This window comes from Eumetopias jubatus, unplaced genomic scaffold, assembly GCF_037043125.1.
Source record: "Eumetopias jubatus isolate StellerSeaLion01/CBP00866 unplaced genomic scaffold, mEumJub1_p1.0 scaffold_12, whole genome shotgun sequence".
Classification (NCBI taxonomy): Eukaryota; Metazoa; Chordata; class Mammalia; order Carnivora; family Otariidae; genus Eumetopias; species Eumetopias jubatus.
In genome coordinates, this window is record NW_028274818.1 from 107,332,379 (window position 1) to 107,401,593 (window position 69,215).

The 69,215-nt window shown below is 56.9% G+C and overlaps 1 protein-coding gene across 2 annotated transcripts; it reads left to right on the forward strand.

The window, feature by feature from the left end:
- The first annotated feature begins 1,888 nt into the window (after positions 1–1,888).
- FBXL18 (F-box and leucine rich repeat protein 18) lies at positions 1,889–44,990 on the forward strand. Of its 2 annotated transcripts, none has more exons than XM_028088532.2 (5): positions 1,889–2,182; positions 9,105–9,320; positions 12,677–14,220; positions 21,734–21,952; positions 39,780–44,990. In XM_028088532.2, the coding sequence occupies exons 2-5, from the start codon at positions 9,126–9,128 to the stop codon at positions 39,934–39,936; spliced, it is 2,115 nt and encodes a 704-aa protein (XP_027944333.1). In that variant the 5' UTR covers positions 1,889–2,182; positions 9,105–9,125; the 3' UTR covers positions 39,937–44,990. The 2 variants fall into 2 exon arrangements, with proteins under 2 accessions (XP_027944333.1, XP_027944332.1); XM_028088531.2 differs by lacking the exon at positions 1,889–2,182 and adding an exon at positions 2,558–2,678.
- The last annotated feature ends 24,225 nt before the right edge of the window (positions 44,991–69,215 follow it).

The following is a 69,215-nucleotide window of genomic DNA, read 5'->3' on the forward strand; positions in this document are numbered from 1 at the left end:
TGCAAGATGGGTAATAACAGGGCTTACCCACCAGGGTTCGGTGACATTTCCAATAGGGTCCCATGTGGAAAGCGTGAGTAATAAGCACCAGTGTTGGAATGGTTGGCCATTGTCATTTATATTAGGAAAGAGCTTTTCTCCAGACCCCACATCTAGATGAACTGGAGGGGATGGGAGATAACAGAGATCACCACCTTCCCTGCATCCTTTCCAGCCTCTACTCCAGGTTTTTGGGGAAGCCACCGCCAGGTGCTCAGACGCGGCTGGGGCCAGCCAGGCACGGCAGGGGTGGGCACTGAGAGCGCTGTGAGGAAGTGTCACCCCAACCTGGAAACCACCCCTGAGTGGGTAAGAACAGTGAGGTGTTGGAACTGACTCCCCACCTCGGTTGCCTGGAGCCCACACTCAGTGGTTTCCAACTAAATGCTCCCCAGAACTGGAACACGTGAGAAATGTGGGACCCCGGGAGTTAGTTTGTGAATCGCTCCTCTGTGTGGGACACTTACATGGATCATCTCGTGTAATCAGTCATTTTGATGACAACGGTTTATCAAGGGCCTGTTATTGCCTAGCTCTGTGCTAGTGGGATGCGGTGTCTAATGTGGGGTCTGTCCTAATCGCATGGGGGCCCCCAGATGTGGGGCAAAGATCACACGGAAGCCGGTGGTACAGGCCACCCGAGGCAGAACAAGGGAGACAGAGGTTTACTGAATACACCTGCAAGGGAGTGGCAGGCAGGCCAGCAAAGCAGAGACTGTGCCAGGAGGCAGTGGGTGGGGGCTGTTTTTAAAGGGGGAAGGTGAGGAGGTATGGTGACATAGGGCATTTTCCCTTTTTTGGTAACTGTGCCGGGTCGTAAGTAGCCCATTGGTGAGGTGGGTCACGTGGTGGGCCTGCCTGTATTCAGCCTGGGGGTCACTGTGGGCCCTTTCTACATTCCATCGCTCAAGCCTGTTTGCCTAACGGTGGCCTCTTCCCTGGGGGACAGAAAATAAACACCTCCAGCACACTGAAAAACACCTGATTACAGATTGTAGGGGAAAAGGAGGAATGGGTCAGGGGTTAAAGGACTGGAGAAGAAACTCCTTCTGAAACTCCCGATGCCTGCCTAGGTCATAGTTGGGCTCCACTGTCAAGTCTTCAATGGTAAACAATGGCGCCTCCATTAACACTCATGTTTATTATGCTTGAAGTTGTATTTAACCCTTGACTAAACCTCGAACTCTTTGGAACTCTTTGAGGCAAGGACTGTGCCTGCCCCAAGGATGGTCCACCCACAGAAGGAGCTCATCAAAGGCTTCTTGATACTAACAGGCTCAACCCCATGAGGTTGGAGGTAAATGAGGCCCAGGGAGAGTATATGAAACCTGATGTGCTAGGTTGAATAAGTGTCCCCCAGAGATTCACGTCTGCCCAGAACCTCAGAATAAGGCCTTATTTGGAAACAAGCTCTTTGGATGTCACTACTTAAGATAAGGTCATGCTGAATTAAGGTGGATCCTAAATCCAACATGACTGGTGTCTTTATAAGAAAGGATACATGCGCACGCGCGCGCGCGCACACACACACACACACACACACACACACACACACAGAAAGGAAGATGGCCCTGCAAAGACAGAGGCAGAACTTGGGAGTGATGTCTCTGCAAGCCAAGGGACTCCAAGGATTGCTGGCCACCACTCAGCTAGGAAGAGCAAGAAGGGATGCTTCCTTTGAGCCGTTGGAGCATGGCCCAGTCGACATCTTCATTTCCTACTTCTGGCCTCCACAATTGTGAGAGAATGCATTTCTGTGGTTTAAGATCCCCGCGCCGCCCCCCCCCCCCCCCAGGTTGTGGCACTTTGTTCCAGCAATCGCAGGAAACATATACATGCTCAGGGTCACTGGGGAGCGAGCACCCGTGCTGACCCCGGAGTGTTCCCCACGGATTTTTATTCGTAAATGGTTTTTACACGCAAAGCGTTACGGGTGAGGGCACATCATCCACACGTTCGTCTATCCAGCAAGTATTTACTCAGTGCCGACGACAGTTACGGAGCATCCTAGGTCCCTGCAATCCTGCCGCTGAGGACAGGGAGAGAACAAAACAAAACAAACAAACAAGACATGAAGAGAAAAGAAAAAGACACAGTAGGTCGGATAGTGCATAGAGCTACGGAGAAAAATACAAGATAAGGGGTAAGTTTGGGGTGGGTGTGGACGGCAGGGAGGAGGTGATGCCCTCGGCCGCGGGGTGGTCCGACATGTGGTTCTTGCACACTTGCAGGCACGGGGACGTAAATGCCAAAGCGTGGAGGCAGGAAAGTGCTAGGCCGGCAAGGGGAGACCAAGTGTGGCTGGAAAGGGGCAGGCAGGGAGCAGAAGAGGGGGAGCCCAGGTCAGAGAGGCAGCTGCGGCTTACCGGCTCCTCCAGGGCTCACCCCACGCCCTAGCAGGGCCCCAGGCAGTGGCGCCGCACCCAACATGGCGACCGCGCAAGGCACGCCGGCTGGCGAGCGGAAGTGCGTAGCGGCAGGCGCCGGAAGTGGCGGGAAGCCCCGCCCCCTACCGGGGTGTCTGTGAAGCCGCGGACACGCCGGCTTTGAGCATCCCTGGCGGGCCAGGGGGAGGCCCTGGGGCTGCGGCTCCCGCGGCCGCGGCCCCGCCCGCCTTCGGCATGGCCAGCTCCGGAGAGGTACGGCCGGCGCCTCTCTCCGCTCTCCTTCCTGCCCTGCGGCCTTGGCTCCGCTCGGGCCTTCCCATCCCGCCCCGGTCCCCTTTGCGTCCTTTCCATCCAGCCCCCTAACCCGCTCCATCCTTCCCGTCCCGACCGCCGCCCAGCTCTGTGCTTCCCACCCTGATCTCGACCCCTACCCCCGGTGGCCCTTTCCACCCCAACCCTGGCGTCGGCCGGGTTTGGTCCTTCCTGCCCCGACCCTGGCCTCGGCCTCGCCTGATCCTTGCCATCCCTGTCCTGGCCTTGCCCCTTGCCCCATCCTTGCCTCGTCCCGCCCCTCAGGCCCTCACCCTGTTGCGAAGGCACAGGCTCTCTCCCCTTGGGTTTTCCATCCCTTTCCCAGCCCCGCAGTCGTGGTCGCCAGAGTTCTTCCCCGCCTCTGCGCCCCCAGAGTTTCCATGCTCCTGAAGTCCTCTCAGTACCTTTTCCCATGCCCCTGTACCTGAGCTCAGCCCTTGGAGCTATGAGACGTTCGTCTTTCATGTCCACTCTGCACCTCATCCTCTATCTCTGAATGCTCAGTTTCAGCCCACTTTTCTCTGCTCCTGCTTGTTGTGTGACTTGGGGGCTAATGGAGGAAAAGCCATTTTACCTGGGAGACTTCTGGCTTACCCCGGAATTCCTTTCCCCAGTGCTCCACAAGTCTGGGTTTGAGCCCCTGTAATGTGGTGCAAGGTATTTTGTCTGCAGACCAGGGTATGGGGATCTGGACTCTGACTAGTGTCTTTCCATCTGTTTATCCTGCCTGTGTGTACTTGTGGGCACATGTGTGTCTAGTTATCATCTGGGCCTTGAACCTTTGAGTGCACTCTCTTAGGGTCTTTCCTGTGCTCTGGGGAACAGGAGTCAGAGGTTCAGGTGTTTTCTTCGAAACGGATGGGGCTGGGGTTGCTGACAATTCCTCTTCTTTTGAGGTGAGTTTGGCTTTGAGGTGGCACCCCGATTGAGGGGTAGGGTGTGGGATACACCTGCAGACTGGTGGTAGGACTGAAGGGCCAGAAAACCACAGCTCTTTAAGGAATAGTTATGGAGTCAGTCGCCTGGCTGTGTTAGCAGATTCCAGGTAGTTGTGTGTACTTGCGGGAGTTGGGGGGCTGGTACCTTGGTCTTATGGGGTCCAGTACAAAGGGCCCTCTGTTCCATGAAGCACATATGAGTGACCTGGCCAGTGAAGCCTCTTGTATCGTGGATGTCTCGTTCTACCCTGCATGTGGAGATCAAGGTCCCCTCTGGGATGTTCTATTTATTACCTATTGATACATAGTTTGCATACCATAAAATTCACGGTTTGTTTTTTTTTTTAAAGATTTTATTTATTTATTTGAGAGAGAGAGAGAATGAGAGAGAAGAGGGTCAGAGGGAGAAGCAGACTCCCCGCTGAGCAGGGAGCCCGATGTGGGACTCGATCCCGGGACTCCAGGATCATGACCTGAGCCGAAGGCAGTCGCTCAACCAACTGAGCCACCCAGGCGCCCAAAATTCACGGTTTTAAAGTGTGTATGTGTTTATTTATTTTTTAATTTTTTAAAGATTTTATTTATTTATTTGACAGAGAAAGACACAGTGAGAGAGGGAACACAAGCAGGGGGAGTGGGAGAGGGAGAAGCAGGCTTCCCGCGGAGCAGGGAGCCTGATGTGGGGCTCGATCCCAGGACCCTGGGATCATGACCTGAGCCGAAGGCAGATGCTTAACGACTGAGCCACTCAGGCGCCCCAAAGTGTGTGTGTGTGTTTAAAGTAAGCTTTCCACCTAACATGGAGCTTGAACTCACAACCCTGAGATCTAGAGTTGCATGCTCCATCGACTGGCCAGCCAGGCACCCCAAAGCAGTTTTAAAAAATGTATTCACAAGGTTGTGCAACTCTCCCCACTATAGGATTCCAGAATGAGGTGGTCTGATTTTGAAAGTCATTACTGGCTTTTAAAATGTAGATGCCCAGATTACTCCCAGAGTTTCTGGGAGTAGGGGTCTACGTTTCTTGTAATGGTTCAAATGATTCTGAAGTGGTGATCTGTTGACTCGCCTGGTTCTATCCTTCTTAATCTTGGAAATGAAAAATTGATCCCTGTTCCGGAGCCGTCCTTGGCCTAGTGAGGAGATAAGCAAGCAGGCAAACCGGGCCAATTCATCAGATGAGGCTGGAAGGGGAGGGAGGGTCCCTGGTACCGCAGGGGAGGGGCAGGACCCGTCTGGCTGATGCTGGGAGGGCTTCACTGTGTTTGAGCCTTTTAGCCCAAGTTCTGAAAGTAGCAGTTTTCCTGTGTGGTGGCATGTCTGATGGAGGGAACAGCTTATGGGAAGGCTTGGAAGCATGACACAGGGCACATTCCAGAAAATGCCAACTAGAGAAGCAGAGACCTAGGAAGTGGGGCAGAGTGCAGAGTGGAAACCCATACAATCCTGCACCTCTTCCGACTGACCCTGTGATTTAACAGTTTTTATAATGCAAAATATGCTATATATAACAATTTCACATCATGACAGTGCACTGTGATGAGCCTTTCTGTTGTACCCACTGCCCCGTTATTTAAAAAAATTTTTTTTGGGCGCCTGGGTGGCTCAGTCGTTAGGCGTCTGCCTTCGGCTCAGGTCATGATCCCAGGGTCCTGGGATCGAGCCCCACATCAGGCTCCCGGCTCAGCGGGAAGCCTGCTTCTCCCTCTCCCGCTCCCCCTGCTTGTGTTCCCTCTCTCGCTGTGTCTCTCTCTGTTAAATAAATAAATAAATAATCTTTTAAAAAAAAATAAAAAAAATTTTTCCATTTAGTGTTTATTCTTTTTTTTTTTTTTTTTTAAGGAAGCTTTATGCCAAACATGGGGCTTGAACTTAGAACCCTGACATCAACATGCTCCACTGACTGAGCCAGCCAGGCGCCACCCCCCGACCAATGCCCTGTTTTCATAGTTAACACATGACCGATTTCGTTTCATCTCTGTCTCTCCCTTTGGCTTATTTACATCAGTCCAGACATCTCATCAGTTGGTTTGTGAATCCTGTTATTTCTTTGGGTACCTGACTGGTAAACATCCGGGAGGGGGGATGTTTTTTGGGCAGGTACTGAAGTTTCAGTACTTAATATTTCTTTTCTTTTTCTTTTTCTTCCTTTTCTTTCTTTCTTTTTTTTTTGCTTCAGTTCTTTTTTTTTTAAAGATTTTATTTATTTATTTGAGAGAGAGAGAGAGAGAGAAACAGCATGAGAGGGGAGAGGGTCAGAGGGAGAAGCAGGCTCCCCACTGAGCTGGGAGCCCGATGCGGGACTCGATCCCGGGACTCCGGGACCATGACCCGAACCGAAGGCAGTTCGAAGCCCAACCAACTGAGCCACCCAGGCGCCCTTTTTGCTTCAGTTCTTAAAAAAAATTGTGAAATGTTACGTTCTGAGAAGTGCGTTAAACTCTTTTTAACCTTACACTTCAAACCACCTATAAGCGGTCATCATCTGGTTCTAGCCATATGGTTCCCAGATACAGCTGAGATACCCCCGTCTGTCCTTATCCCTGCATTGCATTTCTGCAGACCACACGGGATGCCTGTCCAGGACCTGTCAGGAAGCCCCAGCAGCCCTTTTCTTGTGGAGGGAAAGGCAGTTTCAGCTGATCAGGCCCAGCCTGAGTCTGACCTCAGGCTGCTTACCCTTTTATTTTTTTTTTTAAGTAAGCTCTGCGCCCACTGTGGGGCTTGAACTCACGACCCCAAGATCGATAGTCACCTGCTCTACTGACTGAGTCAGCCAGGTGCCCCTTACCTAACGGTTTTGAAATGGAGAATGGGTCTGCCCTAATTCCCCCAAGGCTGAGAACACATTGTTCTGAGAGGCGGAGGGAAGCAGGTGCCAGTGTATACGGGTGTGTGTGGAGGTGGGAATTCTCCGGGCCACAGTTTTGTTCCACTTCTTCCCAAGGAGCACTCCTGTTTGCTGTTGGCCTCTGCGGAGCTTCTGCCTTTCCTGGGGAAAAGGTGTGTGTGTGGACTTAGAAACCACAGGACCTTGGCTTGGAAAGTCTGGGTTCCAGGCAAGAGACTTGACTATTGCAAACCCGACAGCCACCTCCCAAGATCGGCCTTTGGAGACCAGGGGGACTCAGCTGCTCCCAAGTGCCTGCAGGGGGCTGGCCTCAGGGCAGCATGTGGGAGCACAGAATGTGGGGAAAGTCATCCTGTGGGGTGTGCTGAGACTGGACGGGGGGGCTGGAACTGAGTTTCTGCCTTTTTTTTTTTCTTCTTAATGTAACTTCTAGGTGGTTTTAATGGTGTCTTTTTTTTTTTTTTTTTTTTTATGAGCTCCATGCCCAATGTGGGGCTCGAACTCATAACCATGAGATCAGGAGTCACATGCTCTACTGTCTGAGCCAGCCAGGTGCCTCTGTAACTTCTGGGTGGTTTTAAGAGAGATTCAGTATTAGTAGTATAATGTGGACATTATATGATGCCGGAGCTTCTTACACTGTTTTGCCCTGTGTTCTCATTGCTCCCAGAAGGCATTCATACTTTGATAAATCTGCAGATAGGGGGATGAGGAGGGGGTTTGCCTCAGGCTGCTCAGCGGATTCAAGCCATTCCTCCCTCTTGCCCCTAGGCCCTCTCCCTGCCAGTGCCCTGTTGCCAACCTTGCCTGATAAGGATCCCTCTGGTCTGAGCCTCTCCCTGCAGACTGAGTCCCTAGGTCTGGGGTGGGGTCTGGGAATCTGATCCCCACGCCTGGCTCTGGGAAGCGCTGAGCTAAGGAAAGTCACTAATGGTTGAGAACACTAGCCCCTTGGACTTGCGTGCCCTTGCAGACCTTGGGAGTAGCGAGACAGGATTGAAGGCACCTCAGATGGAAAGGGGAGCAGTGAGGGCATGTCTGGCTGCTGCCTCTTACGGAGAAGGGAACGTGGGAAGGCCCAGTGCTGGTTACCAGGTGGGAAATATTTGTTGAGACCCTTTCCCAGGCCTGTGGAGGGCTTGGCAGGCCGAGGAGCTTGTCAGGACCAAGTAGAGGGGCACTGCAGTCCAAGTGCCCGGGGAAACCCCTGGAGGCTGCCTGGGGCTTGCGCATGGCTCTCCCGCCCCGGGGTTCATTGTTGCCATGGTAGCAGCAGGGCTTTCCAGGCCTCGGCACTTCCATCCCTGCAAATATGTGCAGAAGAAAAGTCAGGCCGGAGGAGGAGGGCTTGCAGACAGAATCGTTGGAAATGGCAGGAGAAATAATCGTGGGTGCTCTCTCCTGGGAGTGGTCAGACAGGCACCCCCTCAGTGAGGACGGTTTGGGGGGGCTTGGATCCCTTCTGGGGACTGCTGGGAAGATACAGGGATCCCTCCCCACCACGGAGAGCCTCCAGTTCCTTTGTCCTTGATTTGGGGATTTCAACCCACCAACCTGGGTTGAACCCCCTCCCTCTCGGTTGTACACATCAACCGGGAACGGTGGAAGGCCCACGTTAGGGAAGAAAACCTTCTGCAGATAGCTACCAGAACAAACTGAAATGTGTGGACATCTTGCGGGAGGTATAACGCCAGTTCCTAGCCAGAAAGTGTGATAAGGCAGGGTGGCTCCCTGTTACCTAGTAGTACTGATCTTAATATCATGAGTAGGTGCTGTTTCTTTCTTTCTTTCTTTTTTTTTCTTTTTAAGATTTTATTTATTTATTTGACAGAGAGACAGTGACAGAAGGAACACAAGCAGGGGGAGTGGGAGAGGGAGAAGCAGGCCTCCCGCCGAGCAGGGAGCCCAATGCGGGGCTCGATCCCAGGACCCTGGGATCATGACCTGAGCCGAAGGCAGACGCCCAACGACTGAGCCACCCAGGCGCCCCTAGGTGCTGTTTCTTACTCATAAGGACTTGATGGTTTCATTCTTCTGGCTTTACTTGCCCTTAATCCCAGTGCTGGGACTAGCTGCCCCCCGCCACTGGCTGAGGGCTTGATATCCATCACAGCAACCCCGAGAGGTAAAGTCACTGTTGTTAGCCCCAGTTCTTACTGTTTCTTGATAGAATTCTCCCACGCAAGTGTTTTAAGAATCCAGTATGATGTTGGGACAGTGGGAGAATAGCAGCTTTCACAAGCGGACAGCCCTGGCCAGTGGTCCTAAGTGGAGTCTGAAACATGCCGGACTTGATAGGAGACCTTTAGTAGGAAAACTCCCTTAAATTTGGAAAAGAATTGAAGTTTCATTTTGAATCTCTTACTTTTGGCGAGAGATCCTAGTGTGCAGATCTAAAAGGGGCTTTTGGAGAGTATCATGGCTTCTTGCTCTGCAGTTAAGATTTTTGGTAAAAGCACCTTCTTTCCCACAGACTGTGGCGAGGGCTGCTCTTGGCGTCTGTCCTTGGCCGAGGAGGCCAGGCTGAAGGCCACCCTTGGGGATCCCATGGGAATTCGGTGTTGCCCTTATTTTCAGGACACATCCAACGATGACGACATGCCCCCTGCAGCAGCCGCCATGGCGGTGGGCGCCCACCTTCTCGGCTTCTCGGATGAGATCCTGCTGCACATCCTGAGCCACGTCCCCAGCACAGACCTGGTTCTGAACGTCCGGCGCACCTGCCGGAAGCTCGCGGTGCTCTGCCTGGATAAGAGCCTCACCCACACCGTGCTGCTGCAGAAGGACTATGAGGTGAGGCAGGGGTCGCAGGGGTGGGCACAGCCCACATGCGCACCTGAGGACTCGCATAGCTGGGCAGTGGGGCGCCGTGTGGCTGGTGACAGAGGGGGCGGGTGCTCAGAGTCGCGACTGGCTCAACCTCTGAGACACATGAGGTGATAACAGCTAGAGGCCGAGAGGTGCGGGTAGCGGGCCACCCAGCAGGGGGGCACAGGCTCAGTGGATGCTGTGCTGGGACGGAGCCAGCCTTCCCGGCAGATGCCCAGGAGTGGGTTCTGGAACTTTCTCGGTGGTGTGGGGAGGCACCATCTTACCCTCCAGCAGCTGTGTGTGGGTCTTCAGTTGCCTTGCACCCTCCTGGCCAGGCTTCTAAGTGTCTGTTCTTTTGATGGGTGGGACAGGTGTCGCCTTGTGCTTTTACCTGGCCTGGGTAGGGTGCTGGGGTGTCCAGGGTGCTGTTTCCATCCAGGGCTGGGCCGTCCCTATATCTTCTTTCCAGAAGCCACTGCGTACTAGGGCTTTATCTTGTGGAGTTCTAGGAGTTCTCTTGTACTCTGGATCCTTTGTCGGATACCCGTATTGCGAGTATTTTCTCTGAGTCCGTGGCTGGCTTTTATGTTTTTTTTTTAACAGTATCTTTTGAAGAGAATAAGTGTTTATTTATTTATTTTTTTAAAAGATTTTATTTGTTTATTTGACAGAGAGAGATAGCGAGAGAGGGAACACAAGCAGGGGGAGTGGGAGAGGGAGAAGCAGGCTTCCTGCTGAGCAGGGAGCCCAATGCAGGGCTCGATCCCAGGACCCTGGGATCATGACCTGAGCCGAAGGCAGACACTTAACGACTGAGCCACCCAGGCGCCCAAGAGAATAAGTGTTTAAGTTGAAGTCCAATTTATTGATTTTTTTTCGAGTTCATGTTTTTTGTAATCTGTTGAAGAAAGCTGTTAGACCTGAGGTTGCGAAGATTTTCTGCTACGTTGTCATGTAGAAGCTTTATAGCTTTAGCTCTTATGGTAGGTGTGCGATCCCTGTTGTGTTAATCTCTATATGTGGTGTGAGGTAAGGATCAAGGGTTCCTTTCTTTGCATACGGCTCTTCAGTTATTCCAACATCACTTACGGACACTGTTGTTCTTTCCTCAGTAAGTGCCTTGCAAATTTTTTAATTATGTTTTTACATTTTAATTCCAGTATAATTAACATACAGTGCTATATTAGTTTCAGGTGTACATCACCTGGTGCTCACCACAAGTGCACTCCTCCTCGGTCCCCATCACCAATCTCCCCTGCCCCCCGCCTCCCTTCTGGTCACCATCACTTTGTTCTCTGTAGTTAAGTCTGTTTCTTGATTTGTCTCTCTTTTTCCCTTTGCTCTTTTGTTTCTTAAATTCACATATGAGTGAAATCATACAGTATTTATCTTTCTTGGACTTACTTCACTTAACATTAAGCTCTCTAGCTCCATCCATGTTGTTGCAAATGGCAAGATTTTATTCCTTTTTATGGTTGCCTTGCAACTTTTGTTGAAAGTCAGTTGACGACATATCTTAAAGATAACAATGGAGGGGCGCCTGGGTGGCTCAGTCGTTAAGCCTCTGCCTTCGGCTCAGGTCATGATCCCAGGGTCCTGGGATCGAGTCCCACATCGGGCTCCCTGCTCCGCGGGAAGCCTGCTTCTCCCTCTCCCACTCCCCCTGCTTGTGTTCCTGCTCTCGCTATCTCTCTCTCTGTCAAATAAATAAAATCTTAAAAAAAAAAAAAAAAAAAGATAGGGTGCCTGGGTGGCTCAGTTGGTTAAGCAACTGCCTTCGACTCAGGTCATGATCGTGGAGTCCCGGGATCGAGTCCCGCGTCAGGCTCCCTGCTCGCGAGGGGCCTGCTTCTCCCTCTAACCCTCCCCGCTCTCATGTACTCTCTCTCTCTCTCTCTCATTCTCACTCTCTCAAAATAAATAAATAAATCTTTAAAAAAAAAAAAAAAAGATAACAATAGAGGTCTTGACCGGAACCCAAATTTTAGGAGACTGTGGGAGGGGTTCCTAACTATTGTCACTGGTTGTGAAGCTATGCATTTGAACCCCAGGTGAGGCCCCTCCAGAGCTTGGTTCTCTCTGTGAGAGCATGCTGTGCTCCTCTCTGCTGGGAGAGTGTGGGTGTGCGGGGAGGCTGAGCGAACTCCCCAGAGCCAAGGTGAGGCTTCCTCCCTGGGAGAGTTCTTTCTTGGAGAGGGAGGGGCAGGTGCCCCCAGCGCAATGGCGCAGCACCGTGTATCTGGAGCATTGAAGATGCTTGTGTCCTGCACGAGTCTTAACCTGAGAGAAGTGATCGGGATGCACGCACATCACATGCGCCGGTGCTCCAGGCGGTGTTGCTGCTGAAGGCCTCCTTGGCAGCGGCCAGGACGTCCAGCTGTTGGCCCCCAGGTTCCCTCACTAGACGTACCATGGCTCACCTAAGCAGTCCACGGCAGGTTTTTGAGGAATATTTAAGATGTGAAAATGCAGGTGATGTAAAGGATCAAGTTTTCAGGGCACGATTCCGTTGTGTGATTCAGAAAAACCCATGTCAACATAACGTGTACCATCTTTACCATTTTTAAGTACGTGTTGCTGTATGTTAGTCAGTACATCCATTTATGGTGTTGTGCCAGAAATTTTCCATCAACCTGAACAGAAACTCTGGATCCTGTGAGCAGTGACTCCCTCTTCCCCCTTCCCCCAGCCCCTAGCAACCTCTGTTCTGCTTTCTGCTTGTGGATTCGCCTCTTCTGGGTAATTCGTGTAAGTGGAACCACACAACATGGGATCTTTTAGGACTGGCTTCTTTCCCCTTGTGTGACGTCCTCACGGTTCACCCACGTTGTGGCGTGTGTCCGAGCTTTGCTCCTTTTTGTGGCTATATAGTCTTTCCTTCTGTGTGCAGACCATGTTGGTTCTGTCTGTCGGTGGGTGTTGGGTGGTTTCCAACTCCTGGGACTAGTGCTGCTGTGAACATCGGGGAGCAGGGAGTGAGTCCCTGTTTTTCCTGTTCCCTCGGGCCCACGGCTAGGAAGGGAATTGCCGGGTCACATGGTCACCCCGTGTTTAGCTTTTTGGGGAACCAGCACACTTTTCCACACCAGCTGCACCATTTTTACATTCCTGCCTAACTGGGGCCTCTTGACTGTTGGCCTGTGGTAGGTGAGCATGTGGGAGGGGGAGGAGGGGCCAGCTCTCCCCTCCAGTGTCCCTCCTCCGCTGGACTAGTGAGGCCCGAGTGTCGTGGGGGAGGGCGCGACCTGAGGGGTAAAGGTGAAGGAGTCGCCTGGGTGTCTTCAGCCCCTTTCCTTCCTTGACCACCCCCCTCCCCCCATTCCCGGCCTTTCCTGCAGGCAAGCGAGGACAAGGTGAAGCAGCTGGTGAAGGAGATCGGCCGGGAGATCCAGCAGCTCAACATGGCCGGCTGCTACTGGCTGTCGGGTGCCACTATTGAGCACGTGGCCCGCTGCCGCAGCCTGGTCAAGGTGAACCTCTCGGGCTGCCACCTGACCTCCCTGCGCCTCTCCAAGATGCTTTCGGCCCTGCAGCACCTGCGCTCCTTGGCCATCGACGTGAGCCCCGGCTTCGATGCCGGCCAGCTGAGCGGCGAGTGCAAGGCCACACTGAGCCGCGTGCGGGAGCTCAAGCAGACGCTGTACACGCCCTCCTACGGTGTGGTGCCCTGCTGCACCAGCCTGGAGAAGCTGCTGCTCTACTTCGAGATCCTCGACCGCACACGCGAGGGCGCCATCCTCTCGGGCCAGCTGATGGTGGGCCAGAGCAACGTGCCCCACTACCAGAACCTGCGGGTCTTCTACGCGCGCCTGGCCCCAGGCTACATCAATCAGGAGGTGGTGCGGCTCTACCTGGCTGTGCTCAGCGACCGCACGCCCGAGAACCTCCACGCCTTCCTCATCTCTGTGCCTGGCAGCTTCGCCGAGAGCGGGGCCACCAAGAACCTCCTGGACTCCATGGCCCGCAACGTCGCGCTGGACGCCCTGCAGCTGCCCAAGTCCTGGCTCAACGGCTCGTCCCTGCTCCAGCACATGAAGTTCAACAACCCGTTCTACTTCAGCTTCAGCCGCTGCACGCTGTCCGGAGGCCACCTGATCCAGCGGGTCATCAACGGCGGGAAGGAGCTCTGCAGCCTGGCGAGCCTGAACCTCAGCGGTTGTGTCCACTGCTTGTCCCCGGACTCCCTGCTCCGCAAGGCGGAGGACGATATCGACAGCGGCATCCTGGAGACGCTGGTGGCGTCCTGCCGCAACCTGCGCCACCTCAACCTCTCGGCCGCCCACCACCACAGCTCCGAGGGCCCGGGCCGCCACCTCTGCCAGCTGCTGGCCCGGCTGCGCCACCTGCGCTCCCTGTCCCTGCCCGTCTGCTCCGTGGCCGACTCGGCACCGCGGGCCGACCGCGCGCCCGCCCAGCCCGCCATGCACGCCGTGCCCCGCGGCTTCGGCAAGAAGGTGCGCATCGGCGTGCAGTCCTGCCCCAGCCCCTTCTCGGGGCAGGCGGGCCCTCAGCCTTCCTCCGTGTTCTGGTCTCTGCTCAAGAACGTGCCCTTTCTGGAGCGCCTCGAGCTGATCGGGTCCAACTTCTCCTCCGCCATGCCGCGCAACGAACCCGCCATCCGCAACTCCCTCCCGCCCTGCAGCCGCGCGCAGAACGTCGGGGACTCGGAGGTGGCCGCCATCGGGCAGCTGGCGTTCCTGAGGCACCTGACTCTGGCCCAGCTGCCCAGCATCCTGACGGGCTCCGGGCTGGTCAGCATCGGCCTGCAGTGCCAGCAGCTGCAGTCCCTCTCGCTGGCCAACCTGGGCATGATGGGGAAGGTGGTCTACATGTCTGCCCTCTCGGACATGCTGAAGCACTGCAAGCGGCTGAAGGACCTCAGGTGAGGGGGCCCTGGCAGCTCCTCTGTGGCCTCGGCGGGCCCCTTGGAGGCGTGAGAGGCGGCGGGGGGATGTGGGTAGCACGGCCTCTCATTCGGCAAATGTTTGCGCACCTGCTGCCCGTCTGCCCAGATGGGCTGAAGGAGGGGCGGGCTGGCCTCCAGCGGCTGAGAGTCCGGGCGGGGCTGGCAGGGGCCCCGCAGGCGGGGACCGGACAGGGGGGCAGCAGTGGGCAGAACCCAGGGAGGGCAGGCGGGAGGCAGGGATGCGCTCAAAGATGCTACTGCGCGCGGTCTTGCTCCGTCCTCCTGATGGCCCCGCGAGGTGGCTGTTCTTGCTCCCATGCAACAGCTGGTAAGCGGGGCAGCAGGAGCCGAACTCGGGGCTTTTTGTCCGACTTTGTGATTGTCGGAGCTATGAGTCCGTGAGCTGGGAGACTCGAGGCCGAGGCTTGCGGGGAAAGTAGGCAGCATGTGCTGTAGCCCCCGTGGTCTTGCAAAAACACACGTGCCCCAAAGCACAGGCGAGGTGGGGCAGGGAACCAGATGAGGTGAAAGGACTTCAGCCGGCGCAGGGGGGCGGGCTGATTTCCGGTTGGGAGAGGCCCCCCCACCGCTACCCCACCTGGACAGGAGGGGCCGGGACGGAGGAGCTGGAGAGGGCCGCCGAAGCAGGGGCCACACACGGTTGGGAGGTGACGGTGGCCTGGGGCGGGAGGCAGGCTGGTCTGAGAGAGTGAGGGCAGAACCCACCAGGCCCTTGTCACAGGGGCCCGGATTTGGAGTGGACTCTACCGAATCGAGCTGTGGAGTGAGGGGGCCTCTCGTGAGGACCCAGTGTTTAAAGGGGAAGAGCCTCTGTTGACTCGAGACATGTTTGAAAATCTTGCCAGACCTGCTCTTGCAAAATTGCACTGTTTCCTAGAAACTACTGGAAAGGTATGGCGGCAGCGGACCCCAGCTCTCGCTTCAGGTTGGGGAGGAAGTGGCGGCAGGGTGTGGATCCGCTAGCTGGTCTCTCCGTCAGGCTGGAGCTGAGGGGTGGGTGGCTGGGTGGGGGCAGCGCCAGGGGCCCTGAGACGAGTTTGTCGTTGTCCGCTCGATGGTCCGCACGCACTTTGTGCTTTTGGTGAGGCCAGGTGCTCAGCCAGGGGCTTCCGGGCACTGTCTGATTTAATCCCCGGGACAGCCCTCCATTGTTTCCATTTCACAGATGAGCCAGTGGAAGCTTGAGGGAGGAGTTGAGGTTCACCCAGCTCAGTCTCACTCCAGAGCTTGACCTTGGCCCCGGAGCCGTGCAAAATGGAGACATCCGTGTCCTCTGCGGACCTCCACTCTCCCCTCAGAAGGTGTCATGTGACGGGAAATGGGCCAGATTTGCGTTGGAGCTGGCAGAGGGCTTTGCGCTCACACCCTGGAACCTTGCACAGCTCCGCTGCAGACTGCCTCCGCTTCCCCTCCAAGCACAATACGAACGCTGCGGCTCCCTGAGGCCCTGCTCCTCGGGGGCTGAGAGGCCTGGGGCCCAACCCCAGCCTTCCACGTGGCAGAGCAGATGTTTTCCTGCTGTGTTGGATTCACACACCCTGGATTCGCAGCTTGGGTCCTCAGCCTGAGTGTCTTCAGAGCCCTGTATTTGGGAGTTGTTTATGCTGTGTCCTACACATTCCAGTTACACTTGCTTTGAGAATCTGCTTTGAGTCAAAGTTAACTTCGGGCGAGTTTTGCTGTCCAGTGTCCGTGAGACCCTGTAGCCACGTGCTGAGCTGCGGGTGCTGGGCTCTGGCTGTGCCTCCCCAGCCATTTCCGGAGCTTGCCCAGAGGTCAGGCAGGAGGTCACGAGAGGGTTAAGGACGTGCGATGGGCAGAGTTGCTGTTCCCGTGGCAGGGCCTTTGGGACCCTCTCTCCTGCTCCGGGTGGGCCCGGCACTCCTGGCCACTGGCTTCCCAGGGCTCAAGGGAGTGAGGACTGCAGGCCCGCTCTTTGCTTCTTGACCGCCCGCCCCCCCCCCATGTTCTTTTTCCTGCCCATCTCTGCCTCATGGCCCTCATCGAGTCCTCGGTGTTACTTTCTCCGGCTTGGGCACTTCTGCTGGGGTGGGGTGGAGGAGAGGCCCTGACCGCAGCGGCCAGCCCCCTGCACCACCCCCTGCATGGGACGGGCCTTTCCGACTTCCGAGGTGCCTACGCTTGCCTTCTTGCCTGTTTGTTTCTGACACCAGGAGCCCGCGACCTCTCTGTTCACTGGTTCTGCTCTGTCCAGCCCCTTGCCCCACCTTGCTTCTTCCTGTGCGTTTGCTGTCATGTCACTGGCCTTTCTGGAAGAAGTGGTGGTAAGTGCATGGTCAGGAGGCCACATGTCACTGTGGAAGGTGCAAACAGATCCCTATATTTAACAAACAGAAGACTCCGCAGATCTGCGACCCTGCTTAACCTACGGGAGTCTGTGATTAGGAATTGAATGAGGCCCAGTGAGCATTTGAGGTCGAATTTCACCAAATTCGGAGTCAAAGTATTTTTGGATCTCTCATCTCTCATCTTTGCCATCATTTTTTTTTTTTTTTTTTTGCCTTCTTGCCAGCCCATTAAGCCTTGTACCTTTTCTGACTGGACTGTGGTCACACCGTTTGGTCATCATCGGGGAGTATTGGATAAAAACAGAAACTGATGAAGGTAAAATAAAGTAACGCAGTCGTGTAATTCAGCAAGTCAGAGTAGTCGAAATCTCTCCCCCAAACATCTGCCTCACTCCAGAGCATTCAGTGTCTGGTGCCTGCAGGGCCACTTGGAGACAGCAGGTGCTCCCAGCTCCCTGGGTTGCTGGCCCCTCCACCTCGGGGAGAGGGGAGTGGCCATGGCGTCTGAGCTGGTTCACCGCCCCCCTCCCCAACCCCGGCACTCCCAGGTCCTTTACCTGTGAAGTGGGGCTGGTAAGCCCAAAGGAATTTGTACCTGTAAGGCCTATGGAACAGGGCTTGGCACCTGCGGTCCCCGTGATGGTTCTTTCTCCATCTAACAAATATGTGAACACCTGTTATGCTGAGTTCTGTGCTGGGCAGAGAGATCCTTGTCCCTGCGGAGCTGACTTTCCAGTGGGGAGAGGGGGCCGGCAGTGCACAGAAGAAAGGATGTGGTTTATGAGAGAGTAAGGGATGCTGGGGAGAAGGAAGCAGAGCAGGCTGAGGGATGACGGAGGGCAGGCGGTGGTGGACGTCATGAAGGTGAGATTTGAGAAGAGATTTCACGAAGTTGAGTTAGCAAAGTAGAACCTGGGAGGAACATTCCAGCCAGGCGGAGCGGCACGGAATTCAGTGTCCGTGAATCACCGGCGACTTAACGTTTGAATGAGTTAACACGAAATAGACTCGGGCATGCAGTGTCTCAGCGGTACGAGCCACGTTTCAGGTGCTCAGTGAGCGCACGTGCTCGTGGCTGCTGCAGTGGACAGGGCGCACGTGCGGAACGTTCCCGTCTGCACAGAAGGTTTTGCTGGACAGAGCCGAGTCTGTGCCAGGGCCCTGGGATGGGCTGTGCCGGGTGTTTCAGGAGCAGCCAGGGGCCCGTGTAGCTGGAGGGGAGCAGAAAGGCAGGTCACCCTGCCATCTCCAGACGGGCTGGGACAGCACGGAGAGATTGGAGTTTGCTGATTGATCGGATCCCTGGGGTGGGGGTGGGGGTCAAGGTGGATCCTTGATGGAGGCATTTGGCCCGAGCAGTTGTGCTGATGCGGCTGCCGTCAGTGGAGAGGGGGAGGCTGTGTGGCTCGGCTGCGCTCGTGCACGCCGGAGTCTGTGAGGCCGTGGGGTCACTCAGCAAGAGTCAGGGTGGAGGAAGAATCAGCAGAGCCGACTGAGCAGGAGCCGGCGGGAGGGCGGGCAGGACTGAGGTGGCAGATGGAGCTGGGAGGTGTCCTGGGAGCGACGGGAAGGGCCAGGGGTGCCGACTGCGGTTGCATTCTGCCAGCGGACTTGTCACGGCCGCCAGGTGCTTTTCCTGCGTGTCCGGGTTTGACTCCTTTAACATTTTGAACAACCCCAGGAGTAGAGCTGTTGTCCCATTTTGCAGATGAGGAAAGTGAGGCCCAGAGGACCGAGGAGCTTGCCTAGGTGATACAGCTGGTCTGTGGGCTCCTGGCACCGGGGAACATAGAAGAGCGGGACACAGCAGCATTTGGTGGTCACCGAGTGGCTTCCGGGGCTGGAATGTGATCCTTGTGGCGAGGTCCTCCCCGGGAGCAGGGCCGTGCATGCATGGTGGGTTTTGTGGCTGGGGCGGCCCGCAGGACCCAGGATAAATGGGTTTTGTAGGTCAGCCCGAGAACTTGACCGCCGCTCATAATGGACTCTCTGTGCACGCCGGCTGCTGAGAACCATGTCTGATCAGAGCTGGGGACTGCCTGTTCAGAACAAACACCACTTCCTAAAATGCAGCCAAATGGCCCCGTTCCTCTGGATTCCTGCCTTCTGCGGCAAGCCGAGCTCAGGGAGGCTGGAGTGAAAGGAGCAGGTGGTACTTGCCCGCCTGCCGTGCGCAGGAGCCACAGAAAGGAAATGGTGCTCTGAGCCCGGGAGAGACTGGCACGCTGCTTCTGGGGCCGCCTCCCTGGGCAGCCCCTGCTCTTCCCGGTGGGAGGTCCCCGGCCGGCCAGCTGTGGCCACCACTGTCCCCATCAGCGAGGCCCATCAATTTGAGCTTTGTGCCTGCTGGGACTCCTGGCCGGGAGCTGCGTCCGTGCAGCCGGGGCCACTCCTGCGGGGAGGTCGCGCAGGAACACGTCGTTCTCAGGCGCACCTCGGCAGAGAGAGGGTTACAGGCTGCACAGAGAAGGGCACCTTCTTTCCCAAGACTGATTAAGCCCTGCCTTATGGGGGAGGGAGGGTAAAGCATTACCCTGAGTCACCCTGGGCTGCTCATGACCTCAGAACCAGGGCAGCGTCTGGGCGGAAGCGAGAGGGCTGGTTTGGAGCCAGGCCCTGGAGGCTGTGCCAAGTCCGCCCCAGAGGCCTAGGCCCCGCTGGAGGTGGGTGGGCAGATGGGGGTGCTCCCCTAGCACCTTCCTGTGCCCACAGAGCCATGGGGAGACCAGGCCGCCTCTCGGGGAGCGGGCTCCGGAGGCCAGATCCCCACTGGTTGGAAGGTTGAGGCTTGGCTGGGAGGGAGCAGGACCATGGGCCCCCCAAGGCGAAGGTGATTGTGATGGATCATTTTTGTCATCCGCAGCCCCACCGTGCTGGGAGCGGAGGGGAGGTTTGGACGTGTGGGCCCTGCCTGTCCAGGCAGCTGGTGGAGTGGACGGGCCTGCCCCCATCCCAAACACCTGTTGCAGGTGGCTTCCTTCAGAGTGGGAGAGCCTGGAAGTGGTCGGCTAGCTGAAAACTGTTTTAAAAGCGTGTGTGAACACAGCACACTCACACTGCTTACTGGGTTTGTAACCGAGATCTTGGGCGGGTAGCGTGAACCCGCAGCGCCACCTAGTGACCAGGGTGCCCCAGGCCCGTGCTTCCTTTCCTGCCGCCTGCCCCAGGGGCAAGCCTGAGCCACAGGCCCCCCCCTCCCCCCTCCCCAGCCTGGACTTCTGCCCCTCCCATTTTCCCACCCTCAGGTCTGCAAAGGGATGCTCACCTTAGGACTTTGAAAAGAATAATTTGTTTTTGAAAGAGAATGCAAGAACGTGTTCAAACATTTTCTCAAGAAAAGTTAACTTTTCAAAAAAATTCGCATTCCTAACTGGGCTGACATTTACTTGCTGTCTGGGCCCTGCGTGACTTCAGGTGTTACCTTATCCTTGCTTGGGGTGCATTACGACTGCACTCAGCCACCATCGCATGTCTGAGGGGCACTGCTCCCTGCTTGCGCCTCTCTGAGTTCTTTCTTTAAGGATGGAATTCATTCAATGGGGTCTGCGGGTAAGGCCCGAGCTCCACATCTCTGGCGTGGATCTAGTGCATGGCCCGTTTGGGTCTTGTTTGGCTTTGAGGACTGGGGGGCTGTCCCTTGTCCTACACCCAGTTTTGGTCAGATCAGCCTCTCTCATGATGTTGCTGCATTCAGAGCATTTGGGGTCTCTCTCCCCTTGGGGCCTGGGACAGGACACTCTGTCCCCAGTGCAGACCTGCCGCCTTGTGGTCGTGGGTGTGGGCATTTCTTGCTCATCCTAGAAACTTCTCCTTTTATGAGCGCTGTGTTGTCATGTGGCGCTACCCCCGCGTGTACCTCCGGTGCTGTGTCTCTGCATGGCCTTCTTGTAAGGAACCCGCCGCTGGATTAGTCCAGCATGACCTCATCCTAACGCCATTGCATCCGCAAAGACCCTGTGTCCAAGGAAGGTGTATTCACGGGTGCCAGGGGTTAGGACTGTGACATATCTGGGGGGGGGGCGGACACAACTCCCACCAGCTCCCCTCTCCCTTTTCCTAGTTCTTGGCCCTCCTCCTGGCAGCTCCTGGAATCCTGTTAGCTTCCCCCAGCCCTCCCTTCTTCCACTGGCTCTCATTCTAGAGGGCTCCTGTGGCCTGTGGCCCAGTGTTCTGCCACAAATCCGGTGTCTGCTGGTTCCACAGCCGTGTTCCCAGCTGGTGCTGAACTGCCATTGTCAGTTTTCCTCAGTGCCTCCAACAGTGTGTCCCCAGCACATCGCTCTGCCCTCGGAACCGCTCTGTGCTCTGGGCTTTGCATCTGGGTGTGCAGAAAGGTCTGGAAGGGTTTGGAGTGTTGTCCTCCACTCCGCGTTCCTGGGTCCTGCTCTCGTCCCTGGGGCCAGAGTGTCAGTGCTGACCCTAGCGCTCCCTCCTGCCCGTGCCGAGGCCCTGCCCGGTGGCCAGTGTGGCTCTTGCCGTCTCTTCCTGTCTGCCTCTCTAAAGCAGGTCTGACCTGGGTGGATCTCCAGTTTTGCTTTGGTTGTTGTCCGCGGCTGAAGTCCTGGCTTTGTAGCTTGGCTCCTGTTTCCCTTGGCTCCCTGCTACAGGACTGTGGATCTGCCCAGTACCTCCCCACCCTTCCCTGTGTGGCCAGAGCGGCCCCGACCCCGCCTGACTCGGGCACCTCTCCCACTCCAGCCTCCAGATCCCCTCCCTGTCCCTTGGCATTGCTCCGTGCATCGCAGGCGAGCAGTGATGTGTGACAAGGACCGTATCTAAGTACATCTCCCTGCCCCCTTGCCCGGCAGGTCAGCATTTGAGGCGGGGGCGGGGGGGATTGCTGAGCAGGCAGGGCCGCAAACGTGGTTGCCTCTAGGCTCAGAGCAGTGTCTTGGCTGGGGTCTCTACAGTGGCTGGCTGCTTGCATCGGGCCTGCAGGGTCCCCCCCCCCCCCAACTTGGGCTCTTCTGGGAAGACCTCGGGGTCTCGAGTGCTCTCTCAGCGCTCCAGGGGCTTGTGGTGTAGACCAGCGTGGGGACAACTGGTGTAGGCCCTCTTTAGCTCATAAACACAGGCTTTGAGGGGGGCCTGGACCGAGAGGCTTCTGCAGCCGGCGCGCCCGTCAACAACGCGGAGCTCACTGTCCTCTCCCCCCGCAGGTTGGAGCAGCCCTACTTCAGCGCCAACGCCCAGTTCTTCCAGGCGCTGAGCCAGTGCTCCGCCCTGCAGCGCCTCTGCCTGGTGTCGCGCAGCGGCACGCTCCAGCCCGAGGCCGTGCTGGCCTTCATGGCGCGCTGCCTGCACGTCGTTGTGTGCCACATGTTCACCGGGGAGTCCCTGGCCACCTGCAAGAGCCTGCAGCAGTCCCTGCTCCGAAGGTGAGTGCTGAGGGCGGGCCGGGCGCTGGGGGCAGCTGGCCGCCTGGTGGCTGCCCCCCCTCGGGCTTTGCACAGAGCCCAGCAGTTAGTAGCTCCATGGACTTAATGCCTGCAGAGATAGCGTGAGAACAGAGACTAGCTGCCTTTCCCCGCCGTGCCTTACCTCCCGGGCACTCCCTCTGCCGCACGCCGAATTTCTGCACTGTTGAGGCGCAGAAGTATTCTCTCCACGCCCAGCTTCCCGTCCCTGCGGTACCGTTCTCCAGATGCAGGGTACCAGGACCGGTCAGGCTGCAGACCTTCGCGGGCCCTCAGCCCCGTCCCTGGACCTTTTCTGTTCCAGGGTTTGATGCAGAACCGCTCCTCACGCTCGTTGTCATGTCTCCTTAGCCTTGTTTGGTCTTTGACAGGCCTGAGTCTTTCCTGGTCGTTCATGACCATGACACTTGTGAAGAACACTGGCCAGGTGTTTGGTAGAACGTCCATGAGTTTGGGCCAAAAATCCACAGAGGTGACGCCGTGTCCTCAGTGTGTTGTGCCAGGGACACAGGGTGTTGGCATGTCTTCTCATTGGTGTCTGTGGGTTTCTCGGCTGTAAAGTCACATTATTCCCTTGTTTCTTTTCTTTTTTTTTTTTTTTTAAAGATTTTATTTATTTATTTGACAGAGAGATAGAGAGCACAAGTAGGCAGAGTGGCAGGCAGAGGGAGAGGGAGAAGCAGGCTCTCCGCTGAGCAGGGAGCCGGACATGGGGCTCGATCCCAGGACCCTGGGATCATGACCCGAGCCGAAGGCAGCCGCTTAACCGACTGAGCCACCCAGGCGCCCCCCCTTTGTTTTTTTTTCTTTGAAGATTTTATTTATTTGAGAGAGAGAGAGAGAGACAGAAAGTGAGTGGGAGAGAGAGGGAGAGAGAATCTGAAGCCAACTCTGAGCTGAGCACAGTCGTGGGGCTCGATCCCATGACTGCAAAATCACGACCTGAGCCTAAACCAAGAGTCGGACGCCCAACCAGCTGAGCCACCCAGGCGCCCCCATTTTTCCTTTTCTAATTAACAAGCATCTTGTGGAGAGACGCTTTGTGAGAGTCTGCAAATACCCTTTTCTGTCGGAGTTTTATCTGCTGATTTTAGCGTCCATTGATGGATCTTGCCAGTGACAGTTGTTACTTTGATATTTGGCTAATGACTGTTTTCGGTTTCCTTCATTCCTCTTAGATTTGTTACTGGGAACTGTCCTCTGTGAAGGAACCTGTGCCTTCTCCACATTTGCTTACTTAACATTTCTTTGTATTAGTACAGACTCATGGATATTTATCTTATTCAGTGGGTTTTCATCATGCTCACACTGTTCATGTGGTTGCTCAGATTGTTCCAGATTTGGCCATGGGGGTGTTCTTTCAGACTGGGTCCTGTGCCCTTGCAACATGCCCCTTCCTTTTCTGAGCACTTCCTTCCTTCCTGTCACTACCAGACATTCCAGCCCCAGGCCTGAAACCAACCATTTCTTTGTGGAGCCTGGCTCCTTTTATTGGAGGGTGGAATTAGAAACCAAGGTTGGGTGTTGGGTGTGCTCACTGCTGCTGGGGTGTCATTGCCTCCAGGCCCCGTCATGGACAGAGTAGGAAATTCATCTGCGTATGTTCTTGCGCACACACACACACACACACACACACACACACATACACACACACACACACACACCCCTGTATTTCCTTATCACCCATTTGCATCGGTATTAAAAACGAGTTCATACTGATGCCTTGCGTCCCAGCCCAGTATCCCAGAGTTCCTGCAGGCTCCGCCTCCTTCCTCATGACTTACCCCCATCGGTGAACAGGCTGGCTGTCACCATCCACAGTGTGTTTGCTGGTTCATTCCACTCTAGTGCGCACAGGTAAGGCAGTTTTGAAAACCCAGCTCACTGCCTGGAGGGTAGTATGTGTTCACGCTCTTGCCTGATGCTTGTGGTATCCTGCCTTCCAGAATTACCCAGGATTGTTCTTTGCTTCCCACTCCCTTCAGTATGGTCATGTCGCTTGTTTGTAATGCAGTCAGGTTCCTTTATTACTGCATTATATTGCATTGGGCATTCACACCATGTCCTGGTAGGTTTTGTTTGTCCGGGGTTTTGGTATGTGAAGCCTCGCTGTGACTCAGAGTCCGTTCTCTATCAAGTGGCGTCCTTGGAGAAGTGCCGCCCCGTGTCCCCTTCCCTCCACCTCACCGCCCCTGCAGACAGGCGGTCTTGTCACTTCTTGGTTATTCTTTCTGTATTTTTTTGCACAAGTGAACGGATAGTATTTTCTCCTATTTCTTATATGAGCTTTGCTTTTTTTCTTAATGATGTGTATGTTGGAGTTCAGTTTGTACCGCTATTGCTCATTCTTCTTACCTCCCTGCATTCTCTTTTCATTGTGGTAAAATATACATAATACAGTTTCCCGTTTTAACTGTGTAAGTGTATAGTCCAGGGACATCGAGCCCATGCCCGCTGTTGTGCAGCCCTCCCTCCACCCCAACTTCATCTTCCCAAACGGAGGCTCTGTCTGCATGAACGCTAACCTCCCAGCCCCTGCCCAGACCCGGCTCCCACCATCTACGTTCTGTCTCTGCGAGTCTGACGGCTCCAAGGACCTCGCAGACATGGAACCTCGGCTCTGGCTTCTTCTGCATTCCCTTAGAAATTTATTTTAAGAAGCTTTAAAAAAATAGGGCGCCTGGGTGGCTCAGTTGGTTAAGCGACTGCCTTCGGCTCAGGTCATGATCCTGGAGTCCCTGGATCGAGTCCCGCATCGGGTTTCCTGCTCAGCAGGGAGTCTGCTTCTCCCTCTGACCCTTCCCCCCCTCATGTGCTTTCTCTCTCTTTCATTCTCTCTCTCTCAAATAAATAAATAAAATCTTTAAAAAAAAAAAAGAAGCTTTAAAAAAATAGAAATAAAAGATTATCATGTATCGATTAAAGTGTAGCTCCTCAGACTTGCTGAACCTACCAGTATGAGTCTGCTTTTCAAATCCGCAGGAGCGCTCAAGGGCACGGGGCTTTGTTTCTGTGTGTCTGTCACACCCACAGACGTGTAACACTGCACGTGGTTGTGCGGCCTGTGCTTTTCATCTGATGTGGATTTGAGCTTTGTTGTTGGCCCTTCACTGGGGCTGTTCCGTTCCTGCTGAACGCTGTGTGTGCTGATCCCCCCGGTGGATTCGTCACATTTTGCATATCTGTTGTGCTGATGGGTATTCGGGTTGTGTCCCGTGTTTCCTCTGTCCCCAGGAAGGTCCTCGTGCAGGCTCCCCCACGTGCAGTCTGCAGACTCCTAGAAGGGAGTGTGTTCACTTAGCGTGTGTTCAAGAAGATGCCCAAATGCTCTCCAAAGTGATGCTCCCGAGCCCCGCTTCTGCTTACGGGCTGTGAGAGTCCCTGCCCCATGCCCTTGTCATACTCCTTTGTATTGTTGGACTTCCAAATTTTCCTGGTCGCCTGGGTGAGGATGGCCCTCCTGCTGTCCATCCTTGGGTCTCATCTGTTCCCAGCGAGCGTCGTCTGCTGTGTTTATCACCAGGCCATATCCTCGTCTGTGATCAGCTCTGCAGAGCCCTTGCTTTTCTGTTGGCTTTCTCTGGGGAGGGGAAGAGGAAAGCTCGGCACCGGTGTGCCTTCGCTGTGGCTTCGGGTGGGGTGCTCAGTGGTGAGAGTCCGTGCTGCTTCTGCTAGTCAGCGGGCCCACCGTATCGGGGCTCCCAAAGCTACTGCGTTTTTCCCGCCTGCTGTGTTCACCGTCGTTTCAGATTGTTGTCATGCGTTCAGTGACCTCCACTGCCCTTCTCCTCGCAGAGCTTCCTTTTAAAGCTGCAGCTTGTTCTTCACCGTGTTCTCAGAATGCAGGTATCAAAGCTGGTTGGCTTGTGTGCCAAGTACAGCCAAATGGGCTTCGAGTGATGGCTCTGGGGAACCTCCCCCGGGATCACCGCGTGTAATCCTGAGTCCTTCGCTGCTGGTGCTGAAAGCTCAAAAGATTCCCTGTAAACCCGGTTCGCACTGGGGCTTGTGTTAACTAAACAAGGGCCCAGATACACCTTTGGCCAGCGAGGTGTACCCTGTCCCTCCAGCAGGAAATGCTGAGCTTGGGTCAGCTGCAGGTTGTGGGAAGGCAGTTGAGGGGGCGGTGTTCACAGGCTCCCCTTCGGTGGAACACTCTGGATGCCATGGCCCGTGTGGCCTGTGGGCCCCTCTGCAGTGCTCCACAGGCCCTCTGGGTCCCCACTGGGCTGTGTGACGGCAGTGAATGTCATGTGCAGACTCTTGGGATTGCTGCACTCCCAGCTCAGCTGGGGACGTCAGGCAAGGGGTGGAACTGAAGGCTCGGATGGTCAATATCCGATTACTCACCTCCGGTGGGGCTCATGCGGCCTGATGGGCACTGGGCTGTCTCTGCAGCGAGTGTGGGAAGAAATGCCACATTGGCAGTCTCTACCTTTCTCCTCTGGGCTGAAGCCCTTTGAGGTGCAAAAGTTTCTTTTCTTTTTTCTTTTCCTTTCTTTTCTTTCTTTTTTCCTTTCTTTCTTTCTTTCTCTCTCTCTCTCTCTCTTTCTTTCTTAAGGTTTTATTTATTTATTTGACAGAGAGAGACACAGCGAGAGAGGGAACACAAGCAGGGGGAGTGGGAGAGGGAGAAGCAGGCTGCCCGCGGAGCAGGGAGCCCGATGCGGGGCTCGATCCCAGGACCCTGGGATCATGACCTGAGCCGAAGGCAGACGCTTAACGACTGAGCCACCCAGGTGCCCCTCTTTCCTTCTTCCTTCCTTCCTTCCTTCCCTCCTTTCTTTCTTCTCTTATTTTTTTTAAGAGGAAGATATTTTTTAATTTTGAAAATTTTTTTATACACATAAACCTTACCATTTTGACCATTTTTAAGTGTAGAGGCATGCCTCACTTTATTCTTTATCCATAGATGCTGTTTTTTGTTTTTTTTTCTTACAAATTGAAGGTTTGTGGGGCGCCTGGGTGGCTCAGTTGTTAAGCGTCTGCCTTCGGCTCAGGTCGTGGTCCCAGGGTCCTGGGATCGAGCCCCGCATCGGGCTCCCTGCTCAGCGGGAGGCCTGCTTCTCCCTCTCCCACTCCCTCTGCTTGTGTTCCCTCTCTCGCTGTCTCTGTCTATCAAATAAGTAAATAAAATCTTTAAAAAAAAAAAAAAATCGAAGGTTCGTGACAACCCTGCACGGAGCAATTTTAGTGTCGTTTTTCCATCTTTTCTCACCGTGTGTCTCTGTGTCACATTTTGGCCATTCTCGCAACATTTCAAACTTTTCTATTGTCCTATTTGTTATGCTGACCTGTGATCAGTGGTTACGACTCCGTGGAAGCTCAGTTAATGGTTAGCATTGTTTAGCAATAAAGTATTTTTTAATTAAGGTCTGCAGATTGTTTGTAATAATGCCAGACGACAGCACGGAGTCAACCTAACTGTTATCTGCCCCGGGAAACTGAGCAGTTCCTGTGGCTCGCACTGTTGTGATCCTCACTGCGTCTCAGTCCTTGGCGTGGTGTGGCGTCTGGAACGGGGTCCGAGGTATCTCTGAGGCGTTTCTATGGTGTCAGTGTTTCACAGCCATCAGTACCATCTGGCTCCGGATTTGTGTGTCTTCCCAGACGACACTGTCCCCATGAACCGCTAACCCCCGGCCCCTGAGAGTCTCTATTCCACTTTCTGTTTCTGTGAATTGATGCTAAGATCTTTTTCTTTTTAAAGGCTTTATTTTTCAGTAATCTCTACACCCAACGTGGGGCTCGAACTCACAACCCCGAGATCAAGAGTCACACGTTCCACCGCCCTCGCCAGCCCGGTGCCCTGATGCTAAGATCTTTTAACTCTAAATTCTTTCTGTCTTTGCACTTTGTGTAGACACCGAAGCAGTAGCTACTTGGGGGGTTGTGGGTGAAGGCAGTGGATTTAAAATGCTTCCCGCTCCTCGTGTGGCAGCGTTTCCCCTCCTGCCCTCCACTGGGGGCTCCCTTGCCTGTAGTTCCCTGCAGAGCAGGGCCCCCTCGTCCCCTAGTGAGTGTGGCTTCCTGGAGATTTTGAGTAAGTCCGGAGGAGTGCTTCCTGGAGAGACTTTGACCCGGGCAGGTGGTTTGGGCAGTGGCCATTTATTGACCTCTCGTGAGGAGTGCGTGGTGCTTCCGAGAGCTGAGCCTGGGTGCCTCGTTTCAGCACGGCCAAGACGGTCACCGCTTCCTCCCCCGGTTTTGTGTCCTGAGGGTCAGGGATGCTAACGACAGGGAGGAGGCCCCAGCTGCTCACAAAATTATGAGAAGAGCCATCAGCCAGGAGGTCTCCCAAATTCGAAGACTCTGGTGGCCTTGCCAGACAGACTTCATGTCAGTCTGTTGGCTTTGTGGTTTGCTGCTGAACTTCTCAGGAGAAATCTTATGAGCTAAGGTTTTCCCTCCCTGGTTGTTAAAATAATATGTGTTTATAATATTTCTAAAAATTTGGACCATGCCTCAAGCTACCTTTTTTTTTTTTATAGTTTCTGCCTTTTTTTTTTTTTTAAGATTTTATTTATTCATTTGAGACAGAGATACAGAGAGAAAGCACGAGCAGGGAGAGAGGCAGAGGGAGAAGCAGGCTCGTCACCGAGCCAGGAGCCCGATGTGGGGCTCGATCCCAGGACCCTGGGATCACGACCCGAGCCGAAGACAGACGCTTAACCATCTGAGCCACCCAGGCGCCCCTTCCTTTTTTTTTTTTTTTAAGATTTTATTTATTTATTTGACAGAGAGAGACACAGCGAGAGAGGGAACACAAGCAGGGGGAGCGGGAGAGGGAGCAGCAGGCTTCCCATCGAGCGGGGAGCCTGATGCAGGGCTCAATCCCAGGACCCTGGGATCATGACCTGAGCTGAAGGCAGACGCCCAGCGACTGAGCCACCCAGGCGCCCTGCCTCAAGCTACTTTTAAGTGAAAGCTCTCCATGTTTCCACCAAGCAGAGGTCATCATGGCTGGAGGACCTGGGACACAATTATCATATGGTTTTGTACTCTGATTTTTTAAAAAAGATTTTATTTATTTATTTATTTATTTGAGAGAGAGAGAGAGAGCGCGCTGGAGAGAGAGAGCATAAGCAGGGGGAGCGGGAGAGGGAGAGGGAGAAGCAGACTCCCCTCTGAGCAGGGAGCCCGACGTGGAGCTAGATCCCAGGACCCCGAGATCACGACCAGAGCCAAAGGCAGACGCTTAACGACTGAGCCACCGAGGCGCCCCTAAGATTTTATTTTTAAGTAATCTCTATACCGAGCATGGGGCTTGAACTCACAACCACAGGAGTTGCATGCTCTGTTGACTGAGCCAGCCAGACGCCCCTACCCTGATTTTTATTTTTTTAATTTTAATTTTTTTTTTAAGATTTTATTTTTTGGGAGTGCCTGGGTGGCTCAGATGGTTAGGCGTCTGCCTTCGGCTCAGGTCATGGTCCCAGGGTCCTGGGATCGAGCCCCGCATCGGGCTCCTGGCTCAGCGGGAAGCCTGCTTCTCCCTCTCCCTCTGCCTCTCCCCCTGTTCGTGCTCTCTCTCTCTCTGTATCTCTGTATCTGAAATGAATAAATAAAATCTTAAAAAAAAAGATTTTATTTATTTATTTTGACAGAGAGAGACACAGCGAGAGAGGGAACACAAGCAGGGGGAGGGGGATCTAACTCGGCGTCGGGCTCCCTGCTCAGAGAGGAGTCTGCTGCTCCCTCTCCCTCTGCTGCTCCCCCTGCTTGTGCTCTCTCTCTCCTTGCTTCCCGCTGAGCAGGGAGCCCAATGCGGGGCTCGATCCCAGGACGCTGGGATCATGACATGAACCGAAGGCAGCCGTTTAATCACTGAGCCACCCAGGCGCCCCCTGATTTTTAAAAAATTTAACACGTCGTGGATGGTTTTTGTGTCGATAAATCTGCAAATGATTATTTTTAGTTCTGTTTCGTATCCATTACATGGGTGTCATAGTGGTTTCTGGTGCGGCCGTCATAGTTAACTATGTGTATTACTGACTTCTCTTCACTTTACACCTTGAGTTTTATGGCTCTGGAACCCGGGGAGAGGCCTGGGTGTTGGCCAGGGCACACTTACCATCGTGTTTGCACACTTTAGCATCCTCGTGTAAAATGAAGCTGATGCCTATGCGTGCTCACTTTTCAGAGGGCAGAATCAGATGCTGGCTGTCCAGTGCCCTGGCACGTGGGCTTTGGGATGGACCATAGCTCTCTGGGAAGTGGGGGTGCAGGGCAGGTCCTCTCCCCATCCACCTGCTCTCTCCCCACTGGGCTGGTGGCTGCGTAGGAGGAGGCAAAGGTTGGTTTCCTCAGGTGCAGTGATGAAGACGAGGGGCAGCTCTGCCCTTTTAGCCTTCAGGAAGAGTCGTTGGTACTCTGTCAGCCTCACTGACTCATAGTAGGTCACCACTGTCCTGGGGGCTCCAGCTCTGGGGAGCTGACATCTCCCTGCTAGACGTGTTCTGCCCACAGGGGCTTGGACTGGCCCGTCGGCTCCCTCCTGTTGCCAAGAGCCAATGGCTCTGCCACTTTTCACCCCTGAAGGGGAGCTTCCTGCAGAGATGGGAACCAGCTTTGGGTTTTCCCGCTGTTACACATGAGGCTTCTCGGAAACAGAGAATATCTGAGGTCACCATGTGGTTTAGAGATTGTGCTTGTGACAAGAGAGGGCGTGGACATCTGCCTCCCCGTGTAGGCATCACTAGGTGATGGAGCTGCTTTGTCATTCTGATCTTCAGAATCCTTCTCAACACAGTGCTCCCAGCCAGCTGATCAGACTTGGCTCTGAGATGCCAGTCCCTGCTTGGAGCTTCTCTTTCTCACTCTTGGTTCTATTCACAAGGTCCCTGCCTGCACACCATTTCTGCCTGTAGCCTGCTCGCGTCCTCCTGGCCCGTCCTGGTGGCCTGCTTGGGTGCAGCCCCTGCTGGGCTCTGAGCTCCCTCCTCTGGTCTCTCGGATTGTGCCCACCTGCCCCTTTCTTAGGAAGCGTAGCACACACGGTATGTTCTTTGCAGCCCCGTCAGATAATGAGGTTTGGACTGGTGTGTGATAGCTCTGCTTTCCCAGTGCATCTTTGTGCTGTGAGCACCAGCCAGGTGCAGGGTCGGGCTCACTGGTGGCCCTGGTGGGTGCTGGTCCTGGCCGACACCTGGAGCACGGTACCTGAGGCCAGCCAGACCCGGAGCTGGCCTTGGCTCAGTGGACTTCCTGGGCAGAAGCTGCACCAGTCCCTCTGTCCCTGTGTACCAACCAGTACCTGGCACAGGCCCTGGCCGTGGTGGGGCCCACTGAGTGCCTGGTGCTGGCGACGGGGCGTTAAGGGCCCACTCTGGCCTGCCGTGCTGAGAACCCTGTGTGTGTGACTGCCCTTGTGTGTTCCTCCAGCAAACCTCTTGGAGCTTCTGCTCTGGGCCCCTGTCTTGGACGCTGGGGGCTGTGTGAGCACCCCGTTTGCATGCCAGCACCCTGTTATTCCTCTGTTGTTCAAGCCTCCCAGAACTTCTGTGAGATACATGCTGTTAGCCCCAGTGTGTAGATGGGGAAACCGAGGCTCTGGGAGGCGCAGCTGGAGTGCAGCCTGGACCCCAGCATGGGCAGGACGGGAGGTTGTGTCCAGAGGGAAGAAGGGCACCCGCCCCCTCCAGAAGGCTGTGCCGGGTGCTGCGTGGGGCTCTCCAGAGCCATGTGGGCATCTCAGCCGGAGGCCCCAAGCCCTGAGGGAGGCTCACGGGGCTGAAGAATCTTCTGGGCTTGTCAGGACTGCATCCAGATCCAGGTCTACTGGAAGCCTTTCTCCTCCAGCCGTGCTGCCGGGGGCAGGCTGAGATGCAGCCTGATGGGAGAGGCCCTGGAGCCTGTCTGCGGATATCCTCTGCTGCCCACTGTTGTCTGGGGCGTGGCCCGGCTGTGGGTCTGGGTCTGGGCTGTCCGGCACGGCCTGCAGAGGTCTTTCCTGGCTGGGAAGCAGCATATGGTGGCTCCGGGCAGCTCGGCCGCAGACAGGGGACCTGCTGGCCTACCTGCTGGCCTTCCTGCTGGCCTTCCTGCCAGTCTTGCGGCCAAGCGGGGCCCCGGCTGCTTTTCTATGAGGTACCCAGCAGATGGCGCCATGGCTCACAGTAACCGTGGTTTCTCCGCTAGGCCTGTGTCCCAACGGGGGGGGGGGGGGGGGGGGACCTGAAAAGGGAAAAGGCTGGAACCTCTTCTCCCTTTTCTGAGGCCTTTCTTTTTTCTTATCTCCTTCCCTGCCTCAGGCTCAGAAAACCACTGAGTGAGAGGAGCTCCCGGCCCCAGGCTGTTGTGCTACCCCTGGCCTGGAGTGTGGAGGTCTGGTTTCTCCCTGACTCCCTGTGACTCAGCCCGGCAGCCCGGCTGGTGTGACACCTGCAGTCCTGGCGCCTCTGTGCGGCCCAGCACCTTCCCGCCGGCTCGCGTGTCTGACCTACACGTGGCTGCGTCTCAGAGGCCGCGCTCTGGTGCCCCCTGTGGGCCCGGCACCGACGCCAGCAGCTTTGGCCCCACTGGGACCCGGGTTCGCAGCCTAGCCCTGCCTCGCAGGAGGTGGCTGGCCTTCGGCGGCTGCCTCAGCTTCCTCAGCTGGGAGGGGAGTTGGTGGCGGTGACGTGTGTCCAGCACCAGGTGCGGCATCCTGACAGGCATTCTTATTGTTGTATTTTATTTATTTATTTTATTTATTACTCTTATTTTCTGTTCTTTGCTCTTGCAAGTTTGAAACGTTACCATTTGGGCCCTACTCTGCCCTCTGTGGCATCACCCCCGCTAGGTTTGGAGGGGCTTCTTCTGCATGTTCCCCCGTTCGGGTCCCTCTGGTTTCCCACTGTCAGGTTTGGGTCTAGAGCTGGGTCTGGAGCGACACCTGTGGGCTTGGAAGCTCTCGGGGCCCCTTGGGGGGAGCAAGACGAAGCTTCCCGCCTGCATCCCTCCTCCTCCCACCCCCACCGTGAAAACACCCCAAGTTCATCGGGTCACGTGTCCACCCCCACTTCCCTCCCGGCCTTAGACGCCCTGCCCGGAGCCAGCCTCTGTGTGTCCCATTTGCTGTCCCTCTGGAAACCCAGAGGCGTCCTGTCCTGGCCGAGTGAGCACCGGCGCGGCCGCCCCGCCGGGCTGCCCTCCGTCTGGGCCCCCGGGCAGTGTCCGGTGCGGGAGCTGCGCCACGTGGCCCTCTGCAGCGGGACTGCCCTTTGCTTCTTCCTGTCCGGGCTGTGCACTGAGCCACACCTCTGCCGGCCACGTACCCGCCTGGTACCGGGTGGGAGGCCCCTTCCGAGGGGCTGTCAGCCTCTCCGATTTTCTTTGATCCTGCCCTTCCTGGAAGCCGCCTGCGAGGCCTCGTGGCTCCCAGGGGTTGGGCAAGGGCAATGCCCGCACTCCAGTCTTCATGGTGTCCTACGCCGAGTGACAGCAACTTGCTTTGGTCCATGTGGCCTCCGGCTGAGGTCACTCCCACCTTCTCCCTCGGATCGCATGAGCGGCGCTCACGCCGTGGCCTCTACACTTGCTGGCTCTGTGACTTTGAGCTGGTCATTTCCTGCGTGAGCGGACTCTCCTGTTGGAAGTAGCAGCCGTGGTCCCTGCCTCCCACACTGCTGTAATCCTCTGGTGATGGCGTCATTGGCCACTCTGTGCGTGTTACTTGGGTGGTGGCGGGGTCTTCTGCAGACGAGGCAGCCTGGTTGTGTGAGGTTCGCGGATTGCAAGGGAACGGCTCTCCGCTGCTCCCGGGACATCCCGCAGCGCCCTGTGTGAATGGCTGGGGCACTTGGGGAAGCGAGGGGGGGGCAGAAGAGGCTTGTGCCCTGACGTGTCCCCTGCATGTTGCTGGAGTTGTCTGAGGTGAGGACGAGCTGGTTCTGAAGCTTGCCCGAGTGCTCTCCAGAAGGTGCAGCGGCGTCGGGGGCCATGTCCATTCCTGGTCCTTCCAGGCCACGTGTGTTTACTTGTCACTGACCTCTGTCGGTTGTCACCCTCAGGGGGTCGTGGGTTGGAGCCGTGTAGCCGCCTTTCCTAGGAATGTCGGGAACCCCGTGCCTGGGCGGGAGCAGGCGCGACTCGGGTCGGACGGGTCGGACATTCCGCCAGTCGGGGTCAGGTCTCTGCCTCGGAGGCCCCGTGGAAATTCCTTCCCCCAGGTGTCCCGGAGTGCGTTTCTCAGCAAAGGCTTGTGCTGGCAAGGAATGTGGGCCTGCGAGGCCGGCAGGCGGTTTGCTGCAGGTCCTGAGCCGCCCGAGCCGCCGAGCACGGCTCCCCGCCCTGCCCCGCCGCCCTGCTCCTTGCTGGCAAGTGCGCGGGCCGAGCCCCTGGGCCTGGGCCGCGCCTCTGGGCCTCCTGCTCCGATGTGCCGCTTCCTGCCCCGAAAACGCGCTCGGCTCCGTCTGTGTTTGTGTTCTGTAAACGTGTTTAGAAATGAGTAAAGTTTACAGATGGAGCGATTAATTGTTTAAGTCTGGGGAACCCTGGGAGCTCTAGAATGGAAAGTGGATGTTACAATACAGAATTAGCACTGTTTTACGGCCTTAATTGCTGTTAAAGGGGCAGTCGAGCTCCATCGGGAATCGCATCGGTTCGCCGCGTTCTCGAGGTGGATTTCTGGGAGCATTTCGTCATTCCTATCTGGAATGCCGAGCCGCATGTGACCCGGAAAAGGACCAGGCAGACTGGGCTTTACTTCTGCAGGTTCGGGGCAGGGGACCCTCGGCCTTGTCTCAGAGCTTGGAGGCTGGCGAGTTCTGGCTCTGCGTGTGCAGGAGGCCCCTGGGCTGGATCTGGGCCTTGGGCCAGGTGCTGTGGGAGCCACGGTGGCCACCAGCCGGTGTGGGTGGAGAGGACATCAGGAGCCAGACTGTAGCCCCCGGCTGCTGATTGGCGTGGAAGCCGTTCAGGGATTAAATCTCTCGTGGTCCAGATTGTCCAGGCTGCCTGAGTGGAGGGATGAGGTCCAGTGCCCCACGGTGGGCCGTGGTTGCATCTGCTGGTGGGCGGGAGACCTTTCCCACCTCAAGTAGTCTCTCCTAGGGTCCTCCATGGCTGTGAGGGCAGGATCGGCGGGCAGAAGCAGGGGTCTGGGCTGGTTCCAGGCCGCCCTGAGGTAGGCTCTGGGCGTCCGTGGGATTATCGGGGAGCTCGGAAGGTGCTCCCCGCGCTCCTCCCCGGAGCAGCGTCTGAGCTCTGTGCACTTTGACCTTTGACAGACGTCCCCTTATCACCTCCGGGTTGTTTTATTCTGGCCTCCGTCTGCCTTTGTGCTGCTCGAAGACCGTTGTTAGGGCACGCCTGAGTGGTTCTTCTCACCTATCTCGCTCCTTGGGCTTTTCTATAAGACCTTTATCTTGGGGGGAAGAGGCTGTCGGCTTCAGTGTTGTTTCTCGTTTCTCTGGCAAAGAAGCACACCCAGCAGGTGTTTCGTAGCTGATTGAACGCGTTCTGCCTCTGGACTGCTTCCCGGCCTGTCCCTCCAAGACCCCTTTCCGGTTCTGACGCCCGCAGGCCTTGAGGTCCCAGGGCCCAACCCTCGCTGTGGAGTCAGGCCCAGACTGGTTCCGGCACGGTGACCGCAGGATGTACCTTTCCTGAGCCACCGGTCATCTGCTTGTGGTGATGATGAGCATGGAGCCCAGGCTGGTTCTCTCTGCTTCTCTGAGGGCCACAGGCAGCTGTAAAGTGGACTTACAAGATGAAGGTGTTCTAGGAGATTGGGGGTCTTTTCCCAGCCATTCCGTTTTGATGGCTCCGGAACCGTGTTCTCTTGACCCAATTAGGGTGGGTGGGTCCACTGGCTTCTGACTGTGGCCCTTAAGAGGTGTCTGAGTTTGTTGAAGGCTTGTCTCTTTTTTCTTTTTTAAAGGGAAAGGACTCAGAATACTAAGATTTTACTTATGTATTTGACAGAGAGACAGTGAGAGAGGGGAACACAAGCAGGGGGAGAGGCAGAGGGAGAAGCAGGCTTCCTGCGGAGCAGAGAGCCCGATGCGGGGCTCGATCCCAGGACCCCGGGATCATGACCTGAGCCGAAGGCAGACGCTTAACGACTGAGCCACCCAGGCGCCTCTGAAGGCTTGTCTTTTGAGGTATAAAAGTGTTCATACGGGGCGCCTGGGTGGCTCAGTTGGTTAAGCGACTGCCTTCGGCTCAGGTCATGATCCTGGAGTCCCGGGATCGAGTCCCGCATCGGGCTTCCTGCTCAGCAGGGAGTCTGCTTCTCCCTCTGACCCTCTTCCCTCTCATGCTCTCTCTCTCATTCTCTCTCTCTCAAATAAATAAATAAAATCTTTAAAAAAATAAAAATAAAAAAATAAAAGTGTTCATACATTTGACCCAGTAATCCTATTTCTGGGATTTATTCTGAGGCTACAGTTCAAGATGCAGAAATAATTATGCTATATTAAATGATGCTTATTAGTACAACAGTAAGAGAGAAGCCTCCACACATGTGTCCACCAGGGACGACGCGTGAGTGGGTGTCCTGCCCTGAGGGCCGAGCGGGAGGTCCGGGCAAGCCGGCCCGAGGCCGGGCAGGGCTGGGTACTGTCTGTCAGGCCGGGGTGGACACGGTCTTTGTTTAACATAAAGACGTCAAGGACTGGAAGGAAGTGCAGCAAACCTGACTCCCATTGCGTATGTTTCGATCTGTCACCTGAGCCACGTCCAGAACAAGTGTGTCTGGTACCACAGGATAACGTGCAGCAGCAGGACGCAGATGAGGAGGCGGGCAGGGCAGGTGGCTGGCCCAGCTGAAAGCGGGGCGGGGGCTCTGTCCCCGAGAGCGGGGCCTCTCTGCACTCCTGCACACATTTCTGTTATATTTTCTCTTTATTTATTTTTTTAAAGATCTTTAAAATTTACTTATTTGAGAGAGAGTGAGCGAGCACATTTGAGAAGAAGCAGACTTCTGCTGAGCAGGGAGCCTGACGTGGGGCTCGATTCCAGGACCCCGAGATCGTGACCTGAGCTGAAGGCAGACGCTTAACTGACTGCGCCATCAGGCGCGCCTGTCATATTTTCTCTTTAAACAAAACAATAGTTTAGAAACGAACAAAACCTCTTTTCTTCCCCCAGGAGCATTCAGAGAAGGTATTTGTGGACCTCAGATTTTCGGATAGCTGAAGGTGCATGTTAAATACCCAGGGTAAGGTTGCAGCGGCTCGGGTAGAGATTTTTCTCCAATGCAGTACCTCCCTTCCGGGCATTACAAACAGCAGTGTAAGCATAGTTTCACTTTAATGCTACCCTCAGGCCCTCCAGGAAGGGCAGGCCTTCTGCCCCATCCATGGAGACCCCTGGTTGACCTGCTTCTCGTGGGGTCTTCTCCCCGCCTCTGGTGGGAGCCAGGCGGCTGAGCTCACAATGCCGAGTTTTAAAACCGGCGAGCAGGGCGCCTGGGTGGCTCAGTTGGTTAGGCGACTGCCTTCGGCTCGGGTCATGATCCTGGAGTCCCGGGATCGAGTCCCACATCGGGCTCCCTGCTCAGCAGGGAGTCTGCTTCTCCCTCTGACCCTCTTCCCTTTCATGCTCTCTATCTCTCTCATTCTCTCTCTCTCAAATAAATAAATAAAATATTTAAAAAAAAACAAAATAAATAAAACCGGTGAGCAGTCCCCTGTGTGTGGAGCTCCTCTGTTCCTCGGTGCGGTCCCTGGCCGGCAGTTCTAGGAAGGCCGGGGTGCCTGCCTTGTGCTCTGCCTGATGCGTGTCCCATGCCCGCGTTGCTGCCCAGGACAGCACGGGGTGTAGACAAGCCTGAGGAGCAGAACAGGAGACCTCCTCGGGGCGCCTCAGGCTGGCGCCTGGGGGCAAGGCCACTGACCTCCTAGGCCTGGCTCTTGTCCTCCGAACTCATGGCCAGGAGCCACAGCCTTGAGTCTTGACCTTAGCAGTACCATTGGCTCTGGTCAGAGGGAGGTCCTGAGAGGTGACCCGCCCTGCTGTCAGTCACTGGCCTATAATGGCTTCTAAACACAGGGAGCCAGAAGTTTTATTTCACTGGGGCAGTTTACTTAAATCTCAAACTATATTTGAATCATGCAAAACAACATTGTAACGCGTTCATACGTTATAAGGCAGGATGCATCCCCTGCCCACACCGCCAAGAACTCGCCTCCGCCCTCGGGGCCCCTTCCCTCCCAAAGGGAGCCCCAGCCCCCCACTTGGACATGAGTGATTGTCGTCTTCCCACTTGTCACCACTTCCCGTCTCCACTCCGGGCAAGGCCCGCCGAGCTGTGCGATGTCTCTGGTGATGTCGCTGGCCATCTGGGCCGGTGGGGGCCGTGAGGCTGTGGCTGAGAGCACGCACAGGCTCCTTGAGGCCCAGGGAGGGGCTTTGCAAAGAAAGCGGCTGTGAGTGTGCTCCCCTGAGCTCTGTCCAAGTGCCAGTGAATCCAGGTGTGAACCGAGAGCAAGCAGGAAGTGGGGTGGAATTGTGGTGGGGGCATCTCCACTCCTTGACCCGGGGACCTTGTGTGCGTGGCTCCCAAGTGCTGTCGGCCTGGCCCCCTGGCCTGCTGCCACCCGGAGCTGCCCGGGGCTGCGTAGAGGGAGCGGGGCCAGGCAGCGCAGCCCGCATTCCTGGCTTTGGGTGAGAAATCAATCCCCCTTTAGCGTCTTGACAGCAACCTGTGAAGAGCCTGGGGTGGCACCGGCCTCGGGAAGGGCAGGCAGGCAGAGGAGTCTTTGCACGCACATCCCACATCCAAGAATATTTTGTTTCAAGTAAATCACACAGCGGGTTTGCAGGCAAGGACTTGCCTGTGAGGTTCATGGTCACAGGCACTGCTGCCCGTGAGCAGAACACTGAGCTCAGAACTGGGAGGCATTTCCTTGGTGCCTTTATTGCCAGAATATCCAGCTTTGTGAGTGCCTTTCTGGCATTTACTTTACGTGTGTCATAAATCCATCACTGCCTCCTCTGGAGGCCACAGGGCGGGCCGGGCCGAGGCTTCCTTGTCCCTTCCAGCGGGCACGGGGCTGGAGGGGACTTGCCTTAGTTTTGGCAAATGCCCAGGTTCCCTGTCCTGTGAGCACTTTCCCATCGCTTGCCCTTTGAGACTGTGGGACAGAAGTTACTATGGGGTCTGGACGTCTTCTGTCACACTCTGTGGGGACCTGTGTGTCTTCCTTTCCCCGGACCCCCTGCAGCCGGCACTTCTGTTTCGTCTCTTGGCCAGTGCACAGGGTGGGCCGCTACGTACCGGGCCCTGCCACTGAGCGCCTGAGGGACTGTGGCCAGCGCATCACCTTCCCTGGGTGGGAAGGGGGCTGGTCACCTCACCAGCCGTCCCTGCGGGGCCCCGGGGACGGTGGCCTGAGATGCTCCACGGCTGTGGAGCATCTGTGCTGCATCAGGGGACGCTGTCTCCCTGTGGGGCGGGGAGGGCGAGCCACTTGTCTCGAGTTTGGATGAAGGCTCATAGCTCCCAGCAGCGGCATCTGGCAGAGTTGCTGGCTCGCCTGGCTTGGGAGTTTGTGCCCCTTGAGGGTGGCCTGTGGCCACGCAGGGTTGGCTGCCTGTCCCCTTCCTCCACCCCTTGAGGGTGTCGTCCTGCCGGTGGGGCCTCGGGTGCCCAGGGGTGTGGCTTCCCGTGGCTTCAGTGGCTCCCAGGAGGCCCTGCTACACAGGAATGCGGTGGCCTGTTCTGACAGGCTGCTCTCCTGTTCTCTCCCTCGGCAGGCGAAGCCCCGATGGCTGTCTCCCGGCGGAGGGTGACAGGCAGCCCCCTCCCCGCCTCCCCCGGCGCCCCTGGGGCCCCGCTAACAGCTTGCCTCTGGTTCAGTTTCCAGGCCGAGCGGCCCGCGCTGAATGTCGTCATCTTCCCTCTGCTCCACGAGGGCCTGACCAATGTCATCCGGGACGTCCCCATGGTGCACCTGGATGAGATCACCTTATTTAAAAGCAGAGTGGCTGAGGAGCCACCGAACCTGTGGTGGTGACAGGGACAGCTAGCGCCGGGCGAAGCTGCTTCCGGCGGCCGAGCCTCCTGCCAGCCACTGTCGCCTCTGTCAAGTCTCCTGGGCCTGGAAGCACGACTGCCCTGAGGGGCGTGTGGCCCGGCTGCTGCTGCTCACGCCTGCCCCTGCCGGACACCGGGGCCCCTTGGGTCCCAAGAGGAAGGACTCCCCCTCTGCCCGGCCATCCCGTGCCCCTGTCGTCTCCCAGGGCCCCCCGAAGCTTCCTCTTGCTTGCTCTTGGCGCTCGGTGAAACGCGAGTCCCATCCGCGAGGAGGATGAGAAGGAAGAGCCGGCTGTCCCTGCAGGGCCTGGCGTGGGTACTCCTGAGCTGAGACTCTCGTCCGTCACGGAGCGCTGACTCTCCGGGGGCCCTGACCAGGTCCCCAGAGCAGCACGGGGCCCCAGTGCTGCCCCCCCCCCGCCCGCCACCGCCTCTTCCACCCTCCAGTGTGTCTCATGTGTTTCTGGCCACCTGCCGTCAGGCTCTGCAGAGGGGTGGCCTCAGGCCCGGGGCTGGGGGTGACCGTGTGTGTGGGGACGGACACGCTCACGTGGTGGCACGATGGCACGGCTTCCCTCGGGCCAGCTGGGAGCACAGCGTGGAGGGGAGCTCCAGATTTGGGGGCTCTCCTTCCCAGTAACACATGTTTTAACTCGATTATGTCTCCAGCGTGTTTCCAGCCAGATGGCGTCAGACAGGTTTGGGGCCGCTGGCTGGGCCGGGACCCCGTGGGGCTGGGACTGCGGGGCAAGGCCTGGGGCAAGCCCGCTGTACAGCCAGCACGGCCCTCGGCTTTAGGACCTCTTCTCCGTGAAGATCTGTGTTTCTGGGGAAATACATACCTGGCTTCATTCAAGAAACTTGAAATATTAAAACTTAGAAAGGACATTTAAGGCCAGAGTAGTGATCAAACTACCCCGTTTCGTATAGCTTTATTTAGCACTTTAAAAAATTCAGTGCAGCTATTCCAAAAATGGGGAGTGACCTCCCAGTGTCCAGGGCCACGCTTCCTGTGCTGAGCCTGCTGCCTTTCTCGACCGCAAGACTCCCCAGAGCCGGTGGCCCCTCGGCCGGTGGCTTCCAAGGGGCTGCGATCAGGTTCCCTCCAACCCGGGTCCAGCCCTGACCGCTCTCAGTGATGCTCCTGGAGGCTTGCCAGGGGTCCTGGGCACCGTTGGACGGCTTCCAGGCGGGGGCACGTCAGTCCTGCAGAGGCTGCCTCCCCGGGCCTCCCTCTCCCTCTGGGTTGGGGGTGCGGAGCCCACCAGGCCCTGCTCACGCTGCTGGTGCCCATCTGCTCTGGGCCCCCAGCCTGGCCATCTTCCCACTTTGTGTCTGTGGAGACAGTCCCCCTCTCCCCATTCCGTGTAGCATGTCCTGCAGCTTACCTACTAAAAGAGCGGGTCCATGACCCTGGGGCTTTTCATTTGCCTTTCCGTCCCTGGGTTCTTGAGGGACGGACAGTTCTGCAGCCCCCACCCCCGCGGGGCTGAAGGGGTCCAGGAGGCCAGACAGCACAGCTGCAGGAATCGAGCAGTCCCGGGGTCAGGGCCCCGGGAGGAACGGTCTGCCCATCCCAGGGGCTCTGCTCTGCCCTCCGCCCTCCTGTCTGCGTGGACGGGGAATGCACGGGTGCCGTGGGGTGAGTCTCCTCCCTCCTCGCCCTGGTTTTCATGCCCTCTCCCTGCCCTGGGCTGAGGCTGGCACTTCTTTGCAGCCCGGCCAGAGGGACTGGTCTGCAGGCTGCCCGTAGGCGAATGCCTACAGCCTTCACCTTAGAGGTCCTGATGTGGTCTGAGAGCCCTGCCTGGCTTCACAGGCTGAGGGACAGACTGCCCTGGGCCCCGGAGAGACAGGGCTGAGGTCCCGATGGGGCCCCATGGCTGTAGATGAGGCTCTGAGAGTTGGCGGGTGCACTTCCCCTCCCCCATCTTGGGGGATTTCAGGTGGCGCCCAGAGACCACCCCCCTCCAGGCAAAGGTGGTCGAAGAAGGGGGTGGTAACGGGAACTGACCACTTCTTCTCCTCAAAGCAAGCGTGTGGCTGGTCGCAGCCTGACTGGCACGGGGGTGTTCCCCAGTGGGGGGGTGCCCAGGGCTCTGGGTGGCTCTGGGTGCCCTTCTCTCCTCCAGAGCAGCCCGGGCTCAGGCTGGAGAATGAGCTTTCCACTAGGCTGCTGTTGTGTGTTCACGCCCTCGCCTGGGTGGCCTCTTCTCACGAGCAAGCAGTTTTAACCAGCAGCAGCATTTATGCCAACAAACAGGGCCCCCCGAGGCTGGGTGCGTGAGCTGTCGTGGAGAGCCGCCCCCACACAGTAGACTGTGTACTCTCAGCGTCCCCGTAACCATCCTGCTACTAGAGCAAGAACTTCCGCCGCTTCTGCCCTCGGGACGGGACTCACCAGATGTTAATAGTGTGCTTATTCTCGCTAAGTGCTATTTTGGCAGCGGTGTTAATTGCAATTTATATTCTGCAGCATTTTATGCTGGGAAAAGAACCCACCCTAATGGTCCCCAATTGGCAGAACTGGGCTGTTAAGTGCGGACCATATGCTGCCTGCCGAGAGGGGGCCTGGTCAGCACTGCTGGCTGTGCGTGTGTGCGCGTGCGCACATCTGTGTGCGCACACACGTGAGTGTAGTCTGTGTACACGTGCGTGTGTGTGCACATGTGCATGCGAGCACGTTTCTGCATGTGATCGTGCGTGTGCGTGTGCGTGTGATCGTGTGTGTGCGCGCGTGCGTGCATGTACATCTGCGTGCACGCACATGTGAGTCTGTGTACACGTGCATGGTGTGCGTGCGTGCACATGTGCATGCAAGCACGTTTCTGCATGTGATCGTGTGTGCGTGTGCGTGTGATCGTGTGTGCGCGTGCGTGCATGTACATCTGCGTGCACGCACATGTGAGTAGTCTGTGTACACGTGCATGGTGTGCGTGCGTGCACATGTGCATGCGAGCACGTTTCTGCATGTGATCGTGTGTGCGTGTGCGTGTGATTGCGTGTGCGCGTGCGTGTACATCTGCGTGCACACACATGTGAGTACTGTCTGTACACGTGCATGGTGTGCGTGTGTGCGTGCACATGTGCATGCGAGCATGTTTCTGCATGTGATCACGTGCTTGTGCGTTTCTGTGTGTGATCGCGTGTGTGCGTGTATGAGAGAGAGGAGAGACGGGGAGGAGAGATCAGGGCATTTATCCCTTTGTTAAAATAGAAGCCCCCTGCCCTCCTCCCGCCTGTGCCCACCTCGCCCCTAGACCTTGTGGCTCACTCCCCCCACCCCACCCCCGGGTGACCAGGCATGCCTGCCCCCGGGGCTCTGACTTGGGTGCCATACAACCTGGCCGGAGGGTCTGAAGGTGCTCCCCGGGGGAGGCATCTGGAGCCTGAGAGGAGCAGAGGCCTGCAGCCTCCTTCCCTATCGGTGGCTTTTCATTCTCACGCGCAAGTATCTTTAGTTCCCAGCCCAAGGAGGCTGGATTAGGGACACTTCACTCTGTCATACATCCCGGGGGGCGGATCTTCTCCCTGCCTGTCAGCTGTCCTCTTGAGGACCCAAGGATTCATGGGTCTGGGCCCCCGTGTCCAACACCAGGCTGGAGGGCGCTCTGCTGGTGCCCGTGGCTGGGGCCCAGGACGGGCCCTGGGATGACGCCCCCCACACACACCTCGGGCAGCTCTTGCAAGGCTGGGTGTTGAGGGTGAGCCTCCCTTAACCGGTTGCCCCTGCGCCAGGACCCACGGCTGCAGGCCACTTGGCTGCAAGGACGAAGCTTGGCGGAGGCCTGGCTGGGAGAGCTGGGCCAGGGGAGCAGGGCCGCAGGAGCCGCGGGACCTGGATGTCTGTTGGCCCTCGAGGGTCTGAAACCAGCCTGTGCCGTCCTGGCTGTGCCAGTGGTCCTCGAGTCTGTGTCAAGAAGGTGACGATCCCGCCGCCTGCCCCCAGCGTGCAGGAAGGGGACCCACCCTCATGACCTCCTCTGAGTGGCACGGGGGTATCAGGCAGCCCCCTGCTCCCTCTGGCCCTCATTATCTGCTCTGGAGGGGTTGAGAATTGTCGAGGCCTTGTAAGGAAGAATAATAAGAAATGAGAAATTAGTGGACGAGTATAATGCAGTGTGTCCGGTGGTGGCAGATTTCAGCGGAGACCCCAGATTTCCGATGCAGATGTGGAAGGGGGCACCGCTGCCCGCAGTTCCCTTGGCCTTGGCCCTGGCCCTGGCCCTGAGCCTCCTCCCCCACACTTCGCCAGGAGGGGACGGGATTGTGCGGCGGGGGCTCGGGTGCCCTTGTGGTGCTCACAGGCCTTGTTTGTGCTGGGGGCATGGGGTTCTCACTGGGAGTCTCTAAGGTCGCTGACACAGGCTGGATGGTGTCACCTGAATGTCTAAATTACTTTCTAGAGCTTTTTCAGAAACCACGGTGGGGGGCGGGAGGGGGAGGTTGCATTCATGTCACAGGGTCGGGGCACCTGCTGCACCCTGCTCCGGACCAGCCAGCCGGGGAATGGCGGGCGGGGGGACCCAGGGCTGCCCGTGGTCGTGAGGTCCGGGAGCCACGTTCACCGCCTGGGAGGTTCGGTCTGTAGCGCTCCGCTAAACCTGACGAGGGGATGGTTTTCTGTGGAATCCTAACGGCGTGGGCCAGAGGCTTCTCTGTGTGCTCACCGTAGCGGGCGGGCCGGAGGGCGAGGGGGCCGGAGAGGCGGCCACACGACGGCCGTAGTGCAGGTAGGGTGTCCAGCCCCGGCCGCCCTCGACCACTGCCTGTCCGTATGCGGCTGACCAGAAGCACTTGAGCTCAGCATGTTTTTAAAAGGGTGGGGTGAGTTGGCCAAGGGGCTCATGGTATGTGGTGACCAGGTGCTAAGTGACCAAATACGTGTCACCTGCTTTTCCACACAGACCTCCTTTTCTGTCTGGCGATGCCCACTCCTGAATTTTGTGTTCAAATGACATTTTTGAATGGGTATTTTCATGTAAATTTGTGGCATGTGGAAAGTTTCAAATAAAGTGGACTTGATTTAGAAAACCAGGTGATTATGCAGTCCTTCCGGAAGGGACGCTCCCTGACCTTTCCCCTGTGAGCCTCTCCAGCCCTGGGGGTGGGCCAAGGCGGTGGGGGGGGGCACTCATCACCCGCGGCTGTTCTGACGTTGGGGTTACCTGCTTGGAGACGGGAGATCCAGTGGGGGACCCAGGAGGCAGCTGCTGGGTCAGCCTTTGCGGGCCAGGGAGGGAGGCTGTGGGCCGCTGGAGCATATTGACACTGTTGTGCAGCCACCACCACCGTCCGGCTCCAGAACGTGCCATCCCTGCACTCTGAGACTCTGTCCCGGTGACACACTGGCCCCGCCCCCCAGCCCCCCCGGCACCACCATCTGCTCTCTGTGCACCGCACGACTCCGGGAACCTCGAAGGAATGGACTCACAGGATTCGTCCTTCTGGGATGGGCTTATTTGTAGCCTCTGTTTTAGGCAGAAGCGTCCTTCACCAGACCTGGGCTCTGGGAAGGGGCTCTGGCTGCAGTGTGGCGAGGGGAGAAGGTAGCAGCTGAGCCCGAGAGACCGGGGCAGGTGAGCAGGTGTCCGGGCAGGAGCAGGGACCTGGACTCGGGAGGGGCCGGGGACCCCAGGGTGCTGTGGGACAGAGGAACAAGGGTGTGGGGGCTGTCAGGTGGGCCGAAGAGGGCTCAGCTGCACCTCCTGAGCTCCCCGCCTGTCCTCCAGAGGGGAGTCGCCTGAGGCAAAATGGCGATTAGGGGGCAGGGGCCTCCATCCTTCCCGACTGTCCAAGCCAGTCGCCCAGGCTTGGTGCGCGCGTACCCACAGGACTCCCCACGATGGTCTGCTTCCGCCCAGAGCCGCTGAGAAACTGAGGAGACAGTGCCCGAGAGGCCAGCAGGGACGGGACTGACCCTCTGTGCCGCCGGAGCCAGACTAGATTGTGGGATCATAGGAGCGAGAAGTCCCGGTGGCCCGTGCTTCAGCCCCCGTGTGACCCGGTCATCAGGGTGACAGGTAAGTGGTGGGGGGCGGAGCCAGGGCTGGGAAACCACGGGGAATAGGCCCCTGCTGCTGTACCACAAGCCACCACCAATGTCAGGGTATAAACGAGCAATTGGGAGATGCCCCTGGCCTCCACGGGGCAGGTGTTTGGACAGGGCAGAGCGTGGTGTCTGGAGCCTCTTCTGGGGGCTGGAATCTTCTGGAAGCATCTTCACTTAGGTGACGGTGGTTGGTGCTGGCTCTCCACCAGGATCTCAGCTGGGCCTGTGGCCAGAATGCCTACGTGTGGCCTCTCCATGTGGTCTGGCCACGTGGGCTAGTTGGGTTTCCTCACAGCATGGTGGCTGGGTCCTGAGAAAGCCCAGGGGATGCGCCCTAGCCTTGGACATCCCGTGGCGTCACCTCCACACACTTTGTTGATTGAGACAGTCACAGGTCAGCCCTGTTCAAGGGAAGGGGACACAGGCCTGTGTCTCACGTGGAGTGAGAACTCGTGTTGTGGTTTTGAGCAAGTGCCTCGGGGTCAGGGAAGAGAAGTGTGAAGGGCTTGGCACTACCCCGGAAGGGCCGGGGCGTGCACTTGGAGTTGACTGTGTGAGGCAGCCTGGCCTTTGTCGGTAGGCTGAGCCTCCAAAAGAAAAAAAAATCAAAATGACCTCAAGTAAAGCCGTTCGTTGTGACAGAGATGAAAACGCCGGGGGGGGGGGGGGTCCCGTGTGCAGGGGGGAGGGTTCCTTCGAGGCTGGAGGAGGGAGGGAGGGCACTCTTTGTCACCAGGAGTGTTGTGCAGGATTTATTTGTTGCCAGTACTTGCCTTTCCTGGCGGTGGAGGAAAGCGTTGCGGAACCCTGACCTTGCAGAGTGGAGGGTCTCCTGGGAGCCCCTGGGGCCGCCCAGGGCCCCACAGCGGTCAGGTGGTGAGTGAGTGAGCGAGCGAGTGTGTCTCCCGCCGCAGATCCCAGGCCAGGAGGTTGCTGGTGTCACGGAGGCTGCTTTCCCTTGGACCTTTCCCGTCCCATCTGGCCCCTGAGCCCCGTGAAGTGGCTGGCAGTGAGCGTGGCCTCTTCTCCCTGGCTTTAGAGGCTGCATGCAGCACTGCGAGTGGAGGCTGGCCGAAGCCCTGAGGACCGCCCACCCCAGTGAGGAAGGAGACGGAGGCCCTGCAGGAGGGGTGCAGCTCGGAGCCCCCCGGACTCGCTGGGCCCGGCCCGCGGATGGCCGCCCTCACTCCCCCCCAGGCCCACCCGCTCACGCTTCCACACACCCTCACGAGCACGAGCTCGGATTCGCACTGACATCCACACACATGCACTTACGTGCTGGCTCGCACACGGCCACTCGCACCCTCACACCCACCCACACACACACTGGATTTCACGGTGTTCATACTCACACCCACACTCTTACGCATTCCCGTCCACACGCTCACACAGCCATTGCGGGCACATACACTCACACGCTCGCACAAAGGACTGGGCTACTTTGACGCCCCAGTTACCTAATACAACCAATTCAGTTAAAGGTAAACTTTTCTATCATGTTTATCCCAGAAAATTTGAAGAATTCAGAGAAGTAGAGCAAAGGGGAAAAGCAGTGACCCACATTCTCAGCCGCCACAGAGAACCTCTGTTGATATTTTAGTTAATGTCCTTGGAGTCCTCGTTCTGTGCTTTTTAAAAAACGTCCTTTGGCTGTGATCATCTGACTTAGGATCCTGCTTTTCAGCCTCGACGATAAAAGGATCCTGTGTCCTTCCTGCCTCGTCAGTCTAACTGCAGTTCGCTGTCACATGGACGCTGGTCCCCCGTCGTTGGACAATTAGGTTGTCTCTAATTAGCCACTCTTCCAGAGAAAGCTGCTCTGGTACCCTTGTGCTGGAGCGTTTTTCTATATTTAGAATTCTTTCCTTAGGAGAGACTCTCGTTAGTGAAATTTCTGGGTCTACATATGCATCTTTTAAGGCTGGGAGGCGCCTTTAGGGGGCTGTGGAAGTGGACTGGTATTTTGGGGTGTGGGCTGAGCCACAGGATGATCCTGCTCGCGTGTTAGTCCCTGGCTTCTGAACTCCGAGGTCACCTCCCAATTGCCAAGTTCCCTGATTCCAAATGTACTAATTACCCAGGACACTGATGATCATTAAAGCAGTAACAAATGCAGGGAAACTGAAATGAATAAATGTCAGAGGATGTCAGTCCTCCCAAATGGTGATACCCCACACCCCCCAGGTTTGCTTTTGTGTTCAGGGGAGCCCTAACCTCCGGCTGGCTGTTCCCAAATTGAGGGGTGTGGTCGTAGCCAGAGCCCCAGGTCCCTCCCTCCCACGGACTGCCTGCCAGGGGCTGGGCCCGGGGCCTGGCAGTGTCCCGCCAGGCCATCTCTGGAATAGGGCCCCCAAAGGTGTCCATGCCTGAATCCCCAGATCCCGTGACCATGTTAGGGTCCACGGCAAAGGGGAGGTAAGTTCACCCATCAGTGGGCTTTGGGACGGGGAGACTAGGCCTGTGTAAACGCGAGGGTCCTAGAAAGCAGAGGAGGGAAAGCTGGAGGCAGGGACCAGGACCCGAGGAATGCAGGTGGCCTCCCGTCGCTGGGGAAGCCAAGGAGACGGGCTCTCCCCTAGAGCCTAAGGGACGAGCCAGCCCTGGTAACACCTGGAGTTTAGCCGGTGAGATATGGGTCAGACTCCTGACCTACAGAACCGTCCGAACGTTAACTCGTGTCCTTGACCACAGTGTTGGCAGTGGGCAAGGAATTCCCCACTGCCTCTCTCCCCCCGGCCCCCGACCCGTTCTCCCTGTGTGCAGAGCGGCCAGCCGAGGCATGTCCCCCAAAGGGAAGGATTTCTGGTGACTTTGTTTCTTTTAATTCTTTTCGGTCCTTTTACAGATTTTCTACAATGGTCATGGAGGAACTTAATTCTTTGATGTAAACAAAACAAGACACACACACGGAAACAAAGTGAATAAACATAATTTCACGAGAAACACAGTATGGAGCTCTTAACAAGAACAGATCACATCTCTGTGCAATAGAAGGAAAGATTATTCACAGGACATTGATCCCAAAGGCAAGTTGTGGGGTATTACACAGCTGTAATACAGGATTATACACAACTGTAATTCAGGATTAAGTTTGTGCAGAGTGAAACCTGGACCCACACAGGTACACGCTGGCCTTCGGTGGGGGGGTCATGATGGGGAGTGGGGTTCCCACCATGAGGTCGGGCCCAGGGTCCCGGGAGCTGGTGAGAGGCAGTTTGGGCCGTTCAGACCCGCCTGGGGTGGACATGGGCTCTCTTGAACATAGGATGAGGGGAGTCCAGAGCCAGCCCTTGGGGTGGTTCAGGAATCCCTCTCTGGGTCCAGGAGGTGGGAGCCATTCACAAAGCCTTGGTGGGCTTTGAGGAAATCCTTCAAAGGCACCAGCTGGATTTTCTACTCTCTGTCTCTGTAATCTGACTTCTCCCGGGACCTCCTAGAAGAGGAATCGTTCAGTGCGATGGTCTGAATGTTTGTGGCCTCCCCAAATTCATGTGTTGAGATCCTGCCCCCCACCATGATGGTATAAGGAGGTGGGGCCTTTGGGAGGTGATTAGCTGAGGAAGGAACCCTTAGTGCCCTAGTAAAGGGACCCCAGGGACCCTTCCCCACCAAAGACAAAAGATCCGACTCTGTAGGAGCTTTTCAAAGCCCCTATGGACCTCTCATCCCCCAGCTTTTCCTTTTGGATTGGTCTATTATTTATTTATCTGTTTATCTATAATTTTGGTTAGTCTATTGTTTGCCCCGACTGTGAATTGATCACCTCAGGCCACTGCAATGCTAAAACACTTGTTCATAAAAGTTTTCAACAGATGCCTGCTCAGGGAGAGGCTTTTAGCAGGAAGTGAGCTCTGAGTCAGGTCAAATAAAGGGAATTTCTTCCCCACTGGGGACTCCAGGGAGCCAGCAGCCTTGTCCAAGGATGCCGGTTCTTGGAACGTGCCTTCGGAGCACCCTCTGCTTCCTCCCAGCTCCTCCGGGACTGGGAACACGGGCCGTTGGTTTTCAAGGCCGCTGCTGAGCTGCTGAGCGAGAGATGGGACGGGGCAATCAAAACCCCACAAAATGCTGTTCCCACCGAGATTCAGTCCTTTTTCTGGAATAAACATTCCCCAGATTGCTGCAGGCCTCTGGTTAATTTGCAGAGCTCCAAAAAGGTTGGTTCTGATCATTTTTTTGCCACTTTTTTCCACTGCTTCTATGAGGGGTGAGTTTTCAAAGGTTCCCACTTGGCTATTATTCCTCCTGTCAGCCCATCACTTTAGATAGCTGTGTAATATTCCACCGGGTGCCATGTTAGGACTTCGGCCCATCCCCTGTGGCTGAATTTTTGGTGGTTTTCAGTCTTCTGCTCCTCCATACAATGCTGCAAATTAAGAATATCGCTTGACTATCACTTTACGCGTGTGTAAGGGTCTGTAACAAATTCCGGGGAAGGAACTGCAGGCTCAGAGAGCATGTGCATTTGTAATAAGAAAGGTACTGCCCACGTTGTCCTCCACGGGGGTGGGTTGAACCAATTTACATTCGCACTAACCATGTCCAAGAATCTCAGCTTCCCACCGCCTTGCCAATAGAGGGTGTTCTCTAACTTTTGAATTTGGCAATCGGGTGGGTGAAAAATAGTATCTAAGTGTGATTTCACGGAGCATTTCTTTTATGAGCGAAGTTGAGCATCTTTTTATATATTTTAAAGGCCATTGAGAGTCTCCTTTCTCTGTTATTTTTTTCTTTAAATATTTTATTTATTTATTTGAGACACAGGGAGTGCACACTTGCACAAGCAGGGGGAGGGGCAGAGGGAGAGAGAATCTCAAGCAGACTCCCCGCTGAGCGCGGAGCCCGATGCAGGCCTCGATCCCATGACCTTGAGATCATGACCTGAGCCGAAACCAAGAGTCGGCTGCTCAGCCGACTGCGCCACCGAGGCACCCCTTTGTTACTTTTTCCTTATTGGTTTGTAGACACTCTATCTATAAGGGAGATGAGAGCCTTTGTTTTATAATGTTTTATAATAAATATTATATAAAAAGTATGTAATGTTTTATAATAAGTAAATATATGTATTTATTTATATATAACATTTTCTAATAAAGATATAATAAAGCACGTAAGAAGTGCTTTGCCCCACTTCTCTCTGCTCCCACGTCTTGCTCTCCGGGGACCTGGAGACCGTGGAAGCATAGACTCGTAAGCCGCTCCTGCCCTCTGGGGGCAAGACCTGGGCCCTGGGCCCTCCTGGGGGCCTCGGCTGTCTGGTGAGCCAGCCTCAGGGACCCACCAGGTGTCCCCTGCCCGTTCTTGTGCTGCTCCCTCCACTACAGTTGCCCTGTTCTGTCCGTGACTGCGGAGACTCCCCCATGTCCCTCAACCTCCAGCCACCTTTGACATTAGCCCCCTGGGGATCTGTCCTCCTGGTCCGGGCCCTTGCAAACAGGAGCAACCCCCTTCTTGTCCTGTGTAACTCCAGTACCTCGTGCAGACGCCCCTGCCAACTGCCATTATCGTCCTGCCTTCGGTTTTGCAAGCAGTCTTTCTTTCCTAATAGAATAAAGCTCATTTGAGAAACAGCCAATATAAACAAAAGGAACAATAAAGTAATCCCAATGTTAATATTTCAGAGTACATCCTTCCAGCCTTTGTCTTTGGGCTGTGGAGATGGGGGGAAATGGGATTATATTCCACAGACGACTTTGCCCAGTGCCCCTTTTGCTTGTGTATGTGGGGCATGCGTTCCTGCCCCCTGTAACCTGCTGCACCGTGACTTGTGACAGCTTTATTTACCTGACCTATTTAACCGGTCCCCCATGATTGGGCAGTTAGGTTGCCTCTAGATTTTTGTTTTTATAAGCAGAGCTGCAGTGAGTGTTCTTATAAATGGAGTATGTGTGTGTCTTTTTTTTTTTTTTTTTTCTTTAGAAGAGAAGGCATTCCTAGAAATAAAATTTCGGGGTCCTAAGGTGTTTAGAATTTGAGGGGTCCGTACAGCTCCGGGAAGAACAGGGACCGTCCCCCCCTCAGTAGCGAATAGGAGCGTGGCTTCCTATCCCGCGGCTCATCTGTTCCTTCCGTGGATGGGACATTCCCCAGGAACGATGCTGGCCCGTCATCGCTGCACAAGCTCCTGGTCTGGGCATGGGCTTGGACCAAGGCTGTTGAATGTTTGGTGACATGCATTCAGTCCAGAGAGAGAGAAGGTAGAGACTCTTCGGTCTGGTTTGGTTCAAGTCAGTCTCCGTGGAACACTTGTGTCTGCCAAAAAAAAAAGAATCTGATGCTAAGGAATTTTGTTCCTGAAACGTGTTTAAAGCCCGAAATGTTGAAACAGACCAACAAGCAGCAGCAGCAGCTAACCCTAGACGCGGTAACGCAGTTGTCCTCATGTACAACCGCCCGTCTTGACACAGTTGTGGGTCCTTCTGGGTGGAGAAGCCCAGGTCAGCTGTGAGCCACAGACCCTGTGGGGCAGCCGAGAAAAGAAGGGGTCCAGTCCCAGCAGTGCTGGTCCCCCAGCAAGGACAGGGCTGGTGCAGGGCCAGGTGTGGCCACTGGGCTGGGCAGCACGCTTTCCAGGCTCCCACCCTCGCGAGGACCTGAGACCTCACCCCGGCCCCTCTCTTCCACTTGCCCTTGACCCCCGAAGCAGTCTGAGCTCCTTTTATGGCTCCTGGGACCCAGCGCACGGTGGGTCGTCAGTGGCCGTGTGAGGCTGGGGCTGGTAACCGTATGTGTGTGGTCCCCCCAGAACGACTCCCCAGCCAAGTCTGCGACCCACCTTCAGGCTGATGGAACCGAAGCCCAGAGCAGGCCGAGGGGGCCTGGGGCTGTGTGTCCAGGCCCTGGGTCCTCAGCAGCCCGGGTGAGCACCCAGAGAGGCCCCTTTCCCAACCCCTCCCGGGCCCCCAGTCCAACCCGGCTTCACCTCCCCCACCAAACTTCTGCGGGGCCGAACTCCTGCAGGGCAGGATGGTCACTGGGAGAGAGGTGGACCGAGAACGGCCGCACATGAGGGGGGATTCGCCCATAAACACAGCACTCGTGTGTGGAGGAAGAACAGTTTCTTCGCACAAACAAGACTCCCAGCTCAGTTTCCAGAAGCTCCGTATCTCAGAGCAGCACTGCTCCTGAAAAAGGAAGAAAAAATACGGTGAGGGAGAAGGAAAAGCCTTTCGGTGCCCGGACAGTTGCTCTGGGGCAGAGGGCAGAGGGCAGAGGGCAGGGCTGGCGTGGAACGGCAGGTCGGGGTCCGTGCCTCTGCGTCAGACTGGGGCCAGGCCCTGCTGCAGGGACTTCAAACCCCTTACAGACACATCTGCTGACAGGGACCAGGCCGGGCACGCTGACCATCACACTGGCATCTGCCACTCTGGCAAAACAAGCTGTTTTGAAGCAGAAACAGACACCCCCCCCGCAAAAAAAAACCTATTAAGCACACACACGCACGAACACACACACACACACACACACACACACACAGTTAGGTCCATAGCTGTCTCAACACACACCCACAGGGTAAAAGCCCACCTCCCTGACCTGTCGGCTACGGTGCCACAGGCCTTTGTGAGCCCCACACTTAGCCTGTGCGTCCAGCTGGCCACTCACTGTCCCCCACGTGCCTGGCCCGTGAAGACAGCCACCACTGTGCAGGGACTCGAGTGTGCCCTGCTCTCTGCTCCAGGTCCCTGGCAGTGGCCCCGCCAAGCCCACACACGGGCCCGGTGCACCTGCTGTGCCCGCCCCGCTGCATGACGGGCTCACCGGCCCCATGGCTGAGGCCTCCTCTGGCTGCGGCCTGTGTGGACGCTTGTGCGTCCCTCAGCCAAGCTCCCGGCCACTCAGGCGGCCTCGGACTGTCCCTTCAGGCCTCGCTTGGCACCATGGGGGTTGTGGGGGGCAGCGCTGTGGGTGTCTCCCCCCTTAGCAGCCTGTGAGAGCACCTCGTGTTTGTCACACATGTTTTTCCCTGGGCCCCCAGTAAGACTGTATTTTACATCATAACCTAGTAGGAGAACACAGACGTAGTGACCCAAACTAGATCCTCAGGCAGCGATACTCACCCCGAGCGTGAGGAATGCATGCTGGTGTTTTATCTTGTGTTCTCTTGTTATTCTATCTTTCATTGAAAAACTAAACTTTGGGCGCCTGGGTGGCTCAGACGGTTAAGTGTCTGCCTTCAGCTCAGGTCATGATCCCAGGGTCCTGGGATCGAGTCCCGCATCGGGCTCCCTGCTCCTTGGGAGCCTGCCTCTCCCTCTGCTTCTCTCTCTCTCCCTCTCTGCTTCTCATGAATAAATAAATAAAATCTTTAAAAAAAAAGAAAAAGAAAAACTAAACTTTGGTTGGATGGAGCCCACTAAGTGGATTTCATGGCTTCCTGGTGAATTGTCCACATTGGCTTTTGGGAAGGGGCGACATCTTAAGCCCTTGGGACATGCCAAGGATGCCTCGTGTACCAGGAAAACCAAAGCCCCCAAACACTTCCAGATGCTCCCAGGTGTGTGGTAACGCCTCTGACTCCCTGAGCGGAAAGTCGGCAGCCCGTCCTCCAGCTCCTTGGGTGGTATGTTGGGTAAACCAAGGATGTTGCTCCACGTCCTCACCAACAATTGGTATGGTCAGTCCTTCGTTTTAGTCATTGGTGAGTGAGTGTGTGTGTGTGTGTGTGTGTGTGTGTGGTAGCATTTATCCATTCATCTGCCCATGGACACTTGGGTAGCTTTCACCTTGTGAGTATTGCCATTTATATGTACGGGTGTACAAATCTCTCGTTTGAGTCCCTTCTTTCAAGTCTTCTGGCCATCTTCTTTGCAGGATCATAGGGTAATTCTATGTTGAAAAACATTTTTTTAAGTACGCTCCACACCCAACGTGGGGCTCAAACTCACGACCTTGAGGGGAGGACAGAGGTGTGCAAGTGACAGAGGGCACCCCGTGTGTGTCTTCAGCTCTCGGCCTTTTCATCTTTGGAGTGTTCTTATGATTGTTCTACATTCACTCAGCCGATACCGTAAGTACCGGTAATAGCAGTGGCTTGTGTTTGTGGGTTCCTCACTGCGTGTCGGGTGCCATTTGAAACCCTCTCTCCATGAACTGCTTTAACACAAACACACGACCTGTGAAGTGGGTGGCTCCGTGTCCCCCAGTCTAACCAGCTGACTGCCACCTTGCATGGTCACACGGCCCACAGGAGGCGGTGGGCCCCCACCCGACACTGAGCGCCTGGCAGGTTTCGTTGGGTTGGGTGGGTTGGGTTGGGGGTGGTGGTCAGATGAAATGCGGGTTTGTTTGTTTTCCTGCCTCTCCTGGCTTTTTGGATTGGCTGTACGTTTCATCAGGCGATTTCTATCCCTCGTGCCAATTCCTGATGAATTCGTGGACCAGAGCTGGGTCAAGGCAAAACCCTGTTAGCCTGCCTCTGGAGACCTCCCTCCAGGAGGTCCACCAGCAGCCCCCCAGTCGGGGTTCCCAGGCCAGACGTGCATTTGCCTCTGACTGCTTTCAGGGTGCCAGGCCCTGACCCCCGGGGGCAGTCACTGTTGCCCTTTCTGCCTCATTAACACATTGTTTCACACCATTTCTGCACAGGCAGACTCCTCTGCTCTGCTCCTCATCTCTCTAGGCTCCCAAATACTTAGGGGTGAAACCTCCCGAGAATGAGAAAGGCCATACTGAGCCCTGGGCCTGCTCGTGCCCAGCTATTTTTGGGGGGGACAGATGGGGTGCCCCGGAAACGCCGGGCACACCTCCCCTTCGGCTCACTGCCGTGTTGCCCGGCAACTGGCTGCTCCTTATCAGCTCCCAGACAAGCACCAGCCGAATCCTGAAATGGCCCCACCTGTTTTTCAGTTTGTGGTTTAGATTTTTTATTTTATTTTATTTTATTTTAGGAAGTGAAATGAACAACACTTATTCTGGAAGGGGAAGATAAGGCCCGGATCTGCCGGAGTGATGTCTGCTGGAAAGAAATCTCTTTTAACTTGTGGGCAATTTTCCAGCGTGGCTCGGGTGGTGCGACACAGTCGCTGAGAGAATTGGACGGCGGGCTGTGGGCACAGGCCAGCTGGGCGCGGTGGCTGGGGTGGCATTTTGCCGGGATGTGACTTGGAGATCCGCTGAGCAAGGGGGCCTGGACCCCGTCACCAGGCTAGCCGCCTGCCCCCTCCCACGCACCCACTGGGAGCATTGCAGGCCTTTGCTATCCAAGAGTTAAATTTCCCAGACCTTCTGTTACTTTTTAAAATACAGCTTTATCCTCCTTGACACTGGAGAGGCATTCCTTGCTTTATTGCCATCTGGAAACTGTTCTGTCTGGCTTCTGAGGTGGCCTCATTGCTACATTGAGTCTCCGGGAGAACACATTCCCAGGATGTGTTTTGGTAGCAAATGCTAGAAAATAATAGAAACCTAGTGCAAAATGGCATAATTATAAAGAATTTATTTCAATAAAGAAAAGGTATGAGTGGACTTCAGGTCGGGATTGATCCAGCAGCTTAGTAGTGTCTGCAAGGACTCAGTTTAGGGGCGCCAGGGTGGCTCAGATGGTTAAGCGTCTGCCTTCGGCTCAGGTCATGATACCAGAGTCCTGGGATCGAGTCCCGCATCGGGCTCCCTGCTCCTTGGGAGCCTGTTTCTCCCTCTGCCTCTCTCTCTCTCTCTCTCTCTCTCTCTCTCTCTGTCTCTCATGAATAAATAAAAATAAAAAATCTTAAAAAAAAAAAAAAAGGACTCAGTTTAGGGTGGTGATTGGCCAGCTGGGCTGTGGGATTCCTTGTTTATTCCTACCCCTGAACCAATTATTATGACCAGGGAGATGAGAACACCCTGATTTGCTTAGACCGGTTAGGGTCCACCCAAACCATGGGGGCTCCTACAGAATGGGGGTGGGACAGATTGGATTTTATGGAGCACACAGTGTTCACTAGATCCTTTTCTGATACACAAGTATGATGACTATCGTGGATCTAACCTGAGCTGATCTGATTTGAGTTGTTCTCTGTCAGCCTGCAAGTCTGTGTTCTTAGAAGGGATGGCCCCGTTCTGAGTCTCAGCATCCAGTGCTGTCCCTTCCCCATCTCATGCTCTTGCTTCTGTATACTCTACTCTCTGCCATGCCTGTCTCCCTTCAAGTCCTCTGTTGCTCTGTGCTTGGTCCACCACAGGGCCTTTGCACAGGCTGTTCCCTCTGCCTGGGGTGCCAGAGGCAGAGAAGCAGAGGGAAATCAGATGAAGAGATTAGCAGGGGGCAGCCCTAGGGCATGCCACTCTTGATCTTGGGCTTGTAAGTTTGAGCCCCATGTTGGGTGGAGAGATGACTTAAAATCTTTAAAACAAACCCAAACCAGATTGACAGGGGGTGGAGAGAAGAGGAAGAGAGGCCCACAGAGAGAGGCGAGAGGTGTGTTGGGAGGCTAGGTTGGTCTGCTGACCAGTCCGTGGGGCCTCCCTTGGCCCGACACGTGGCTTCTGGTGCCGTGGCCAAAATGCCCTGATATCGTGGCTGTCTCTCTGGGCCGGGACGGCCAGGAGGGCCGGAAGGCACTCAGTGCTGCCCTTAGAGGGGGATGAGAGGAGAGACCAGCCTCCCCTTTGGGGCCAGCTGAGCTTCAGGGACTTTCTGGGCACCGGGGCAGGGGCTGCCACGAGCTTTCTGGGTGCAAGACTGGGAACAGGCACTGGACCAGGCCCCCAGGACAGCTGGGTACCCAGAGCATGAGCGGTACCCAGGGCATGGGGGACATCCGGGAAGGGCTGATGTCCCCCTCGGCCACCAGGGTCCACCCAGGCATCACCAAGTTGTCAGAACCAGATGGGCCCGATCTGTTGAGTTCAGATGGGGAGACTGAGGCCCTGGAGGAGGGGACTAGCCCAAGACCCTGAGCCACCTTGGGGCAAACCAGGGCTCTTTCGCTTCGTCCTTCCAGTCCACTACCCCATCCTAAGGGACCAATAGAGATGGTGGCCCAATGTCCACCATCTGGCTCCCACCACTGAGCGGCCGTTTCAGAAAGCTTCCAGAAGGGTCGCTGCAACTCCCCGTTTCTGTGTGCTGAGGCCCAGTGCCAGGCCCTGGGGGCAGGAAGCCCCGGGCAGGATGTGCTGGGCATGCGGGGTCGGGCTTGTGTCATCCCATAGGGCATAGCCAGCAGGGACGGGAGAGGCCAGGAGGCCCCCAAGTCAGCAAACGCTTCCCGGTGCCGGCACTGGGCTCAGCCCAGGCACAGTGGGGACCCTGCAATCATGGCAGTGCCACTGGGGCACCATGGTGAGGGGGAGACACAGTCCCCAGGTAACGACAGGGCCCAGAGAGGTCACAGCTGGTGGAATGTCCTGGAAGGCTTTGCTGAACAGAGATCAACGGAGCTGGGAAAAACATTCTGGGAAGGGGGATAGGATGCTCTGAGCCCTCAGGTGGGAAGAGCAGGCCTGTGTGGCCTGAGGGAGGGTCTGGAATTTTCCCTGTGGGGCACACACACATGTGGCTTTGGGCGCCACAGAAGAGCAAGGGCCTGGGGCTGGGGTGTGACAGCCGTCCAGGTGAGGGGTGACAGGCACCCAGGTGAGGGGTGACAGCCACCCAGGTGAGGAGTGGCAGGCGCCTAGGTGAGGAGTGGCAGGCGCCCAGGTGAGGGGTGACACGCACACAGGTGAGGGGTGGCAGGCGCCCAGGTGAGGGGTGGCAGCCGCCCAGCTGAGGGGTGGCAGCTGCCCAGCTGAGGGGTGACACGCACACAGGTGAGGGGTGGCAGCCGCCCAGGTGAGGGATGACAGCCGCCCAGGTGAGGGGTGACACACACACAGGTGAGGGGTGGCAGGCGCCCAGGTGAGGGGTGACACGCACACAGGTGAGGGGTGGCAGGCGCCCAGGTGAGGGGTGACACGCACACAGGTGAGGGGTGGCAGCCGCCCAGGTGAGGGGTGACACGCACACAGGTGAGGGGTGGCAGGCGCCCAGGTGAGGGGTGACACGCACACAGGTGAGGGGTGGCAGGTGCCCAGGTGAGGGATGACAGCCGCCCAGGTGAGGGATGACAGCCGCCCAGGTGAGGGGTGACACGCACACAGGTGAGGGGTGGCAGGCGCCCAGGTGAGGGGTGACACGCACATAGGTGAGGGGTGGCTGGCGCCCAGGTGAGGGGTGGCAGGTGCCCAGGTGAGGGGTGGCTGGTGCCCAGGTGAGGGGTGGCAGGCGCCCAGGTGAGGGGTGGCAGGCGCCCAGGTGAGGGGTGGCAGAGGTGAGGGGTGATACGCACACAGGTGAGGGGTGGCAGGCATCCAGGTGAGGGGTGACGGCCACCCAGGTGAGGGGTGGCAGGCACCCAGGTGAGGGGTGACACGCACACAGGTGAGAGGTGACATGCACACAGGTGAGGGGTGACAGTCGCCTAGGTGAGGGGTGACAGCTGCCCAGGTGAGGGATGGCTGGCCCCGGGCCCAGGCATGGAGTGAGGTGAATGCGGGCCAGCAGTATGGAGGAGGTTGAAACCCAGGGGAGCTGGGGTGGGGGAAGGCACCCCCCTGCCTGCCTTCTGGTGGCCCCAGTGGGGTGGGAGGGGTCATGGTGCCCAACATGGGAACCCCTGAAGCCTGTACCCCAGGACAAGTCCTGCGCTGAGGACTGGGGGCTGGGCGCAGGGCCGGGCTCTGAGGAGTCTCTGGGGCGGTGGAGTGTGGAGGAAGGAGAAATGAATGAAGCCAGGCAGGGTGGGGGCACGGCATTTTGTGGGAATAATGGAAAGGTGCCCCTGGAATCGGCCTGCCATTACTGGTGGGCGCCACCCTTGTGGGTCCACAGGGCCCCATCTGCCCCGGGCCACCCCCACCCCATTCACTCCTTGCTGGGGGGGGCGGTGGGAGGCACGGCCAGGGTTGCTATGGTGATGTGATGCCAGCAGGTGTCAGCACAGCCTGCAGAATCTGGAGAAGCAGGCGTGGCTGCGTGGGGGGAGCCTTGGCCCCTCTCCTGGGGCTTCCTCCAGCCCTGCCAGGCCCTGGGGGGGGGGCTCAGAGAGGCCACCTCTGCCAGGAGCCTTGGGCAGCTGCCCTGCCATGGCCGTGGGGTGCACAGCCAGGGATGGCAGGGCCCTGGGGTGGGGCCGTGGGGGGCCTGGGCGGAGTTCCCCCCCCCCCGGAGGCCAGTGAGAACCCAGGCTCCACCATCGTGGGCTCTGGGGTGAGGCTGGGCTCTCTCTGAACTTCGGCCTCCCTCTGCAGCATTGTGCCCCAGAGAGCCGTCAGGGGCTGGCCCGGGCCCGGGGCCCATGAAGAGATCCTGCCCTTGCTGAACCCCTCAAACCTGGAAGCATGTCTGCGTCAGAAGCCACTTTGTGTCAGGAGTCCCAGTGCACACTCGGCACACATACCCCTTCCCACACGCCTTCGGAAACGTCTGCACCTCACTTCAGGAGCCGCAACCCTGTGATCCCATTGTACAGATGGGTCACTGAGACCCAGGCAGGCAGGAGCCTCGGGCAGCCCGGGCTTTGCTGCACCTCCCTCTCCGCCCCCCCGCCCCCCCCCCCCCGCCGCTCTCGGCCAGCTTCGGGGGGTGGGGGGCGGGCCCAGGTCTCCGCGGAGGGGGCCTTTCGGGCCTCCCCTCAGCCAGGCCACAGGACCAAGGCTGCGGGCCTTGGAGCTGGGGCAGCGGAGGCGGGCTGGGCCTCTGGTGGGTGATGGAGAGAGCGGCCGCCCGGGAGTGATTCCACGCAGGAATGAGATGAAACCACATGCGCCCTCCTCCCCCTCCCCCTCCCTCTCCCAGGCACGCTGCCAGCGCCCGGGAAATGCTGAGGCCTGCTCTTTTTGAAACAAAGTCTCCGCTGCCTCCCTTAGCTTATTTTCTGCACAAACAAATTAAAGATGCTGCAAAGGGGCCGAGTTTGGGAGACGGGGGGCGGCTTCTTCCTTCCCTGCACCCCTCCAGCATGGGTGCCTCTGGCCTGGTGGTCTCTGTGGCCTCTGGGGCCCATCTGGGGCCCCATCTGGGGCAGGGAGGCCACACCACAGCCTGTGTAAATAAGCTTGTAGATCCCAAGCCTTGGATCTTGGAGGAGGAGGGAGGACGTCCTCCCCTCCGCAGCCCCTCCCTCCGGAGGGCTGATAGCCTGGGGGGGGTCACAGGCTATCAGCTGTTATCTGCCTGGAGCACCCCTCCCTCCCACCCTGCCTCCCAGCGCCCAGCACTCAACACAGGGGCAACGGGGGATAGCTGAGTGCTGGTCACTGCGTCCTGCCCACCCTGGGAGACCGGCTTCCTCCCCTCCATGCTCCCCTGCCCTGGCTTCCTGATCTCAGAGCCGCCCCCGGGGCAGGAACCCACCTTCAGAGGCCCTTGGCCCCACGTTCATTAGAGAAAAATCAGGAAGGACAGAGAATGCCAGAAGAAAAAGGAAAAACCCTCAACAAAACACAGAACATCCTCCCCCTTTACTCTCTACCCTGAGAGTCTGGGCATTCTCCTCTAGACGCTTTTCTTGGGTGAGAAAAATGAAATTCTGTTCAAAAGAGTGTTTATGGAAAACAGATCCTGTGCCCAGTGCGGGAGCAGCAGGAGATTAGCCCTCCGGAGCCGGGAGCCCCCGTGGGGCTGGGGCTGGGGTGGAGGCACCCCCGGGGGGCTGGCCACAGCCCCCAGCGCAGAGTGGCCAAAAACACCCGGAATCTATTCCCTCACCCCTTGGAGGCCAGAAGTCTGCGATTCAGGTGTCGGCCAGGCGGTTCCTTCCGGAGGCTGGGATGGGGAATCCATTCCAGGCCTCTTCCAGATTCTGGTGGCTCCAGTTCTCCTTGATCGTTGGCATTCCCTGGCTCGTGGAGGTCTCCCTCCGACCTCTGGCCCCACCTGCACACCACCCCCTTTGTGTGTGTGTGTGTGTGTGCGTGTGTGTGTGTGAGCGTGCATGCTCTCATTCTTTATAAGGACTCTCACTGAATCTAGGCCCACCCTAATCCAGGATGTTCTTTAACCAGAGATCCTTACCTTAACTGTATCTGCAAAGACTATTTCCAAATAAGGTCATATCCTGAGGTTCAGGTGAACGTGTCTTTTGGGGGGGGACACCGCTTAACCCACTACACCCCTTGGTTGTGGTGGCAGGGCGACCTGCGGCCCGGGCTGAGAGGCTGAATGGACGCAAGACATTTAGCTATGAAAGTGGGACAGTGTTGGGCCAACTGGATGCTCTGTCACACTTGCTGGCACTAAGTGGAGGTCTGGGATGGGGGATTTTGTACAGCTGGTGGCTGGTGGTCTAGCCACTCACCAGCCACGGTTGTGGGCGCCCCACACCCCACGTGAATGGGCTGCTGATGGGGCCATGGGGGCTCGGAAACCCCGGGCCCGGAGCCAGCACATGTCTCCCGTCCCTGTGGGCGCAGCGGGGGAAGCTCGGGACTTTGGGAACCTTGCGCTCAGGGCTCAAAACACTCCAATTAAAATGGGAAGCTGGCATCGCCTCAGGCCAGGAGCTGGCTTCTTCCTTGGCAAGTTGGTGGCTTTTAAATCCCCAGAAGGGATTAGGTCTCCAGGGACAACCTTGTTCCAGGAGGAAAAGAACCAAATTAAACTCCCCACGGAGCCCTTTCTGGAGAGCTGGGTTCTTGCAGGAGCGCACCCTGCCCCATCCGCGCCCCCCTCCCTCCCGGGCCCAGTTCAGGGGCGTTCAGCACGGTCCCGCTGCTGTGCAGCCAGCCCTGGCATTCTTCTCCAGAACTCTCTCATCTTCCTGAACTGAAACTCTGTCCCCACTACACATGCTTCCCACCCCTCTCCCTCAGCCCGAGTCACCTCCGGCCTACTTACTACTTACGACTCTTGAGTCTGACCTTAGATCCTTTTGACACCTGCACCTTTCTCAGAGGCCTGCCCTGGGGTCGCTGGGGCTGCCTCGTGGGTGTGGCAGAGCCTGAGCCAGATCCCTGGAAAGAATCCCCCACCTCGGGGCAGCCCTGAGCCGTGACCTGTGACTGGCTCACCCTGGCTTGGCTTCTCCCCCCTGCCCCCTCGCTGGTACCCCGGGGACCTTCCCTTAATGAGCCGGGTCAGGTCCCCAAACAGGGTAGTCACTCCTCTCAACCCCTCCGTGGCTGCCACGGCCCACCCAGCCAACTCAAGCTCCCGAGCTCTGACCCCCAGAGCCCCCAGAGCACCAGGTGACAGGCCAGGAGGGCTTGGGAGGCCAAAGAGCTCCAGAGACTGGCCAGTGAGCCTGAGGGTGTCTGAGCGGACGCAAGGTCGGGGGCTAGGGCTGCCCACCCGCCACAGCCCTGTGAGGGGAAGGACAAGAGGGTCCTGCCCATGGCTGTGCCCCCCCACCCCCACCCCGGGGTCAGAATAGGAGCTTGACGCATATTTGCTGAGTGTGGGACTGACCCCAGAATTTTCCTTGCTCCCAGGTGGTCCCCCTTCTTGTCTCCACTTACAGGGAGGGACACTGAGGCCCAGAGCCGACCTGCTACAGCGAATCTGTGCATCAGTGCAAGGTCTGTGCAGCCTGTGCCCCAGGGTGGAGCCCAGAGTGGAATTTCAGGAACGAGAGAGGGCAGCTGTGAGGCATTTGTAGAGGGAGGAAGAGGGGGAGGAGGAGGGGGAGGGGAAAGAGGGGGGAGGGGAGGGGAGGAGGAGGGGGAGGAGGAGGGGAAGGGGGAGGAGGGGGGAGGAGGGGGAGGGGAGGAGGGGAGGGGGGAGGAGGGGGATGCTGGTGCCCCTCAAGGCAGCTCAGGCCCCTCTACCTGCCCTGGCTGAGTTATCAGCCCCCCCGGGGCCCCCCTTTATTTCAGCGAGGCACCCCCTCCTCCCCTGTCTGCTCCTCTGGGGGCGGACCTGTCTCCCGGGCTGAGAAATGCCTTTGAATCCCCTGGTTTCAGATCCTGGAGCCTGTGTTTTAAAAGCTAAGGGATTCGGGATCTTTAATGAGCACGTTCAGGTCTCGGTGGAGATGGGGAGGCCACACTGACCTGGGGCTGGCCGGGCCCAGCAAGGTCCTTCCTCCTGGCCAGCCTCCGTCCCCCATCCTGGAACTGGCCGGCTGCGGGGCCTGGGGTGGGCCTGGGGGTGGGGCGAGAGGGGCAGGTATTTGATGAACTTCACAGGGGTCCTCAGCCTGCTGGAGCGGGCATGCAGGAGGTGCTCAATGTGTGTGTGTTTCCTTCCCAGTTCATGCTACCCTCTTTTTGTTTTTTTTAAAGATTTTTATTTTTATTTATTTGAGAGAGAGAATGAGAGACAGCACGAGAGGGAAGAGGGTCAGAGGGAGAAGCAGACTCCCCGTGAGCAGGGAGCCCGACGCGGGACCTGATCCCGGGACTCCAGGATCATGACCTGAGCCGAAGGCAGTCGCCCAGCCACCTGAGCCACCCAGGCGCCCCTCATGCTACCCTCTTAAATGCTCACTGCCCGCCTTTCCCCAGAAGCTCTCAGAGAGGAGGCTGGGCAGGCGAGAGGGAAGGAGGAACCAGCCAGCTCAGTTGTCAAAAAGCGCGCAGCATTGACGTGGAGGTGAGCTGTTGCAGCCAGCCTCAGCTGACCCCTGGGGGTCAGAGAGGGCGGGAAGGGCAGACAGTCGCTCTCCCTCCTCCCCTGAATCACCTCATGTCAGCAACACTTCCTGCGCGCCCGCCATGGGACGTCGCTTCCGAGAGGTGTTATCTTCAGCCCGCGTTACAGAGGAGAAAGTCGAGTCCCCGGGGGGGCCATGGCGCGGCTGAGCCCGATGCCCAGCGCTCCTCCTGCAGCGCTGGCCGTCCTTCGCGGGCACGGCTTGCAGAGCACGGCCGTTTCTCGGGGAGGCAGGTCAGCACGCGTGTGCGTGTGCGTGGGCCTCTGCTGTCTTTGGGAGCCCTGCGCCATGTTGAAATGCCAATGTCAAGGCCGGCGGAGAGGAGCCCGGCGGGCAGGGCCGCACAGCAGACAAAATAAGGGCGTGGTGGCTCTGTTGTCACCGGGGCCCCTGGCCAGCCTGTCTCGCCCCCTCCGCCCTGTGTCTGGGACACCGTGGGCAGGGTGGGTATTTGGAGCGGCCCCAGTCCTCAGGGGCCAGGAGCGGGCCCAGAGCCACGCGGCCTCTGGCTCCCGGCGAGGCCCTGCCGGGGGCTCTCTCTCCCAGGAGCGGCAGCCACGGCAGCCACGGGAGATCCTCTGGAGGCCGGTGGGCGCTGTGGCTGGCTTCGCGTCCCTGTGGGGGCAGGTCCGCCAGGGAGCGGGTGCAAGGTGCTCTGTCCGGCCCGTCCGGGCAGCCCTGCACCCCACTTAGAGCATTATCCACACGGGACCCAGCGGCGGTTCCATTTACCAGCGCTGTGTAACAACTTGGTGCGACACTTAGTACCAGCTGTTTTTTAGCTCAGGATTTTGCCGGTCAGGACGTCAGGAGGATGCTCAGCACGGTTCCCGCCTGCCGTCTGTCACGTGCTCACAGCCAGATGACCCCGGGCTCTGCGGTCATCGGAGAGTGTGGCAGGCCTGGATCCAGGGAGGCTGGGAGCCAGGGCTGGTGGTGACACGGTGACGGTGATGGTGACGCTGGCGGGGGTGGGGAGCTCAGCCAGGGCTGCCTGGGCGGGGCGCCTCCTGGTGGCTTCCTTGGGGCGTGGCGGCCCTAGGCTATTGGGACCCCTGACTTGGTGGCCTGCCCCTGAGTGCACGGAGAACCGGGTGGAAATTACACTGGACGGTGGCCTTTCCCACCCCAGCCGACATCCTATGCCACACTTCTGCCCTGTTCTTCTGGTCCAAGCTGTCACGGGCCTGCCCTGGTCCAGACCGCGGGGACTCAGGGTGCCCCTCTTGCTGGGATGTGTAAAGAAGGTGCGGCCAGAAAGAAGGTCCGCTCCACGTGTGGATGGCCGTGGGCGCTGGCCACCGGTTCTTCGCGTGGCTGGGGCCCTGGGGGGTACCCTGGGTGCCTGGGTTCCTGGGGCTGCCCTAGCACCACAAAGTTAGTGGCTAAGAGATGTATTTTCCCACAATTCCAGAAGCCCGAAGTCCTAGATTGCATGCTCCTTCTGCAGGCCTGAAGGGAGAACCCATCCCATGCCTCCCTCCCAGCATCCGGTGGTGCTTGGCTGGTACCTGCACCCCCAGCCCCGTGTCTGTCTCTGGGGTCACATGGCCCCCTTCTTCAGGGTGGGTGTCTGTATCCAAAGCTCCCAGTTCTTTTAAGAATAGTAGTCACCAGATTAGGGCCCATTCTAAAAATCCAGTGTGTAAATAAAATAAAATACAATACAATAAAAAATAAAATAAAATAAAATAAAAATAGGGGCGTCTGGGTGGCTCAGTTGGTTGAGCGTCTGCCTTCGGCTCAGGTCATGATCTCAGGGTCCTGGGATCGAGTCCTGCATCGGGCTCCCTGCTCAGCGGGGAGTCTTCTCCCTCTCCCTCTGCCTCTCCCCCTGCGTGTGCTCTCTCTCTCTCTAACAAATAAACTAAATCTTACAAAAAAATAAAAATCCAGTGTGACTGCATCTTAACTACATTTTTAATTATAATCATCTTTTTCATTTTTCATTTTTTTATTTTTTAAAGATTTTTATTTATTTATTTGACAGAGTGAGACACAGTGGGAGAGGCTGTAGGCTCTCAAGAGCCCCACCTCAGCAGCATCTGATGAGTCTCCCTGCCCTCCCTGCCAACTCGCTTCCCCCGAGCATCCTCGGTTTCGGGGTTCTTCAGTCTGGGCCAAGTGGGATACGTCTGAGGAGCAGGTAGGCTAGTGATCAGGCTTGGCTCGGCCAAGCCTCTGGACCTCTGCTCAGGCTGGTTCCTCCACCTGGAGGGGGTGTGATGGGCTGAGCTGTGTCCCTCAAGACGCATATGTTGGAATCCTAACCCCCCCTACCTCAGAATACAGAGCTGCGTGGAGGGGTGGCTCTTAGGACCGCTGGGGAGGGCCTTCAGAGGGGTAATGAAGGTAAAGTGAGGTCATTAGGGTGGACCCTATTTCAGTCTGACTGGTGTCTTTGTAAGAAGAGATCAGAACACTGACACACGCAGAGGGAAGGCCACATGGCGACACCGGGACAAGACACCCGTCTACACACCACGGAGAGAGGCCTTAGGAGGCACCAACCCTGCCGACACCTGGATCTGGGCCTGGCGAGGAGGCTGGTGAACAGGACGCTAGGCCTCCGCGGAGGCCTCCCTCCCAACCACCGGCTTCCCTCCCAACCACCGCTGAGAGCCCGTTGAACATTTATGAGCCGACCACCACAGGGAGGCCCTCAGGGCAAGTCTGGGCAATGGGTACACGGGGGCGGGGGGGGGGGGTCTGGCCCCCACGGGAGGAGTATGTGACGTGGCCTAAGAAATTCTTTTTTTTTTTTAATTTTTTAAAATTTTATTTATTTTTGAGAGAGAGAGAATGACAGAGAGAGAGAATGAGAGGGGTGAGGGTCAGAGGGAGAAGCAGACTCCCCACTAAGCAGGGAGCCCGATGCGGGACTCGATCCCGGGACTCGAGGATCATGACCTGAGCCGGAGGCAGTCGCTCAACCAACTGAGCCACCCAGGCGCCCTGGCCTAAGAAATTCTTTTCACCTGAACCCCATCTTTTACTTAAACCACCCCAGTACCGATGGCTCAAAAACAACGACAGTCATTTATTTTGCTGGTGAATCTGCCGTGGGAGCGGATCTCGGCAGGCCGAGCTCCACGTGGCACCCACCGGGGCGGGCTCCAAGGTGGCGCCCGGCCCACACATGCATGCAGGCTGGCGACGGGGGTCCCCCTCCGTGCGTCCATGTCCACGGGACTGCTTGGACCTCTTTGCATCATGGTGGCTGGCTTCAAGGAGTGTCACCCCAAGACACAGGGAGCAGGAGATGCCGGTTGGGGGAGGCCAGCTCAGACACGGCACCCTTGGTTCGGTCACATTCTGTCGAGAGGCCAGCTTCCATGGGGTGTTGGAAACCCCACCTTTCAGTAGGAGAGGTGTCAAAAGCTCCTGGGGCCATGTTTTCACATCAGCAGCCCCAGAGGAGTGGAGGCTGACCCTTCTGCGTTCATTTCTCATTTCCTTCGGCATCTCTGCCCTCCTCTTTAGGCCCCACGGAGGGCCCCCTGCGTGTGACACACAGCGGGCATGGGTGATGACCCATGTGGAAAGCCGCATGGATGGTCTCCTGTGCTAAATAAATACTCCCGACAACACCCATTTTTCATCTGGGAAGACTGAGGCCGATCAGGCTCATGAAGGGGAAAGGGACAGAGGTGGGAATTTCTCCCTGGTCACCTCCCTTATATCCCTTCCCCGTCCCCTGTCCCTAGGGACTTCGGGGACCATGACCCACTCAGGCCCCTGCTGCCTCCAGCCAGACTTCACTTCTAGAACATTCCAAGCCTCCACTGCTTGATGCTTGGGGGCAGCCTCCGATTGACGGTGAATTGAACTGACACATAATTTGTACCTTGTGTACAAAAATGCGGTCATTGCCAGAAGAGAACCGAAACCCAGCCATGAATAATTCCTGGGCTTTCGACAAAAACACCAATAAAATGCAAGTTTGAATAAATAGTGCTCAACCCACCCAGGCGTGAAGGGGAAAAGAGATACCTAGAATCATCTAAGCTGGGCTCCTGTGGGTGGAGGTGCTGGGGCCCTGCTCCTTGTGGAGGCTGATGGGCCTTGGCTCGGGGGTGGGAGGTCAGCAGGGTGGCACAGGGCCACTGCCACCTGCGTTGACCTGGGGTGGCCAGTCACCTGGGATGGGGGGGCGTGCCTGGCCCTCCCCCTCCCCCAGGCCCAGCATGCTACCAGGGAGCCAGGCAGACCCTGCTGAGAGGTCTCTAGGTCTCAGCAAAGGCTATTCCTCTAGCCTGGAATGTTTGTCTCTTGCCTTCTCTGCCTAGCAAACTTCTATTCATCCTTCAAAACCCTACCAGGATCACGTCATTTCATTTGTTCCTTGAGTGGACATCTACTGAGGTCTACTGGATTGAACGTGGGGGAGAGCATGATAAAGCAGAGGGCCTCTGGCGTGGGCTGTAAGGGGACACGGTGAGAAAACAGCCATCTATGAACCAGGACAGAGGTTCTCACCAAACAGAGTCTGCCGGTGCCTTGATCGTGGACCTCCAGGCTCCAGAAATGTGAGCGATACATGCCTGTTGTTTCAGACCCCCAGGCTCTGGATATTTGTTATAGCAGCCCAAACAGGCCGAATTCTGTCCCCCGAAATGCGTATGTTGAAGTTCTAGCCCCTGATACCCCACA

Coding starts and splice junctions, on each gene's coding strand:
- FBXL18 (XM_028088531.2), top strand. Junction 9,321..12,676: donor TGCTGCAGAAGGACTATGAG/GTGAGGCAGGGG, acceptor CCTTTCCTGCAG/GCAAGCGAGGACAAGGTGAA. Junction 21,953..39,779: donor CAGCAGTCCCTGCTCCGAAG/GTGAGTGCTGAG, acceptor CCTCTGGTTCAG/TTTCCAGGCCGAGCGGCCCG.